General features: G+C 38.7%; 2 protein-coding genes across 9 annotated transcripts in view; one reads left to right on the top strand and one right to left on the bottom strand.

Moving 5' to 3' along the window:
* CNGA3 (cyclic nucleotide gated channel subunit alpha 3) overlaps positions 1–6,860 on the top strand; it is a 41,029-nt gene extending 34,169 nt beyond the window's left edge. For both annotated transcript variants that reach the window (XM_085321517.1, XM_085321516.1), the window contains one exon: positions 723–6,860. In XM_085321517.1, coding sequence (XP_085177643.1) covers positions 723–2,125 — 1,403 coding nt within the window. In that variant the 3' untranslated portion in view covers positions 2,126–6,860. The remainder of the gene's footprint in view (positions 1–722) is intronic.
* Positions 6,861–15,370: 8,510 nt separating this feature from the next.
* Positions 15,371–70,965, bottom strand: UBE3A (ubiquitin protein ligase E3A). 7 transcript variants are annotated; one of them, XM_085321464.1, is made up of 16 exons: positions 70,406–70,797; positions 66,232–66,321; positions 62,025–62,092; positions 54,522–54,668; positions 53,795–53,913; positions 53,309–53,368; positions 50,260–50,304; positions 38,977–39,287; positions 33,757–35,009; positions 25,179–25,323; positions 22,299–22,504; positions 20,004–20,168; positions 19,295–19,450; positions 19,127–19,200; positions 17,196–17,339; positions 15,371–17,018 (listed from the first exon to the last, which is right to left on the bottom strand). In XM_085321464.1, coding segments are annotated over exons 7-16 (2,577 nt in total). In that variant the 5' UTR covers positions 50,262–50,304; positions 53,309–53,368; positions 53,795–53,913; positions 54,522–54,668; positions 62,025–62,092; positions 66,232–66,321; positions 70,406–70,797; the 3' UTR covers positions 15,371–16,897. The 7 variants fall into 7 exon arrangements, with proteins under 7 accessions (XP_085177590.1, XP_085177584.1, XP_085177583.1 ...); XM_085321458.1 differs by lacking the exons at positions 53,309–53,368; positions 70,406–70,797 and adding an exon at positions 70,892–70,965; XM_085321457.1 differs by lacking the exon at positions 53,309–53,368.
* Positions 70,966–72,089: the final 1,124 nt, after the last annotated feature.

The raw sequence follows: 72,089 nt of genomic DNA, 5'->3' as shown, positions 1-72,089 counted from the left end.
AGGAGTCCCATGTGTTTGGTGATAATCACTTCACGTTTTCCTTCTGCTCAAGGTGTTGAGCACTAGGATAGCCACTGAGACAATGTATATTAAGTAGAAAGATTTCTGYTTAGTAGCTGTCTCACTAGAAATCACCAAAAAGTACAAACCATTTTCTGCACATGAAAAGCCTATCAGCTCTAACATTGGATACAAGACAAAAAGCATAGTTTGGGGAACAGGGGGAAATGCTGTTTTTTGTTATCTCACRATTATCTATTTTGCTCTGAGAACATTTCTAACATTCCATTATTCTTGGAATTTATGTAAAAATATTCCACTATGACTTTATATGCAATCAAAACATGCTTAATTTTAGTTACGAGTCATGTCAGTGGTTCATGAGAAATGAGACATATACAAATCCTCCCTTTCTGTTTGCAAAGATGTCTAAAAGATACGGACACAGTCATCACAAAATAGAGTGGAAAAGTGCAGGAGACACTATGTAATAATACAAGTAATTTCTTTATATCATTACTAACCAGCTTTGAAACTTGAGCTGTTTAAATTTACAATGAAATATTTTTCATCGAATGAACTCCTAGTACATCATTGTTTGTATGCATAACARTTCCAGTTTTAATGTTCTCAGGTATCTGAAGTTACTCAGTACTCTTGACTGTAACTCTGAACTTCSCGTTTATTCTAACTAGTAAAGTATGTGCTTTTATTTTTCAAAGGCTTCCTTGAGCAAGGCTTGCTAGTTAAGGATGAAAAGAAATTACGAGATCATTACACAAAAACTATGCAGTTCAAACTGGATGTGCTCTCTCTTCTGCCAACGGACCTGGCATATTTGAAGCTCGGTTTGAACTACCCTGAACTGCGGTTTAACCGCTTGCTGAGGATTTCTCGTCTGTTTGAGTTTTTTGACCGTACAGAAACCAGGACAAATTATCCAAACATGTTTCGCATTGGAAATCTTGTCTTATACATTCTTATCATCATCCACTGGAATGCATGTATATATTTTGCAATTTCAAAGCTCATTGGATTTGGAACTGACTCTTGGGTCTACCCCAATGTGTCCATTCCAGAGTATGGGCGCCTGTCTAGAAAATACATTTACAGTCTGTACTGGTCAACACTCACGCTGACAACCATTGGGGAAACCCCACCTCCAGTGAAAGATGAAGAGTATCTCTTTGTGGTCATTGACTTCCTGGTGGGTGTGCTCATCTTTGCTACCATTGTTGGTAATGTGGGCTCCATGATTTCCAACATGAACGCCTCCAGGGCAGAGTTCCAGGCCAAAATCGATTCTATTAAACAGTACATGCATTTCCGAAAAGTGACGAAGGATTTAGAAGCCAGGGTTATTAAATGGTTTGATTACCTCTGGACTAACAAGAAAACAGTGGATGAGAAGGAAGTTCTTAAAAACCTGCCTGACAAGTTGAAGGCTGAAATTGCCATCAATGTCCATTTGGACACGCTGAAGAAAGTGCGTATCTTCCAGGATTGTGAAGCTGGACTTCTCATTGAACTGGTGCTGAAACTGAAACCTACAGTATTCAGTCCTGGAGACTATATTTGCAAAAAGGGAGATATCGGGAGAGAAATGTATATTATCAAAGAGGGAAAATTGGCTGTGGTGGCAGATGATGGCGTAACACAGTTTGTTGTCCTAAGTGATGGCAGCTACTTTGGTGAAATCAGCATCCTAAACATCAAAGGTAGCAAATCTGGCAATAGGCGGACAGCCAACATAAGGAGCATTGGCTATTCTGATTTGTTCTGCTTGTCTAAAGACGATTTAATGGAGGCCCTCACTGAATACCCAGACGCCAAAAAGGCTCTGGAAGAGAAAGGGCGACAAATTCTGATGAAAGACAATTTAATAGATGAGGAAGCAGCAAAAGCAGGAGCTGACCCAAAAGACTTGGAAGAAAAAGTTGAAAGACTTGAAACAGCTCTGGATACGCTACAGACCAGGTTTGCTAGGCTCCTGGCAGAATACACCTCATCTCAACAAAAAGTGAAGCAGAGACTTGCCAAAGTAGAAAACAGAGTGAAAAAATATGGTAGTGACACCATATCAGAGGCAGAAGCTGCAAAACCTGAGGAGGAGAAAAAGAACTAATGGAGTATTTATATTTTCTCATTTATTAGAGAAGGTGGAAGCATGTAAAAGCCATAAATATGTATAAATATGTGTGTGCATACATAGATGATTATTTTTATATGGACTCCGAGATAATGGTTTTTAGCATTTTTAACTGAAGCAGTATTTTCTTGTAAATAGATCATTGTTACCTTCTTCTTAGGGGGAGATCTTGGTCTGTCATTTGGGTGTTTTTTTTTTTTTTTTTTTTTTTTTTTTTTAGTAGAAGTGGGTTTCTTAAAAGTGATACTCAAAATACGTGTTGTTACAGTATGTGCAAGTCTCAATACACTGTCTCTTCCCGTGTTAAGAAGGCATTACATTTAAAGTAGGAGGGATTGGTTTTGGATAAGGACTTCTAAAATATTTATAGGGTACCTGCTCTACCTTGCTACCTTATCAGCCTATTAAATACATGGACTTACAGCCAGGCTTCTCAAAAATCTTTATTCCTTTACAGTGAAGCACAAATTGTAGAACTGCAGATCAGAAGTACGTACCTGACCTACGCAGCGTTGCCCTGCACGCATATGAAATAGCCGTGTATCCAGCTGCTTTAGTCTGATTCCTTTGTGTTGAGCTGGGCTGTGCAGAAAGGACCATGCTGACAGCGCAGCAGCAGTCAGTGAGGTCCTTTCCATCAGAGTCTGTGGCAGCCTTTGCTGCCCTGCAGCTGCTTTGCTTGGGGTGGGGGGGAGATCTCCAGTCACTATGTTTTCCCCAGCACCAGCCGTGCAGCCATACCGTACCAGTAGCAACGCTGGTGGATGACAGCTGTGGTAACATGGCTTCACATAACAACGGAAAAGAGGGGCCTGGAGCCTGTCGCTCCTACGTGTAGGGTCTTGATGGGCAGTTCCCAGAGCGATGCTGCCAAGAAATTGCATGGGCTGGCAGGAGAGACTGTCCCAGTCTGCCACCCTGCATTCCCTCCCATCAGGATTTCTGCAAGGCAGAGTGAACCAGTCCTCTCTTGCAAAGTCTTTCCTGCTACTAGGCTTACATTTTCTTCCTCTTTGTTTCATTTAATGATGCCTCCCTCTCCCCGTTTTGTGCCAGCTTTTCTTCTAAGTAGCTGTCACACTTCCRTGTTTTCACCAGTTAAGAAAAATGAGGGCCACATTTACTCTAAAGTTTTACTTGAGTTCATCTGAGAGCCTAACTGTGCTGGTTGCTTTTCTACTGACTCTGTACTGATGGGCTGGCTCTGAGGCGATTGCGCTGGGCTGGTCCACCTAGCCTGCTGTTGTGTTCAGAGCAGAATAGTCCTGAGCGTCTGTCCCTGCCACAGGGGCATTCTCCCATCCCAAAGATGCTGGCTTTCATTCTGTTTATGTWCAATTTTTCCATGGTTCTCTTTTAGCATCCCTCACATCTCTAGTTTTTGATTATTATCGATCAGTACTAGTATCAGCATCTTTAGCCTGAGAGTGAAATCCTAGCCCTGTTGAAATGGCTAGTCAGTCACTTCGGAAGTGGCTAGGATTCAAGCAGCAGTTTTCTTGGCGTGCTTAACTTTCTATGGTCACACACCACCTTCCCCGCCACCCCTGTGGCAGCAGCRCTGCCAGTAACAGCTCTTGCTCACTCCATGCTCTCACTCAGAAGATGGTTGGTAGTTAGGAAATTTCTGGTCTTCCACATGAACCTGCTGGTTATTCCTGTCACAGCTTTCTCATGTGGCTAAAGCCATAAAAGCACATGCAGCCATAGCTTTTATGGATAACAGCATGGTGTGTGTGCACTCTCTTTTAGAGTGAAGCACTGTAACATGTAGACAAGCAGGCGTACTTGTTTTTGACATAGCAAGTGAATTCCTTRTTTTCAGTGCAATCCTTTGAGCACTGCCTTTGCTGACTGCAGAGCCTTGCGTCTCCGTTGTAACACTGGTTCAAGCTCCATATTCACAAGGTCAGACGTTACAGTTGGCTCTGTGTTAATCACTGTGTTCAGGAGAAAAATCGACATCAGACAGTCAGGGTCGCAGGACTTACTTAAAAGCAGCACTTCCATTTTGGACTGTAAAATGCTTTACAGTTGTAAACTTCTGCTTGCACAGAAGGGGTCACACAGGCAGCGGAAGGGAGCCACCTTGCAAGTGTCCAGAGGCAACTTGTGCCCAGTCCCACATCTTTGGACCRTGCCTACCTAAGCAGGCAGCAGAACAGGTCTCCTTCATAAACAACTCATTATAAAAGCCAGTGATCATTGGGTTGTTCCCTTCCAACACAGGAAAGGCTGAGATTAGGGCACTTAGCAGGGATCTAGGAGAAGGTCCGTGCTTTTCTTAGCCTAAATTGATTTGAACACACAGCATTGCAGCACTAACCACATTCAGACTGCAATAGGGCACACACACATGCACGYGCACACACACGTTTACTTTCTCAGCTGTGTACTGAATTTGAGAGGCTGAAGCAAGTATAGTGAATGTGACTATAGCGTAGTACAGTATGCTGACTGGTAGCCACCTTGACACTGGAGAAGGGGAGCTAAACATAGCCCTACCTGCTCTCTGGACGTGGCCTCGGCAGAACTGCAACGTATGACCGTGGCTTATGTTCAAATTAGGGCTTCCTTGGAAAACCAGAGCATTCAGTTTTGTGGGCTTGGTGGTGTATTTCCTTGCATTACTTTCACTCCTGGGTAACCTCATTAACTTCAGAGCAGCTGGGAGTAACAGAGGCTCTTTCTTGTCTGGGGCACCAGGGTTGGACCCTCCAGTGGCTTTAGGTGTTACAGAGCCAGCGCTCTGCCTTCTTGGTGTCCTCAGCCCTGACTGAGGAGTGCTGAGAGCGTGTGGGAACGGATGGCCGGTTGGAAAATTGCTAGGAATGCAGCAAGAAAAGAGTGCCTAAACTAGATGGTAGTGAAATAAGAAGAGGTGGTTGTTCTGCTGAACTGAGTATAACTGCTCAATGTAAGCATTTGTCTGGGGGAAGTAACCGTCTCTATCCTATTGACAGTTTGAGCCTGGCAAGAGAAAAAAAAAATCTGACAATGACTAAGGAATAAGGCTTTGCTTCTGATATTGGCAAAGGAGCCACCCAGGTAAAGAATCCTATGCTGGTGCCATCTTCATTTTGGGATGAAAGCATTATACAGGATGAAGGCTGCCATCAGCACTTAGCTTTGCAAGTAGCTATTGGCAAAAACACTGCTACATTCATTGGTGGCTTACTGCTAGTTTTAAAAATATCTATATCCTTAAATATGGGATTCAGTGCTTAACGTTCCAGTGTATTCCCTGAGGCTCCATAGATTACAGCTTATGGCTAGCAGCCTGCTAGTGGAAGCACATGCACCAGCATCAAATCATCCTGCAGTTAAATTAACTATTTAATCACTTAACCTGACTCCTATCTGCTTCTACAGCAGGCAAAGCTCAGCCTGTCAGCAAAGATGCTAGCTCCTAGTGAAGGCACTGAAAACTGGAAAAAAGCTTTCAGCTAACACAGGTGAGAGCTGGCTGCTGCATGACAAACTCAGTTTCTATAGCAGCAGGAGGCTTGCTCATGCCATACTTGAAGCAAAGAAACTCATCCATCCCCCTTACCAGCAAAAAAAGCAACTTTACAACCCCCAGTAAGCACTACCCTAGCTCTGCGGTGGTCTGAGCCCTCAACTAGTCCTGACCTGGGTCAATGATTGCCCAAAGGAAGCAGAGCGGGTCAGGTTCCCTAGGAGCTTGCATGTTGCTCGTGACTGGGAGCCTGATAAAGAAGTGAAAGGCTTTTGCTCTGACTGGATTATTCTACAGATAAAAACATTAAGTTTAGATGTCCGCTGTGGGCCATGTCTGAAGTCCTGTTATCCACAGTCTAGAAGCTGACTAGACTTAGATATCTGTTTACTTTAGGTTGGGCTTAATCGCTGTATTGCCACTGAATGAGAGGTTCTGAGTTCAGGATGTTTAGTCCTTGAGGTAATCTTGTCTTCTGCATCTCCAAGCTCAGCCACCCACACAGGACAGAAAGGAGCTGGAGTCCTTCCACAGCTGTATTTCTTGAGAAAAAAACTGGGGGAGATCGCACCAGCTGGGAGGTCTAGTGCCATCAATCCCACACTGAGGAAGTTAAGGTTGAACTAGGGGCTGGGGAGTTGCTGGTTGCAGGCTGTCACTTTTATAAGGGCAGTTGGCGTGGTCCAGACTGTCGAACTTGCAGCTCTCACTGTGTAACAGAGGCAGATACTGCACCGCCGATAGCTACTACTACATCGCTGTCCTGCAGTTAAGTGTTCGACCCTTATTGTTACTCAAACATCTCATCTAATAGGAGTTATACAGTTAAGTGTCCTATTCTATGTCAGTCGTAACTCTTTGTAAGTATCTAATTATCTACCCACTATACTACAGCTGTTCCAGCCTGCCAAGTATAAATGAATAAAACTATTAAGTATTTTTATTCATAACAAGTTTAGAGCTGTTAAAAGACCCCCATTAATATAAAAATGCTTGCTATTTACCTGACTGATYACATCAACTTAATCTATCAGGTAAATAAATACTGCTTTCTCCTTTTCCTTACCTCTAAGGCTGGCTATCACATGCCAGAACAAGAGGTGTTTCRAAACTATTGGCTTCAGTCCCTTTAAATATTTATTTTTGGCATGATGAAGTCACATCCTCTGCCATCTTTTGTCKTTAAGATTTTTTTTCCTTTYTTTAAAATGGATACAGCATGTACATTAAAATATTTTGAGTAATGTTCAAGCGCTGTGTGTTTTCTCTTGTCAGTAACCCCCTGGTTTTTAGTGTTTCATCACAGACTTTGGTAATAACCGAAGCTATATGGCCCAGAAAAATCATTAGTTTTAWCAGAGGTCTAAAACCACACTATTTCCCCCTTACTGTAGGGCATCTGGCACATTTCGACGCTCTCACAGCATCCACGGGCACGAYGTACTCGCAAGTGCCCGACTGCCGTGCTTCCTCGGTGGCTCCGGGCGCTGCGGGGAGCAGAGCTGGCCGGGCTCCCACGTCGCTGTCGTCCCTGCAGGCAGCCCTCTCCAGGGCTCCCTCTCTTCCCTGCCCCGACTCCACGCAGTGGATGGGGCCTCGTCCAGCAGAAAGAAAATGGTGAATAGCCCTCTACTGCTTGCACGCACACTTCACCTGCCAAAATCCCCCCAAAGCCCCCAAACATCTGGCAATACCTGGCGCAGGCTGGGCTGATCCTCTAACCCCATCCAAGTGCACAAGGGGAAGCAAGAAATGTAACTGCRGCTCAGGCGCTCTTGAGCATTTGCTGTGAACCTGCAGACAGGTTTAACAGATCGAGCACTCACTTCAGGTGTCCCCAGGGAAGGCAAGGTGTGCTGAAGCAGATGGCCATGGGGTGGTACTGTTGCTCATTGCAGAGCAGCACCAAGCTGCCTGGGCCGAACAAGACATCTGAGAGATGCAGAGATGTTTCAAATGTCTGTTGCAGGTGCAAAAGGAGTGTAAAACTGATGAAGCAGTGCTGACATCCTCCAGGTATTGCTTTGAGTGAGCTTTATGTGGGGAAAGGGCTCCAAAGTCCCTGGCCCTGCTCTGCAACAACAAACGATTCAACACTTGCTGTTTTCTGAATAGCTCCCTGTTCCTACATCCTCTCTCCCACTGCTGTTTTACTTACCCTGTTTTTACAGCAGATAGCTCTGTCCTGGAAGATTTTACCAAGGGAATTATACAATAAAAATTGTAGCAATAGCAAAGCAATATGTGCATATGTACACACACACTCACAGCCGATGTGGGGCCACTCTGGAGTTCATAGTTCAACTGTGCAGATCTTTCTGCAGAAACAGCCTGAGAAAAAAACCCTGCATTCAATACTTAAACATCTGCTTTAAAGTTTTGTTCCTGCCAAATATTTACTAACCTACAAGCAGAGAAGACTGTGCTTTACATTAGGAAACAAACTGCTCTTCTTCCTTTCCCACACAAAAGCGTCAGCACTTTTCTCTGAGCTGGTCCATATGTTGCTGATTTGGAAGAGAGAATCATTTTCGTATCTCTGACGATGGCGAGGATGAGAGCAAATTTCATCAGCCAAACCCAGTCCAGGTTGTCCAACAAGATAGTGCAGTAGGGCTGACGAAAAGGAAAAGAGCACGACTCTTCATCCTTAGACGGTGACCTGTGACATGACGGCATTTGTATTTTGCTTCAAAGTCCCCTGGCTCGTCTATTAATGTTTCCATCCTGGAACAAACAAAAAGATTCAAAGTCTTTTCAACATAATTTAGCATTCATAAGAACCCTTTGTGTATTCCTGAGAGCAAAATGCGTTATGTACTAAATGGATCTGGCAACGGCACAGGCAGCTAAAGCGCAAAGTTTCAGCAGTGGCAGCTTTCCTGAGGGAAGCTATCAGTCACGGCTGCCCACAGCAGCAGTCATAGGAGGTGGCAGCAAAGCAGGAGCTGCCTGGGAAGCGACCTCCTTTCGGGGAGGCTGGGGCAGCCATGCTCCCTTCCACCCTGCCTTAGGTGGGAGAAAAGGGAACACACATACGCCCTGAGGGAGCAACCACAGCATCTAAAAATGGTCTTTTGTTTCTGAAATTCAGATTTTGCAACCGTTCCCAGTTCAGATTTACTCACGGGGCTCACAAATCAAACGCCAATGCTTGCTGCTGCCAGCTGCCCTCTCAGCTTCCTTGTGAAAAATAAAACTCGGCTGTGTTTGTAGTCGTCCCTGCTCTGCATCCTAGGAGAGAAGTGGGCAGGGAAGACTTGCATTATATAAGCAAACCCAGCTTCTGCAACCTCAACAACAGGAAAGTGGGCTTTCCTCATCTTGAGGCCCCCAGGCTGAACGCAAACATCTAGCYTTTCTCCAGCAGCAGCAGCAGCTCTCCCACAGTTTTCCTCGCTAACTCTACCATGTTTGCTCAACTTCTGCAGCATCTCGAGATCCCAGGAAGAGGTGCCAATGGATACAGTCCCCAGGCCTAAAGTTGTCCTCCCAAGAGGCAGAGGAGGACACCATTCAGCTCTAGCAAAGACCTGCCCTATTTAGATCAGTAAGTTAGGGATAGATTACTAAAATCAGAGCTGCATAAACATGATAGGAATTTACTAATAGTTTTTTTTTTTTTTCTACTTAATGTTCATAGTAGCTGGTATCAGCCTTTCTAAAATTGTGGAACTGAAAAGCAATACTTAAGCATGGAAACCCAGGAAAGTCAACAGTATTCTGCAGTGAATGGCAGCTTGATGAATAGTTATTAATCTCAACATCTTGTCTGTTTTGACATGTCATTTCTTTTGTTTCCTGACAAGCAAAAACACTGCTCTTACTATCAACAGTTACTGCTCCACTGTCTACAGAACATTTCCCCCTTTTCCAGAGGAGAAGTCATCCCATGAAAGTCACTGAACCTGAGCAACCCGACCCCCTTCCAGGAGAAAAGCACAGCTAGAGCCAGTGGCCATTAACTATTTTCAGATAAGGAGATAGAGAAGCACTAAAATGTTTTCCACCACCGCTTGCCTCCAGAACTGAAGAATCAAACAGACCCCACTGGAAAAATTATACTTTATTTTTTTTCAAATTAGTTGCCAGTTTTCCCACTGAAGTTCAAATACTTTACATGCAGAAGATGCATGTAATCAGATAATTCATCCAACTATCTTCAGTGGGATTCCCACTATGTACGCATTATTTGCGGATTTTAGGCCTTTTAAAGCAAGTCCTCAGGGCTGTATCTTCTCGGGCATTACTCTTAGGCTTCACTCAATGAAACCTCTGTAACAGCAGAGGCTTTGGGCACTCCACAGTAAGAGGTTTTATACGGATCCTGACTATTCAAAATCTTGAAAAACCCATTCCCCATCTCTGCACAGCTATCTCAAACTGTGTTTGCATGAAGGTAAGAGAAAAGCTATCATCCAACAACAAAACTGCACAGTCTTTCTAGGAAAGTGCTTCATGCCTTTTCTAGCAACTCAGTTGCCATCACAACCTGTTTATCATGTTAGCGATCCATCAGGCTTCTCTGTGCGTGGTCCAGAGCACTGAGTTCAGAGAAATACTGAGACCCCCTGCTAGCAAGTAGGTTAACAGAGCCAGTCTTATTCAAGAAGCTGCCCAAGGCAAAACATGGTCGGTTCAAGTCGGAGCCCTCATCTCACCTTTGTTACTGCATTAGCTGCAAACTTTCTCACTGATGCAGTATTTCAAGACCGCTTTACAAAGCCTTCACATGCCTCTGCCTAATTGCAACAGTCACAGGTACTGACAAGGGAAGGATGAGTGTGAAAAGAAAGGGCAGCGGTGAAGGAAAAGCCACCAAACACCTAGGAGCAGCCAGTGACAGTTTGAAACTGCTGTTGAGAAAAAGGGGAGGTAGTCTTGTCTGGGGCAAGAGAGAAGCACCAAGTCTCTGTTTGCCAGCACCAAGGAAGAAAGCCAATTCTAGAAGAAACTCAGCATCCCTTGAAAAGGCAGACAGTGAACCACCTTTCTATTGATCAGGTAGTTTTCTACAGTTGATTTACCTAAACTTAGATGGCCAGAACCAGGCCACATCAGGCTGATGGCCATCAGGGATGTCCTCCAGCATCTAGCACAGAGCACAAATCCCACTCTACAGACACTGATGGCACTTAGGTCAGGAGAACCATTTTGCAGAAGAGCAGAGAGGTACGTACTCCATGCACACTTCAGTCTGACATTTTTTTTTAAATAGACGGATTGATGTATACTTTGTATATGACAACAGTTGAGTTACAAATCTGAAGACTGTTGCAGTTCTTCACTTGACATTGTTCAGTGCTAGTTATTAAACAAGTTTGGATGATCAGAAGCACCACTGTATGCATAAAATTCATGTATTTAATTTAGTTGTGCTTAATGCTCTTCTAAATCACTCACAATTTAAGTTCATACAAGCATTATAAAAAGCAAAATTTCAATCTAGCAATCACTGGCTGGCTTTCAGAGTAAGCTGTTTTCATTTTAAGTCTCAAAACTATCCATGAACCTGTAAAATAATGTAACATTTCCTAATCTGAAACAGAATAATGATTCCTACCCTTTACACCTACGTCTCTGATAATCCCATCCCCTAAAATTTTCCCTGCATGGAAATCCTGAAGCAGGATATATATCTTGAGCAACAGACACCCTTGAAAGCAAAACTGTAAGGTAAAATTCTTCAACTACTTTTCAGAATCATTTTCTGTAAGTATATTACAAGCACTGGAGAATCAAACACGCTGCAGTCCCTGTGCATTTCAAAGCAGCACATCTGCCATTAGAATCCCCCAAAAACCTTCTACTACTGTCTTTTCAATAAGGAAACACAACACCTACACTCCTTTCTTCATCCTCCCCTCAGGGAGTCTCTTCTTCAGTTACGTTTTTCAACTGCTTCTCTCTCAACCTAGTTATTTTTTCCTGCCAGCCTGTTCCCTCCTTTCCTCCTCTCCCCTTTCACTCTTCCTTCCCAGGGGCAGAGCGAGGTCTGCAGCTCAGCCCAGCTCCCACTCCCTCACCAGCACCATTCCAGAAGAGGGACTGTAGTTGCACAGAAACAGGTTTCAGAGAAATGGGAATTTTTGTCCATGTGGAAGAAATACAAAGTTTTTCTGAGGAAGAGAAAGAGGGTTGATTCTCACCTTCAAAGATCACAAGCCTTTTCTATCAGCAATCTTATGGCTGTGAAATTCTCTGCTCAAGGAGAAATTGGGATTTCAAGCCAAAACACCTGCCATACCTCACTTTCTTCTCCACAGAGAGCAAAGCACCATCCCAGGCTTGACCATGATGCAGTTCCCAGAAACTTCACCAAAGATGTCCTGAAAACTTCTAGGCCAAGCGGAGGAGAGAGACTCCCCCATACACTAGCAATGTGCTATCAGAGTGTGAAGTCAGAAGGAGGACAGCCCTCTGATGACATGCTAGCATTTCACTTTTTAATTTCATGACAGCAAAGCTATGCTAGATTACAGCTGATAGCTATATGCTTAAGTCACAGCTGAAGTCACCCATCAAAGGACTTCAAAGAATTACTGCTTAGAAAAATCCAGAAACAGCACATGCTTTTCAGTGCTGTTAATAAAAAAAAAATATTAGAAACCCACAGCTGAAGACTTCAGATAGCACACTAAAGAAAAACACGTCATTTCATGCGTTTTCCCAGGAACAACTCAATTGGGTAAAAACTGACGTGTCTAAAACCAACTGCCAATACCAATGCTATTCCTAAAGTAGTGCTACTTCTATGATATAGTCAGCATAAAACCTGATTTTCTTAATAAAATTCATTTCAATCTGCAAGGATGAATACTTTGCATTTTTGTTGTCATGGCCAGAAAAATTGCTCTGCTTTTTTAGAACAGTCTCAGCTAATAGATAGAGACCAAGAATAGATACAGCTATCTAATCAAGTAGCTTGAAATAAACAGCAGAGTTGCTGAAGATGCCTGAAGTGTTAGACACAAATCTCACTTCCAATTTGAAATTTAGTTTTTAAACTCATTCGAACCCAGAAGGGCATCAAGTCATACAGAGGTTGCTTTCCCTCCAGATACAACTACATCTGATAACTAAAACGCTTGTTTCTACTAGGGGTTTAAAGTTTACCAGGGCTGCTTCATATCAAGACAGACCACCAACACTGCTGTCATGACACCTGCACATTTAGAGAGCATCACTGCAGCGCACAAAACACAAAAAAAAAGCAACTGGGCAGTTCTGTACGTGGCCCAGGTCCCGCCAGCTTACCTTCGGATTTCGACAACTTCAGTAACTCTGGTAACTCTGAGTTTCCCTCGCTATTAATCGAAGTTGTGCTGTGGTACAAATCAGAGCTCTGGGCAATTTGTCACCAACCCTGGTGATCCTGACACTATCTAAAACATTAAATAAAACTCTTTTCCGGAAAGGCTTGATTTTATATAGCTAAGCTTGGAAGACGTTCCTGCCCTATCTTTCATAGGGAGAGAAACACTGGAGTCTTTTTGCATAATAAGGCGGCAAAGGGCTACAACAGCGCTAGGGAAGCGCCTTAAAGCCGACGCCGCAGGGCCACCCTCTTGCTGAGCGGCGCGCGCTGGGAACCACCGCGATGCTCCTGGCTCCGCAGGACACCACGGGTTGCCCAGCAGCGCAGCGCATCTGGCGCGTCGTCCCCGCGGGGTACGATGCAAGGTACCGTGCTCCTGCTTCAGCAGCGAAGATTCCTGTTAGGAGAAGAGAGCTTTGGATTGACCATAGCAAGATACCGCAGGGCTGCRTGGAGACCCGCGGCTCACTGGTGGTCAGTTCTCGCGTCAGCTTTCCTCAAAGCACCGGGCTGGGCAGGGCCTCCTTGGCTGTCACGATCCAATCTCATGCTACTGCCTGTTGAATGGAAGATAATCCGAGTCAGAAGTTCATAAAACTGCCCTTACTTAATTAAACTCTGCTCACACTTCTCTCACTGAAGTCCATTCCAGAAATCTTTTTAGCAATAGATAAAAGCCTTCATCTAAAAGTTTCCAGGCTCTGTGAACACTTGTTCATGTGCTAACATACCTTTAGGGTTAAATAAAAACTCTCCACACCTAATGAAATCCAGAAACAGTTTGTTCAGGACTCAGGACTTGCATCAATGCATCTTGCACTAACGGAACCTCCGAGGTGTGTTAACTACAGATATAGTTCAAAGCCCAGTAATTCCCTCACAGAGGTGGGAAGGGCAGAAGGAAATACCCAGTATTGTCTCGTTTGACAAGTGAGAAGTACATTTTTGAGATGCCCCAAATATTTTCTTGTTAGGATACTAAAGAAACCTTGAGGGAAGAGCAGCAGCATCCTGGCATCAGGCCACCACCTTGGACRCCGCGTTGCAGCTCACACAGGAGGGGTATTCAGGCGTGGCGTAAGTACTCCTTAATTCCCAAGACACATTTAGTAGTGCCACATAATATTCGCATAATATTTGCCAGACACTGCCGAAAGATTAAGTGAGGCCGAAGGATATTCAGGTTGTTCCTTGGATCAGGGGCAGGGCAGGGGGAAGCCTAAGCAACTACAAAAGCCCCTTAAACTGCATTTTCTTGCTTTAACTAACCTACTGATTCTGCAAGCAACCAAAGACTGACTGCAGCTTCTGCAGAGCAGGCTGCAGCTACAACATAGGGTTTATTTATTTTTTTACTTTTTTTACTTCACTACCAACTGCTGCTGCTGTAGAATTAGCACATAGTTATAACACCACTAAGGAAGTAGGGTTTCAGTGGAGTGGCATCTTGGAGAGGAGGGAATGTTTAACTGAGAAGTCTGTCAAGTCTCAAGTGCTTATACCTTACCTGAAAATGAGCCCTCAGAAAACAGCTTATGTTTTTAAAGGCCAGTACAGTTATGTATTATTTAAATCTTAATGCTAAAGGAATATAAAGAAAAAGCACATTTACTATGTCAGCACTTCAGTGAGAGAACTTTGTATTTCTAACAAGACTGCCTACTTGGCATTTGAACTTTCATTTTTTTTTATATATATATAAATATATATATATTTTATATATATTTTACATATATATAAATATGTATATTTTATATGTGTATACTGTTAATATTATATATATTTATATATTAAAAAAATAAAATATTTATATATATATAAAATATATATATATTTATATATATTAAAAAAATAATATTAACAGTATACACACACACACTTCTCAGCTGGGCATAACTATCATCCACAGCCACATCAGAATAAATCAAATTATAGGGACATAGTCTGAACAACATTAGACTGATGCAGTACAGACTGTAAAATTGCACTACCGTGTAGTTCACACTTGTAACAAAATACCTTCAGGCACTCAGGAGCAGAATCTGTTGTACTGTAGATGGTGAGAACAAGACACCCAAAACCTGAATGAATCAGTAAGCAGTACTGTTATCTAGTCTACTAAGACTCAGAATATCCGGTATTTTCCTCTTACAGCTGATTCACTACTTGGTGAAAATCCAAAAAGCGTACCTTAAGTGCCACCTAGAGATCAAAAATGAGAAGATTGATAGCACCCCAGGTTTAAATCTCCATTTTAAAGCAGGCTTAAATTGACTTGGACATGGCAATAGAACATTGCTGGACCCCACATCACTACAGTTCATGTCAGGATAGTTTTACACACCTGTAATCCTCAAATTATAATATACTGCAGCGCTTTCTAAACAAATAGTTTAATATCCAATTTATCAAAGGAAATCACTTTTTTTCTTTTTCACTGAACCATGGTGAAAAAACATCACTGTTTTATTCAGCATCATAGTTACATAACAGTTGTCTGCTTCTATTACTAGAAAGAATTTATTAAAATAATCCTGAAAGACATCTTTTCTTTCTCCAATGATTTCAAAACTACGCCTTTTAATGCCAATTTCACATACTCATTGGTTTGATCTGTAGTAGTCAGTTATAGCAATTGTCAAGGCACAAGCTCAGCTCTGCACGTCAGCTGTAGCCTGTATTATAAAAGAGATATGCTAGTTAGATCTTCATTTAAAAACGCATAATCCCTTTATCATATATTGCAACAAGAGAAATTAACATTAAACACAGACTATGAAAGGTAAAGGATTTATTTCTGATATGATTTGTAGAGTTGAATTAAAAACCTATTGAATACTTTGCAGTAAATGAATATAACCTTAAGTTATTTACTTTCTAACAGTTTATTTAATGGTTGGAAGTGTACAACATGAAGTAGGCCTTACGCTTAATATTTTGCAATTTTGCTTATTGTTAGATGAGATTAAAATACAGTAGCCATCCCTTTCAATTATGTTGCAACACTGATCATGTGCCTTGATAAGTAGGAACAATGATTTATTAAATAAATGGTGATGACATAACATGTAGGGAAGACTTTGGATTGTCTATTTAAAATGTCAACATAATAGGCAATTAAGAATAAAACTTCATTTTAAGTGCACTTCCACATGCTTTGTTTATATTATAGCAAAAACTTCCTATCTTTTTTCAAACATTTCACTCTCTACCCTAAAGCTGTTCAGTTGAAAATGCACTTTCCCCAGTAAACTTCTTAAAAAAAACAGTAATTAAAATTTCTACCCTTTCATACACTAAGAAATGTTTTCTAATTAAAAACAATTTATTACAAGACATGTGAAGACAACATATAGTGAAATGAATTTTAATTGTTGTGCTGTGACTAAAGTAAAGTTCTCAAGGCTGCAGTTTAACATTCCAAGTTCTCCCTTCCATCTTTATTGATTCTTAAGATTTTGCACAGAAACTCTTTGGGGGCTAGAACAGCAGTAATTGCATCACACTGTTTTCCAAGACTTCAAGTTTCAAAAGCAAACTCTTCAAAAAGTACAGTTCTTGATTTGATTAGATACAGGGACAAAAATATAGCACATACTTGAAGGTTACATGGTCTACAAATGATGGCAATATTTTCCTTGGGAGAGTACAGTTTGTTTTCTTGTAAATACTCAAAAAGGCTCAACTTCAAGCAGTAATAAACACAAGCAAAAGTGATTTAACCCTTAAAATAAATATTCAGGAAAACCTCTCTGTACATACAAGTGAAAGAATATGTAACACTTTCACGCTAAAAGAAAAAATAAAGAATTTGTTCATATAAGCAGCTGAAATCTGCTGTTCCAGCCCAATGTCCCCAGTAAAGAAGGGAGGCACAAACACAGGTGACTACTGTAGCTCACTATCTTATGGCCTTTTTGGACAGGGACATCACCATCATTTTTTAAATCCCTTTTGTTATATTTATTTATTACAGCATGCCAAATCCTTTGGCATATGTGATGGCCTTCAATAATCTTTCTTTAAGCTTTTCTTTGCTTGAGTACTCCGGAAGCAAAAGTACATTAAAGCATGTGTGAGATGTAGGTAACCTGCAGGGAAAACAAAAACAAAAAAGGAGAATTCAGTTCTGGGAATATTTAGTACATGCAGAAAAATACATTGCTATTTCACAAATTTAAAATATCTAAGATTTAATCAACTAATAAATTAAATGGAAGCACAGAAGTTTTTTCTATTTACTAACAAGCAAAGGAAATAGAGATTACCTCTCTGTATCTGGGCCGTTTTTGGCTATGATCATCTTTAATTTTCCAAGTCCTCCCACAGGGGCTCTGTCTGTGCCTGTTGTAAACTGCAAGAATAGTCTTTTCTGTTCATCTGTAAAAGAATGGACTATTTCCCAGAATTCCCTATTGAAGAGGAAAATAAAAATATGTAAATTGAAAATTCTCTTTGATATAAATGAGGCTTTCAAAAATAACAGACCTCTGAAGTTTCAGTAATTCTGCTCAATCTTAACATCCGTTTACAAGTGGCATTTGTAAAAGAAAAAAAGTCAGCATTCACATATTTACCAGTCACTGAGATGCAGAGATAGAAGTTAAAAATATTACCAAAACACTGCTGTGTTTTGTTAACTGTTTAACTCCCCCTCCCCCACATTAACTCATCTAAATGATTGGTAAATTGGCAAATATTCTTCCTTTATTTCGCATTATTCCTATTTCCTCTAGAATTAACTTGGTTTTATTACACTGTCCATTTCTATCATCATTTTTCTTAAACACCACAGTACTAATCACCATTAACTTGACTAAATTAATATGTGCTTTTAAGAACCACATCAGAAAAAAAGCCCACCCAAAGCCAACATTAAAATAAGCACCAGTAACAAACACACTTAATGTTAACAGAATCAATCACGAGGGGAAAAAAATGAATGTTTGAGTAATTATAATTAAACCAGTCAGAGCAAGAGGTGCAGGATTTACAATACAATAAACAAATCTACATATCTACAAGTCAGAACAAAGTGGTACAGTTTAAGAGGCTTTACATCACAACGTGACATCAAAAAAATACCTCCCCTATTAGCTCATCAGACCAACTTGACACAATTATTTCTCCCATCTATTCATGATCAGAACTCATACTGCAGAAAAAATAATCCTTTTCTGGTTTTGCAGTCCTCTGGAATAACGCTATAGAGTTGTAAAAATACTTCACTCTGATCACGGCTTCTCATTAAAATATTGTAGACAAATTGCAGGAAATATAGAAAAGGTGGTAAAGGTACTATTCCAGAAAAATGGAAAGAACTAAAGATCACACTATCTTTCATAAGAAAGACGAAAATCTTTAGAACTGGATTGTGTAGAACTAGAAGCAAGATACTTGTACCCATTGCTGTAAACTGCGTCCCATGTCCCAACATAAATCAATGTAACAGTAACTTGTTTGGCTGCAGTATCAGCAAAACACACTGTAAGTGACTGGGCACTCTCAGCCCCAAGCAGTTGCAAGTTAAAAAAGAAAAAAAAAACCCACACCTGAACAACAGGACACATTTACCGGGGCTACAGTGGATCTGGTGATCCAAAGGTAACTTACTGAGCTACCTAACACAAGTGTTCAGCCAGGCTCTTTGACTCTGGAAACAAATTCAACTACTGTCAGAAGTTTGTTCCATCCTAAGAGACGGCAGTTTTCAAGAAAAATCCAGAGGACCTAAGGTATAAGGTTTCTCTGACCTTTGCCTTCACAGTTCTCCAATCAAAGGGGACAAGAAAGGAGAAATATTAACATATACCTCTCCTCTGAAAAACATTGGAATTGCTTCATTTCTAACTAAAGGAAAAGTGCTATTCAAGGGATTTTTTTTTTTTTTTAATCTATAACTGAGCAGTAATAATTTACTACAACAATCCTGGTTATACTGGGAGTTATTTAACTACCAAGCATAAGAGAAAGACAAAAAACCTCAGGGAAAGTATCATTTAAGCTTTAAGAAAGATCAGAAGCTAAAGACAATGCTTGTGCTACTCACTCTTTTCTAATGACAGTATTTGAGTAAAAGAGAAATTATAGGTAAGACACTTGCATCTCCAGGACTTGGAAATATATTAAGTTTTTCAATCCATTATGAAGAAACAAGCATGCAAAGAACTTGTAATCCTTCAGAAATTAATAAAATTACCTAATAATAAGAGAGTCTCTTGTATAGCCACCATCATATTCTGTAGTTTCTTCTAGTGCTTGAAAGTCTAGATTCTGTAAGAAGATGACATTTTCAAAACAATCACTAATTATATATTTAGGATCAAAAATGCTCCACTTTTTTCTGGTGTACTTTCAGGATTCTTACCCTACTTCCACAAATAAGTAATTCAATTTCCTCTGGTCTAAATAAATATTTCAAAGGAGATTCATTGGTCACCATGTGGAATCCTCTCCGAAAGGCCTTGAACTGCTTTTCTACTGATTTATTGAGTATATAGTCAGCATAGAGATTGACAAATTCCTGTAAGGAAACAACCCCAAAAAACCTTAGTACTTGGACACACACTCCACTCCAAGTATCTCCCAACAATGTAAATACAAATATACAAAATTACTTAATTTTAAGATTCTATCCAGATTATCTGGGCTGTGGCTTCTACTCAGCAATATTGAAGAGGAAGTCTCAATTATTTCTCAACCAGGCCAAAACAAAAAGCCCAGCAGCCACTGTAACACAAATTATGCCCGTTGTGGATACTGGAATGTATGTGGCAAAACAAATTTTCCTCATTGCACACTGGTATTCTCAAAGACACAGCCAGAATTTTTTTTTTTTTTTTTTTTTAATACATCCATATTCGTACATACTGTGCATACATGGGAAGATGTCTATGTACCACCACAATTTTTAAACAAGAGAAGTCTTTTCCACTTAGAACTACATTGTGCTATGACAGTTTTGAATGCTTTTAAACTTTAAGTGAAATTAAACCTTTAAAGAATCCTAGGTAATCCTATATAGAGCATCTAAATTACAGAACAGGTAAAGAAAGTTAGAGGGCAAGGTGAATTACCTTTCTATTTTCATTTGTAATGGGGATTTTATCACCATTTTCCTTTAAATCATGCATCATTGGATTACCAAAGAGATCCGTATGAGATATTTGAAAAGTTATCATCATATCATCTTCCACACTTCCTTCATACTCTAATAGGTCTCTCAAACTCTGATAGAGAACCTAATAAAATAGAAAAATAGGTCATAAATAAGTTTCAATACATTTCACTGAATAATATCAGAAGACACGAAATCACTTGCTCCAGAAAGAGTCATTATATTCTATGATGCAGTCACTTAAGAACTCCCATAACAAGCCAAAGCAAAAGTCTGCTAAGCTGAATACTTCTAACAGCAACCAGTAGTGGATGTTAAGGAAAGATGAAAAGAATTAAGGCAAAGAGTACCAGCCCCCTCAGAACAGCCTACCAGTTTCCAGGAATCTTCCTAAGCTACAAGGTTGGACTATTGACTTTAACAGCCATTGGTAAACCCTTTAGCATCCAGAACACTGCACCAGTAAATTCAACATGTACGTGTTAAATCAAAGAAAATTTATTTCATATCACATAATTCAGGCAGACTTGTATATCTCCTACGCCTTGATTCAAGAAAAAAAGAAGAAAATAATCTTGAAGGAACATGGATAGGACAGTCATTAAAGAAAGAAAAACTCTGTGCATTGAAAGAGAAAAAAAGTTACTAAATTCCAGTCTTGCTTTATAAAATAAACAGGTTATGGTCAGAAATTGCCAAACAGAATTTGATATTGCTTCTAAGTTCGCTATACTCAGTCTTTCTCCTTACTATGCCTGAAAAGCCTAAGACTTTCTTGGAAACTGAAAGGTATGCAGAAGAAACAATTCTGTGACCAAGAAAGAGTTGTAGGACTCAAGAATACAAACTGAAGGTAAAAGAAAAACTGAGTGCAACATTTTCAACAGTAAAGTGAAAGTAGTAAGTTCTCCTCGAATGTTTTAGTTACTGAAAGATAACCTGTAAGCCTAATCCTCCCACTACCTGTAACCTTTCAAAATTTCCACAGCACCTTTAAAATTATTTTGCATTGGAAAAAAAAAAAAAAAAAAAACCACCCAGCGGATTTGGTTAGTGAGGGTTGACTTGTTGCTTCAAAATTTCATTTTTGGTTTGAGAAACTCTGAATTAAATGTTTAAGTCATCTTAGAATATCAGGAGTTTCAAAATGACAGTTTTAAAAGAAGTCAACATAGGTGTCACAGAAGAAAAACATAAGAGTAGTGAAAAAAAGAAATTAAGAATTGCCCTCGCTGCCTTGTTGCACAGAAATAAATCCACTTGTTCCTTCATGAAAATTTTGAGTTTATAATCAGAACTACAAGAAAGCTTTATGCATTTCTCAACATCATTTTACAGAGAAACTGGCCAGAGTTGGTATGCTCTTACATGTAACCATCCAAAGCAGACTGAAGAATCTATTTTTGATTACACATGCCTAACTCTTTGATTAAAGAAAAGGATACTTTTTAAAAAGAGTATTATTTTACTCATCTTTTTTTGCATAGCTAAAGATTTTGCCTAATAGCTTATAAAAAGGGAAGCCTTCCACCTTTTTGAAGTACTATGAAGCATAATAACAAGTCATAACATGATAGAAAGCTACTGGTGATCTTTGACTGAGGGTGAGTGGAGCAAGGCCAGGACATCTTGTGTACAAACTTTATACATAGAAGTGACATTCATATATGGTACATATATACAACCAGTTTAAGTATACATCTTCTATACATTCTTTTCTTGGACACATCTTTTATACCGTATTTACTAAAGTATATTACAGCTTGGTGTTTTTATATAGCCATTGGGGGAGGAAAAAAGATGGACATTGATGACTGCTTCCAAATTGTAAGAACATTCATAATTGCCACATCTATCTGTTGCTTTAGAAAAAAATACAAGCATCACACCTTCACATGTCTATCACTGTTTTCACAAATTTCATAGAAATAATTTCTATGAATACAGATAAATAGCAGCTTCATTTTAGAGATCTGTTTGGGAAGGTACTGAGATATTAAGCAACTCCGGTAGTACATTAGAAACAGGGTAAGGGTTTGTTGACACTCAAGCCTATTATAAGTTCACTAGACAATACTGCTTTCTCCAAAAGATTCCATTACTTACTAATTTAACAAATACAACAGACTTTTCACACAAGTCATAGCTTATTTAACTTCCACCTCTGACACCAATCTTGTGTTTCATTTAAATCTAGATTGAGTTATTGCCTAGAAAAATGCAGTAATGAATTCAAAGAACCTAATGAACTTACAGGATGAGAGTCTGCCAGATCACGGAAAGTTCCTTTTTTGCCCATTAGCTTCCTGTAGACAACCATGGGAAAATGTACGTCCAGTATACAGTTATTGTAAATAGCCAGACCCAGTACTATGCCAATCAGTGTAAACTGACCCTCAGTTTCAAAAGAGGACGGATTAAACCAAAACAGTTTTGTAGCTTCATCATACGTGAACATACCTGTAAAAAAAGAAAAGAAATTTAAAACAATTATTGCTACATTTTAATAAAAATGACATGCAAAACAACATTATAAACTCATTTTTATATTACAGTGACTCTAAAAAATATTTAATTTAGAATTATACTTAATGGAAAAGAAGCTACTTGGGATAACTGCAGCTCCTCATAATGTTACTATTCACACTACCTACTGAAAGTCTGCGAAAGTGTGCACATGAGATCTTCTGTATAACATCCTGCAACGCATGTGCTGAAGTTGTAAACACACTTCTCATCTCCTTCCATTACTGAAGAAGCAGCAGCACATTATCAACATAGATTTTAATTTTGAGGAAAGAATGCAATCAGAAATCACGTGAACAAAATCAGCTTGAAGAACTCTAGTTACAATAAAGTGATATCCTTCCTTCACAGACTTTTCCATGCAGATTCCCTCAGTGACTGGTTATTTAGAAGCGGACTAGCTGCAGTCCTATTTCTTAACTGGAAGCCCTGATTACGGAGCAGGGATTAACCAGCACATATGAACTTAAACCAGTCAGATTATCTAACAGATTTTTAGAAACTCGACAAGGCCTACTGAATTGCTGCAGCTATCTCATATCTTAACTTGAGGAGGAAATGTAACATGTGGCAGTTGTTTCACAGGAGGGGCTGCAAATTTAACAGCTCATCACTGTTGAAAGGGGGTGGATTCTGCCAGATCCCTTAGCTGAATCAGTTGAAGTAAGGTAACTAATTCAGAGGAAAAAAGTGACTCCTGCCAAGTTCACAAGCTGAGTAAGTTCATAGCACGCTTCAATAAACAACGAAATTGGCACATACTAAGAGTTACAGGGAGGGGATAGGACCACAGACAAAACGAAGGAATAGAGTCCCTTACCCTTTTGGCTGTAGCAAGCCACTAGATTAGCTCTTGCTCATGAAATAAGAGCTTAAATTCACACAGACTGTGAACTATTTAAAGCAGTGCCAAGACAAAATCAGTTGCTTATCAGACTTGATAACAAAGCAAGGATACCAGCAAAAATACAGACTTAAGAGAAAGGAAAAAGAACCTCCTTGATAAGTAAAAGTATATTCCTAGTGATATGTGGCTTGTATAGTTGTCTTGTGATTCCTCTGGCAGAAACTACAAAGAGCATCCAGGCTCCTCCATGCACCCTATGTCACAGACACATAGTCTAGCAGATGAAGTACATTCACCACAAGAATTTGTCTTGTCAGCTCTTAAAAAAGATATGCTTATTTACTACCTACAGGACATATACGAATTGGTTATAAAGCCGCACAAAAACAGCCACCAAATATCTCTCAGTGCTGAAGACAAGATGCCCTCCTCACCCTCAGAATTTAGTTCTAGTCTAAATTCGCATTCAACTGAACCTGAAGGAATAAAGTGCAAATTCATTCCAAGAACCTGTCTTATTTCCAAAAGGTAAGGTTACTTATCTCAGTAAGGTACTAGGACAAGGAGAACTATCAGGATGCACATAAATAACAAAGACTAGTATCAGGCAAGGAAACTGGAAATCAGATCTTGATGTGCACAAGCCCATGTAAGAGGAAAAAGTAGAAGCCTACGTTCCATTTGCCGAAAGTTTACAGTGACTTCTGGATTACTGCGAAGTAAAAGTGAAGACTTGTACTATCTGAAAGATGATGGAAGAGTTAAATAATCAAAAGAAACAACTCTAACAAGTTTCTGTTAATGGAGGACTGACCGTTTACCCAGACTCATATCTGGAAAAAAATGTTAGCGTAAAATGCAACATTTCGTTCACTGACCAAAAATTAAGATTACAGTACATTAAAACCATAATAAAACACCATAAGAAAGGGAAGTTGCAATACAGAATGTTGCTAACAGTGTCATATTAAGCTATCCTACTTCTCTTTTACAGAATAAACATGTCTCCGGGCATACTTATGAGAATAGAACCACCTTAACTTCTATTTAAAGAATTTCATTAACTTTCACTGCTAAAGGATTTTCAAATCAAGAGAATGTATGAAAATGCAAAAAGCATTGGAGACTGGAACAGGAAGGAAGAGAAAAAGCAGTAATTACAAAAGTGATAATTAAGCTGGTTAAAAAAAAACAAAAAAAAAMCCCAACTTTGTCTCAGATGTTACAGTAGACTACTACTAGTTGTTCTTAATTATCTTCATTCAAATTTGACATTAATGCTACACTTTAGATCTTCTAAGGATTTTCTCTGAAATTGATGAAGAGCTGAGACACTTTTCTTTATCAGATTTTTCAGGCTCGGGGAAAAGAAAGAGAAAACAGGTCAAAAACTCACCACAGTCCTACTCTGGTTATATTGTAGAAGTTCTTCCTCTTTGGTTTGATTACTAATTCTAGAAGCTAATCATGAGGCAAGGTAAAGAGAAAGGTGAGAAAAACAAAGGAATACTGCAAAGGAACCCTGCACAACTGATTCAGATCTAAATGAACAACAGCAGCTTTCACTAACTAAACACATGTATTTCTTTTGTTCCTCCTTAGAAGGATGACTGATGATGAAATGCTGAGCCTCAGTGGATCAAGTATCCTCACCATCACTAAGAAGTTTGGGGAACTTCAGGGAAAAAAAAACAGCAGATGTAAAAAGAGACTGCATAAAGCTTCACTTCACAGAAATTAATGCTTTATTAGATAACATACCAATATCTGGATTGAAGATTTCTTCCACAACCAGTTGAAAAAATTCTTTGGAAACACCTCCTTCATCTACCCCTTGTTCTCCTTCAAATTCCACATACAATTGCTTCTTCAAGTCTGCAGGATTTTCCATGGCAATCATCTCTAGCTATTCAGTGAACAGAAAAGCATTGTATTAGTAACTGAGTCAATAGAGTACCAAAAAAAACTAAATCAAAACCACCCTCAAAACCCCAAAAAAGAAGTATAAATCACAACTATAAAACATGGGAAAACAATACTAAGGCACTCTAAATACATATTAGAATTTGAGGATTAATGCAGCAAGAAACTTAAAAGATCTGATCTGCCAGCCAATTAATGCTGTTAGTGTCCTCTGTTTTTGTTTTGTGATTTTTTTTTTCTTTTAAGCACTTATTCTGAATAGATTAGTACTGTATTGGAAAAAATGTAAAGAAGATATGAAAACAGATGTGTTACTGGGATAACTAAGTTGATATGGAAACAAAAAGGGAATGCAATCTGATCTACATGGTTCACAACTAATGGTTTTGTTGTTATAAAGGATTATAGATACTTTTGGGGAACCTTTATGTAATAATTTACAGTGAAGACAAAAGATGGTATTTATATCTCACTAACAAAGAGCTGGAAAACGGAACTAAGATATGACAGTCAAATGAGTTCCCTTTTCTCTTGACCCTGGTGAAGAAATCACTTGCACTTATTATTTCTGTACCCTTCAAACAGAGCTATTGAATTGCTTTAGTGGAAGGGAGAGTCGAGAAGTTATCTTTCATAGGAAAGGGTTTAATTTCTATATAAAGGCCATTGCAGGTGTCACTTTTTTCCCCATGCAAATCTATCTATTCAGTTATCAGAAGTTCAAATCAAATTAGAAGTTATGCAAGAATATTTTGCAGTTGGTAAGAAACATGCTGCTTAGAAACATAAACATAACGGGGAAGCCTGTGCAGCATGATTACACTAGGCATATCTATGGGAAGAAGATCCAACAGCAAGAAAGCAAGGCACACACCTGTAAATTCACCTATCAAGACCATATGTGAGATTGCCCATCATCCAGGATAGCATACTTACCAGTTACTGTTCTTAACAAGTTGACCCACTTCTTATGTCACCAGCCTACCCACATACACATGCCAACACCTTCTTTATGTCCCAGAACTTAACTACAGAAGTGTAAAAGTCTAAGTGAACAGAACAAAGCAGAGCATAATAAAGAAAATGATGACACCGTTAGTAAAATGGTACCACCAATGAGATGAGTTTTCTYCTGTCTCCTGATAACTGCCAAGTCAACCAACCACTTTACAAAAGCAGCACAGCAGGGAAGATGGGTGACACCTAGAGGTGGTTAGCGTAAGAGTTTTGAAAACTCCGAAGCTCTTCATACAAAAGGAAGAAGTGTGGGGAAAATGATAAAGTGATTATTAGCTGGCATTGAAATCAATACCAGGAAGAGAGACAGGTTAACTCCACAGTGTACAAAGTGTTTTTTTTTTTTTTTTTTAAGCTATGAATGAAGTAAAGGCAAGAGAGGTCAAATTAGCAGATTAGTATGTATGAGAAATAACTAAGTTCTGTAAAGAACCCTGTAATGTGCTTAAGTGTTACCTAAAGCAGTCTGTCCATTACACACTCTTTGCAGCAAACTATTTTAGCTCTTACAGAGACTAACCAAGATTTATTCCTTAAAATTTGCTGTATTTTTGTCAACAATACTTCTGCAATAAAAGCAGTTTACAGTTCTCTGCCATCACTGATAGCAAGTAACGAGGATATCCTCATCACAAGCTTATCAAAACGGTGGTGTTTTTAATCTTACCTTTCATGTAAATCTTAAATTATATATTTTATAGAAGTATTTTTAAAAAGTTTACTTATGAATAGCATAACAAAGCTTGATCCTTGTTCTAAATACAACTGATGGATGTTTTTAAAAACAGAGAAGTAGTATCTATTTGAAGACCATAGTACAGGTTATGGGTTAAATCTGGATGGACAGATTCCTCCTGTCAGAATCCTTGGCACCTAGAACTGATACCAATAATACTTATCTTCTTCCAATTCATGACTGTTAGCTATGCAATATTTACCACCAGCAATTAACTATTTTGCAAGTTTTACAAATTCTAGTAAGTTCTGACAAATCAGGTATTGTCAGTGCATCTCCTTCAGGACAGCAATACTTTGCCATAGCATAAAGGTTCTCTTTTGTTATAGCAATGTGTTTGTATTAAGCAGAGTACTCTCATATATAAAAAGAWTTTTTTTAAAAAACTATTTCAAAATGATCTTTTGGATGAGACTGCTAAGCTGCAATAAGTGATACATAAAAAAAAGTAGTACTAAAAAGGGGGAAGGGAACACTTAATTGAGGACTGCTGGTTGGGCAGATTGGAAGACTGCATGACTGTCTGCAAGGAAATCAGATAAAGGATTACCAAAAAGCCAGTATTTCAAGTCAAAACCTGCTGTTTCTTGAAGTAGATTCTATAACCAGGACAGTGTTGCTAAGCTGCTCAACTGAAGGCTGCAGATTTAGCTGCTCTTTTCAATGTCTGTGTCTCTCAACACTGATGCTTAAGAAAAATTGAACTCGGTGGAAAACACAGTATTCATCACTACTAAGTAAGAATTGAATTTCAGCAGAACTCCAGCACTTCTAAAGCAAGGAACATGAGCCTCAATTTAAATGCCTTTTTCTCTCCAAATTATCCGAGCAGCCTCAAACTCACCACATAGATTGAGTTTATCTGACAGCATCTATGTTTACATGAATTCCCAAAGTTTTAGATACTTGTGTTTTCTGTCATGATAGTTTGACTGAGCAAGCAGATAAAGTCATCATTACGTTTTTCCAAGAACTTCCCAGAAAGTGTGTATTACAGGTTTGAAGCCATATCACCAAGAACTGACCATCTACAAGTTGTTGAAGAGCTGAAAGCTGAGACATCCCTTTATACAGAATAACCGTATTTTCTTGGTTGAAACATGTTATTGCACCACAGCATATGAGATAGGACAACTGACTTCATTTACAGAACATTGTGCTTTCCTGGAAGACCTGTGCATTAGTATCCTCCATCAGAGTTCAGTTATCTTCTTAAAATTGATAGTAATTGAAATAATCTATTCAGTTATAACTATTAAAATAAGAGAAAGATCAAACTCTTGCAATGTAAAAGTTTTCTTCAAGACAGTGGTAGGAATACTCTCCATGCTAGAAGGTCAAAACAACATGAACATAACCGAGTTTGAAAGTACCAGCAACACCTCACGACACATCAGTCACCACGTTTTGTGGAGAAATGCATGCTTAGTAGTACCCTAAAGAAAAATGACCAGGAAAAATCAAGTCAATTTTTGTGGTTCGTGCATGTACTTGCCCGCACAGCCTCCTATAGATCTGTTCAGACACGGACAGTACACAACAAAGGCCTGTTAGCACTGACATTTTTCAGCTGAATGTAACGCATACTTAGTCTTAATGCAGCTCAAGTACTTTGTTTGAGTACTTTGTTTCTGATGCACTATGGAAGAATCTGTCTACTGATTTTAGCTGCTACATAGAAGCTTTTGCTCATCAATACATTAGCAGAATCATTTACAAATAAGAGAGGCTTGCTGTCTGACAGCCTCTAAATTCAGCCTGTAGTTTGCGCGTGAGTTTCCAGTTTGTGAGTGAGTACCAGCATGATTCTGCTGAAGGAATTCACCAAATTCACACTTGCAGAACCTGCATAATGCAGCTGATACCCTTTCAATTACTGCTACTTGAGAATAAATTAGCAGATAATCTGTGCAGAAAGAATAAAGTCAGAGGGAAGTGAATGAAAGAAATGGCCTACAGGAGATGAAAAGGCAGAGAAGGGGATTTGAAGATAAACTTCCTTTCTTGTTACCACATCCACGTAATGTGACTCAGCAGTAGTCCAGCTAACTTTTAAAAACAGAAACTCCACAGACACAAGAAGGCAGGTTAACTGCTTTCAAGGACTGCAGACTCAAGTCCTGTACTACCAATTTCCAAGTTTAAGGGTTCTATATTTAAAGCAAGGACTGACATTTTATCATCCCCCCAACTTTTCAGACTAACACACATACAAATAAGTATATAGTACAGGAAAACACACTTCATTAGGTCCATATTAATAAACAATAGAAAAAAAAGTTTCTGATGGCATACATGCAAAGAAACTGAACAATCAATCTGTTAATGAAAGTTTTACTTGATTTATTCCAGAGTAAACTATGATTCTTTCACTAACAGCTTTAAACAAGTATTTAAAAGGTGTTACTTCAAATTCCCAATATTACATAAGAAAAACCTCTAGAGTAATAAAATCACTTGCCAGTGCTTATATTTGTTATAACAGAGTCCCAAAAGTGAGAGTACCTACAAAATGAATTCTAAAAGCTTGAATATTCAAAGTTACTGATAAGAAAAAAATAGCTTTCTGACAACTTAATGAGCTCAACCGAATAGCAGAGAAAGATCAGTACTTTGTCCATTTGTAAAGATGAATCATTATCAAAGCTGACTGATGTACTTGCTTGAAAGTATGTAGCATCAATACAAAAAAAAATATGATTAAGATCTCATCCTCATTTTAATGAAGATTTTTGAGAATGCTTTTAGCATACAATTATCAGAGTTAAACCATATACAGTCAAAAATGTCAGCAGGGAGTGTTCTCTAGAAATACAGGTCTAGTGAGATGAATATAAAATTACTTACAATTCAAACAACTCTTAGTATTCAGATCGTTTCATAAAATTCAAGCCTGAGGTTCAAATCACAATGTCTAAGAGTAAAATACTAGAAATATTACTTACCTGTAATTTAAACGTACTAAGGATCTATTCTGACAGAGAACAGATCTAAGAACACACTTTCTCAAGTGACAACCATCACAGAATCACACAGCGGTTGAAGTTGGAAGGGACCTTGGAGAATATCTAGTCCAACCTTCCTGCTCAAGCAGAGCCACTTAGAGCACGTTAAGACAGGGTTGCACCCAGGCAGGTTTTGATTGTCTACAGAGAAGGAGATTCCACCTCTCTGGGCAACCTGTGCCAGTGCTCCGTCACTCTCACAGGGAAGAAATTCCCCCTCACGGTCAGGCAGAACTTCCTGTGGTTCAGTTTGTGCCTGTTACCTCTCGCCCTGTTGCTTGGGACAACTGAAAAGAGTTCAGCCCCATCCCCTTGACACCCTCCCTTCAGGTGCTTCTACACATTGATAAGATCCCCTTAGTCTTCTTTTCTCCAGGCTAAACAGGCCCAGCTCTTGCAACCTTTCCTCACAGGAGAGATGCTCCAGTCCTCTGATCATCTTCATAGCCCTCTGTTGGGCTCTCCAGTAGCTCCATGTCTCTCTTGTCCTGGAAGCCCAGATCTGGACACAGTACTCGAGATGCGGCCTCACCAAGGCTGAGTGGAGGGGTAGGATCACCTCTCTTCCTAATGCACCCCAGGATACCACTGGCCTTCTTGGCCACAAGGGCACACTGCTGGCTCATAGTCAACTTGTTGCCCACCAGCTCTCCCAGGTCCTTGGCAAGATCTTTCTAATGTTAAAGTACTATTAATATATACTAGTAATAATAACAAAAACAATACCTTACCAATAACCTTGGCAAGATCTTTTTAGTAGCTTTCAATGAGGCCTTCCAAAGTTCACATCCAAGAATGCAACCATCACTGACGCAAGCCCACACAACGTAGCCTTCACATAGTTTTTATACTGCCCGTATTGCTATTGAAGCACACACTACCTGCCTTAAGTAATTCCCCAAGTTCTGGGCTGTTCCTTGAACTAATAAAGGGTGCAAAACCAACAGCCTCAAGTTACTTCAGGAAGGTCTTCTTGACCTACAGTTCCAACTTTGATTAGAATCAGAGAGAGTAAGTCACTTCCAGGAGTGGGACATAAGACTGAAGATTTCTTGCTTTCACTTCCTAATAGGCATGAAATAGGTCTGATAATTATGAAGGTTACTAAAATCAGTTCCCAATTTGACACAGGAAGTCCCTTTAACAACAGTATATATAATTCTGTAACAGATTTATCTAACAGATAGATCAGGCTTTCTTTTTGGAAGAAAACAGCAAAACAGAAGATAGAGAATGGTATTTTCCCAGTATATTTTCTTCCAGTAGACTGCAGCTTAGAGACTTCCTGAGGTGTGTTTATGGCTCAGAGTCAAATGCCTGTATTTAACAGCTTTTGATGGAACTTACTTTCTTGAGGATCTATTTTCTGGGGAATAAAACCCATAATTTAAATGTATACTGCATGGAAAAATGCCCTTTTACTTATGTTAAGCTGCTTCCTGATAATATGATAGGGTGCTACCAGTTAGGAAAAATTATTTCTTATTCATCTTTTCTATGCCATCTTCTATGCCCTCAGTCATTTAATCTGAGTGGAAATAAATTTAGATAGTTTATCATCTATTGCATCCTTTTTGACACTATAACAAGGAGAAAGAAAAATAAAGACATAGGTACACCATCATAAACAGAGACATTGTACTGCTTTATTCCTTTTATTTCCCTTATTTATTTGAAAACTCTTGAGCATAGATACTTCTATTAAAGCATATCAATTGTTAAGAGGTGACTTCTGTCCCCACTAAGTAAATTTACCAACATAGTTTAAGTCCACATCCTCTCACAGCAGCTATTTCACTGCATCCGTTTGAAACTGTATCTACAGCTCCCTTCCTTCAACTATGACGCTAAGTCTTCATTCATCTCCATTTTCTTGGATATAATCTCTTCTCCACTTTTGTGGAAAGTGCCTGGCCCGCACTTGTTCTCACTGACGAGAATGATTTAGCTCAGATTGCTGAATTTAGTGCAAATTTATCTTTATTTTCTGTCTCAGAATAAACACAGTTTTAAATCCCTGTTCTCCTTGGGGTTTTGACAGAGTCAGGTCACCATAATTTAACATGTTCTGGCAGCTTAGATTAACAGCCATAAAAAGATCTATGGTAACTGCCCAGACATGTACTTGTAGACTGCTGGGCTGTGCCAGGCTGCTGCAAATGCACCACAATTTAAAATAATACGCTAGAGTTTAAACTGATTTGATTTAAATTACCTGCCTTTCCAACAGACCAAGAAAGAGCACAGTGATGACTGCTGTGGCTCAGCTAAAGTACAGCAACTACATCAATTTGATGCTGTCCATGAGCTTTCTAAGCAATACAACATACTTTTTCCTCAAAGATTTCAACACCATTCCACAACAAGCAGTATGCAGAAAAATGCATTTTCTCATATTTACATATTTTCTTTCCTACCATGAGCATAAGGAAGAAGGTGTACTTCCTCTCCGCTGGAACTGATATTTAAAAGAACACCTCCCTGAAACTAGTTCTTACCTTGTTTTAGCCCATCCTCTCCTAAAGCAGTAGGACTTTGCCTCCTTCTTTTTTCAGTRTTTATTTGAAAGCCAAACTAGGTCAGTGAAATAAAATCCATTAATGTGATAAAATATAATTAGATACAACTATGTGCCCTATAGGTTGCAAAACTACAAAGAACATTCAAATTAGATAACTGATACACAGTACGGTTTAATTTTATAACAGTATGTTTTATATTTGCCTACTTTAACCGAGTTCACAGACAAAAGTCAATTCTGCACTGCAATTATTTCCTTTTGGTGCTTGACACAAAGCTTTAAGTCACATCAGCAATCCCAAGAAGCAGCTAGACTGTCTGAAAATTAAGAGGTACTCACAAAATTGTGGTAGGAACCCATTTAAGGCCCTAACAATTGACCTTCAGTAGCAGTTGAAGAGGTAAAAATTAACTACAAATAACAGCTGGATTGAGAGATAAAAAGAGGTATTGTTCTCAAAGTCTTCCCAAACACAAGATCCATCTGGCTATTCAACAAGCCTTAATTTAAAAATTTGCAAACACTGTTTTACTTCACACAAGACACAGAAATGAACTCCTGAAGAAATAACAGCTGAGTAAACAAAAACTAAAAAAAGAGGAGAGATCCTAAAATTAAAAGATATATTTATGGAGTTTACTGTCAAATACTTTTCATAGTTGGTATCTTGTCTGCAAAAAAAAAAAAAAGTTAAACAATTGCTTTTAAGTTTTACTTTAAGCAGCCAGCATATTTAGAGACAGGCTGCTGTCACAGTTCAGGTACTGACAGGTCTTACTTCCTCATTCTCACTATTTACACAGAATTGTAACAACACTTAGAAACAAGAAGTTCTACTTATGTTGTAGTCGCTCTAAAGACTTTTATATCTAGAAGTTCTGAAGTCCACAAGAAAGAACACAACTGAACAGCTTTAATTCAAACTTTCATCTGAAACCCATCTCCCTCCTATTATCAGGAGACAATCCAGGAGAGTCAAGGAAAACAAGGTACTGATACAGAAGTTGGCCTCTCCAGAGGAAATCTAATACATAAAATACTGCATTCTCAACTGATCTTTTTCAGTTAGTCAAAGGCTGTGTAGTTTGCACTAGCCAAAGTCAACATACTTAAGTTCTATGTTGCTGTATGACTTACCCGCACAAGTGCATCATCTATGATGTGATCACGTCTCACTTTAAGTCGCAAATATGGGTTGAGCTGCTGTCCTTGAACTAAGCTGTAAAGCACAGTTATGCGTCGTTCACTGTACATCCGGATTCTGTTGTCGTAATACAATCCCAGGTTCTTGGTAACAGCATTCAATATGAAGGGACAGGTCATAAAAGAGAACTTATTTTCTGTTTCTACTTTGAAGAAAGTGTAATCTTTGTCCATTTCTAGAACATCATTCAGTGGTTCATTAATAAATTCTTCAAAAGGGATAAGTGGTTTCCTGCAATCTATAGTTTTAACACCAAGTTCAGTTTCCAGTGGGTCTACTCGAGGCCCTTTTTTATTTCTTCTTTCCTCACCCAATAGTTCTTGAAGAGTTAGTTCGCTGGATTCTGGGATGGGTTCTTCATCTTCCTCTTCATTGTGATCTGTATCCACATCCCCTCCTACTACATTTGCATAGTAAACCATTTTCAAGCACTTTGAAGCAGCAACAACAGCATCATCATCATTCACTAGGTTACGACTATTGAACTCATTGCTTATGACTTTGTAAGTAATAAGCTGCTGAAATGTCTCCATCATTCTCCGAATTTGGTCTGCTCTATACTTAGACCACAATCTGACCAGTTTTGCTTGAGCTGCAAGGGGTAGTTTGCTCATTGCTTTGCAAAACAACGGCAGAGCCATTTCCAGATATTCTGGGCTATGAAGATTGCCATTCTCCATAACAATAATAAACAAATTCAGATAGTTAGGATCCCGAGAGTACACATTATGATAAGTCAAGTCACATTCCACATTAGGTGACAAGTACACAAGTGCATTTAAAAAGGCAGTTTCTATTTTTTCATTAGAAAGTAATCTATCATAGACCCGCCTGACTGCTTCAATATCTACAGACACTTCATCAGGGCCTAGTTTTTGAAGGTTGTTATCTCCCTGCGTGTTATCACCTATTCTTGATGATGATGATGATGCGCCTGAATCTTCTTCCATAGCAGCAGCCGAACAGGCAGCTTTTTCCTTTTCATCTTCATCTTTATCTTCATCCTTTCCTTGAAGAGACTTGAGCTCTTCCTTGGTGTGCTGCTTGGCTTTTCGGAAACTCTGTACCAATGCTTCAGCACTAGAAAATACTCTCCCAATCACTCGGATTAAAGGGGAATAATCCTCTTTCTCTCGACATAGTTCAAGAATTTCATAGATCTTGTCTTCTGTTAGAAAAGTCACATCTATAAAATTAAAAAGAGAAATCACATTTCCAACTCACTCTAATCAAGAATCTGCATTTGACATCATCATTAACACACTTTGGAAAAAGACAATGTCTGCGCTTGATAAATTCAAGATGGATATATTTCATAATTTCATTCATAAAGATTTATGAGTTCATTCATTGTGATTTAGTCTAACCTTTAATCCATGGATGTCAATAACTGGAGAACCAGCTGCACTAGTAAAACTTTTTCATCTGATTATCTACATTTAGTAGTGTTTAATAGTATTGCATTGCCTAAACAAGAGCAACTAAAACAGTAAGATGTTTAAACTTTARAAGACTTTATGAATTAAACCGTGCGACAGAGCACCAATGCTTCTGGTAAATCTGCACAGTTAATGCACAAGTCATTAAACTATACCCTAACTAAATCGTATCATCCTCTTCTGTTCACGTGCTTATGAAATCAGTGCTCTTTTTCTCCAACAAATCTTGAAGAAAAGATTCAGTAACTTTTTGCTCGATATTAATTGGAGGATAAGATTTTTTTTTAATTTCCATTTTTAATGTTTTTGCAACAGTTTTCATACTAAACTAATGCTCAGAAGTCATTCCAAAAAACACAACACATGCTCAGAAACGTATGCTACCTTCCAAACTCCACGCAGTTAGGCATGTGGGTTATTTCTCTGTACGTACGCCCTCACTGAAGTGAGCAATTTAAGTATACTCATCAACATGCTATTCAAACCAATAAGCTAGTTTACAGACATCATTTGCGTGGATTCTGAACATCTGTCTGATTTCACCAATGTGAAATAACTCATTTGTTGGCCTGTTTGTTAATTTTATCTTCCTTTCTCTTCAGGAAAGAGGAAAAGAAAGTTTCATTTACAGCCTTCTACACTAATCCTTAACTGGGACTCGCAAATGCTTTTGCATTAGGTGTATGATTTACTGTGAGTACTACCAGCAGAATCAGTAGGATTACTACCAAATATATTTTTCAGAATTTAGAAAGCATGTTTTGGTGCTTTATATATTTATTGTATACTTTGCTTAGAACTAGAACTGAATCTGTGCAAGAGTTTCTCTACAGCTTTGAAAACACATATCACAGAACTGTATCCCCAGACAGCTAGTACAACCTCTGGGAAAGTAGTAAGCATACTGTTTTAATGGTGAAGATAGTATATGTTAAAATGTTTTAAAGTGAGATTGCCTACACTAACAAAAAAAAAAAAAAAAAAAAAAAAAAAAAAGACAATCTGATTTTTGCAGAGCACCTAAACATTCTCAGAGTACATACAACATAGGAAAGATTATAGCATGATATTAAGCTTATGTCATACTATTGGGATGAACTTAATATCAGTAGGAAAACAATGAAAAAGCTTCAACACTAAAGTCTATCCTGCTTAAAAAAAAAAAGCAATAGCACTGAAAATATTCTGAAGTAATGCAAGCTTAGTACTACAACTACCATTTTATTTCTGCAATGCATGTGCAAGTAGCAAACTGGTCTAAAAGAAATTTAACAGTTGATATAGATATTGTTCTATGCCAAAGCTCCTTGAAATGATGATCACAGTCGCTAGTTCATTTGCCCCAGGGCACAAAGGTTATTCATAGCATAGTAATTACCATTAAATTGTAAACTTATTACTGATATAGCACATTTCAAATTCCCATACTATCAACAAGAATTTCCCCGTCGTTCTTTTACAATACTATTCTTCAATGCACAAAGCATATGCTCTTTCCAGATAAAATAGTATTTAATTTGCAGTTTCATGCTAGTTTTAAGTCATATCTTGTGACCATGCTCTAACCGACTTGCCATAACAGTCCTCTCAATTATTATGTTCTAATCACGATCAACATCCGATACAGCTGTATTGGGTACTGATTAAATGGAGCACAAATCAAACAAACAAAGCTTCCTTCTAACTCAAGTCAATTATTGGCTGACTTCTGTCCGAGTCTGTGAGCTTTTACAATCTTTCTTCCTTCTCACCCTTCTATTGCAACTAAGTGCTCCACCAACATAAATGCAGATCTTCTCTCAAATCTTGTTGTGATATTCCATGACAAATCTATACATGAAATCAAGCTTATCAGTGATTCAAGAGTAGTTACTTTTCAATTTCACTGAGGTTTTTTTTAAACACTTTTTACAAAGTTATGGTCTATAAATTGTCAACAACACTCCCTCAAATTTAATGAGAAGATAATTAATAACTTTGTTATCTTTTATGGAAGCTTTGTCATGTATGTCTGCTCACTGCCTGTCCACTGATCTTTCTGTTCCTGTTTTAAGTGTTTAAGTGATAAGAGTTGAGAAAAAGTTTTCCTAATTATGATACAGATTTTTGAAATGGCAATAGATATAAAATTAAATTTCTAACCCATGCTTTTTATACATTTGTAATCTTTTGTGTTATTTTTCTTCTTTTTTTGACAGCCATCTAAGAAATGAGATAGTGAAAAGAGTCTCCAGATACATTATTCCTAATAGGTAATAGTTTTAGGGCTTAACACTACAGGAGTAATTTAAGTAATTCTTTCTGAAGGGCATTTCTTTCAATTTAAAACTTCCATTCAATGTCAAACACAAAAGCAAACTGCATACCCTTTCCTTGGCTTTCTTAAATTTGACTGCAGTTTTCCCAGCAACTGTGGTTGCAGAAAGATCATGAAAGAATTTTAACGTGTCAGATTCCTTAGATAAAATCTGATTCCAAAGGTAACTAAGAATCTCAGATGAGCTTTAGGAACACATTAATGTTCTCTGTCCATTCAGCTACAAAGACAGGTCAGTGCTTGGGATTCTGCAACAGATGAAGTCTGAGTCATTGCTTTAGATAACAGAATCTCTGGAGATAGATCAAAAAGACTGTTAGATATCTATCTTGGGGAGAGAGGGATGGGGAAAAAAAATCTATATATGCACACTGCTATTAAAAATGCACAAAAATTTGAGACACAAGCATTTATCCCAAAACAGAGACCTGATTTGTCTCTTGCCAGACTAACACTACCACTGGATCCCTTACCTCCTCCCACTTAGAGCATAAACAGTTTGGGGGAAGTCCATCTTTTGCATCAAGTAAAGAACAAACTGATGCAAGTATTGACTGGAGCCTCTTAGTTCTTGCACAATGCAAGCAGAGCTATATTTTATTGCTGATTCTGTAAGCCTTTTTATTCTATTTTGAAAATTGTTCCATCTTTCTTGGATGATTCCATGAATTTGAACTTGTGTTTATACCATTTATTCCAACAGTACTTAAAAAAAAAAATTGTTCAAAGGTTAATGGCTTTAAATTTAAGCAGCTTGGAATTCGTTCACATCATAGATTTTGGTCACAACCAACACTATCCTTGCAGTATGTATTTACTATCCTAGAAAGTAAGGTTTGATAAACCATACAGAAATCTAAAGAGACACGTGAAGAACCTTATTTATCTGCATCCCCCCACTAGCTTACAAATTACTTGCCGTAAATATGTTTCAGCTTGGTTAGATGCATTTTTAAAGACCTCTCCAAGGGCACATTTTCTATCAACCATCAAGGTATCAGCTTATATAACAGTCTTTTTTCTCTCTAGTGCTTCCTCAAACAACTTTATCTGTAAATAATTGCTTTGGTGGTTGTAATTGGAAGGCTTACCATTTGGTAAAATGCAACCGAGGCAGACATACAACAGGATTTAAGCAAACCTACATATCTGCAAAAATAGTCATCTCAGAAGGCAACAAATGCACAGATATGTTAACACAGGTGTGGCAGAGATCAAGATTTGGAAGTAGTGTTCAGCTGAGCCATTTTTCAGAATTTGCAATCAAACATTTACAGGCCAAATATTGTGCTGTACTTAAGATGTTAACAAAACACCACCACACTGAAATACACAGGCATATTGTTGTGCATATGAAACGTACTCTATTTTATGAAGAATCTGAAATAGTATCTTACCTTTAAAGTCATCTCTTGGGCCTTGCATTTCCTTCTTGTTCATTTTTCTGTCAGTGCAGGAATTGTTATGGGCACCTTTGGAATTGTTTTCTAGGTAAGCTGAGCTCGTTCCTTTCTTGGAGGGATGAGGATCACAGAGTTTTGCATTAATCTTATAAAGCTCGAGGGCCTTAATGGCTGCTGCATTGTTATCCATACGGAGAAAAGTTGGACAGGAAGCACAAAATTCATTCGTGCAGGCTTCATTTCCACAGCCCTCAGTTAACTGGTGGTAGTAGCGCTCTATTAGATGCTTTGCAGCTGCTCGCTTCCTGTAGCAAACATTCAAACAGTAAGTATAAGGATTAGTAGGGCTTTTACATACAAAGCTCATTCAAAAGCATCAGCAAGGCAGAGATTAGTCAGGCACTGAAATACAAGATTTCTGAATCAGGCAGGACACATCAGGAAATTTTTTAAATACAGGATTCCATTAAATGAATCAAATGAAAGTATATTTAACACACAATTTAATTTGTGGGTCATATGTAAATGAAAGGTAAAGCCTGTTTGTGTGAAGTATTCAGCTTTATTTTACAGTGGATACAATCTTGTTCAGTTCTGAAAAATCTCAATTCATTGAAAGAGTGATTTAGATGCAAAGCAAGGCTGAAAGTAAAACAGAACTGAACCTGTACAGGTAACTGAGTCTTTGATGTATAGTACTGAGGTACAGTTGCCATTGACAATGGGAAGATGCAACGGAATAAAAATGACCCAGGCATGTTTCTAAAAAAACCCCCTATCACTAGTAAGACAACTGCAAGATTCCAGGTGACCTAGGTTATGTGATATTTATTCTGTCATTTAATCAAGAGAGACAGAAAAAAAAATTCCTTAGTTAATTACCCTACTGACAAAACCACGATCAGAGATAACCTCCAGGCTGAACAATCTCGCCTCACCATAATAAGATATGTTTCTCTTAAATAGATTTGCCAAATCCTCTCCTTTCTCCCACAACTACACATGACATACAGTTGTAATTTTTTAAAATATGTATCTCCAAGCAATTCAGTGTGCTCGTACTACATACAAACAACAACAAAATTCTAACTGGGCAATTAATAAAGCCATAGACCTTTTAAAAAAACATGCAAATGTTAAAGAATTTAGCTAAAAGCTGAAGGCAATTAGGACAGAACAAAGACTCATGCAGCACCAAGGACATTGCATTTCATCATGTTTTGAAAAGAAACCTGAAAACCTTCACTTCATTTATGAAAACCAGTTATTAATGGAAAATATCAACTATGAAACAACATTATTAACATTTTGATTAGGCGTGACACCTACCCTTTACACTCAGTTTTAGATTAAAAATATAGGAAGCAAGATTTTCATCATATATTGTGATAATTAACTTAAAGTTGCCTTTTTTAAAGAGGTTGAGGCACACAGAGGTTATGTGAAGGAATAACTGAAGTACCAGACGCACTGGTACTACTCCGCACTTGCTGCAACTAGCTGTTAATATGGGCTGGTTAAATATCAGTTTCAATGCAGCTGCTTGAGAAGAGAAAGCATCCTCAAGTTCTGAAAGTAACTCTGTTGAGGGGTGTTTTATCAGCAATAACACCTTTGTTCCTTCTCTTTCACCCCTCAAGATCTCATGATCCTAGAGAAGAAAGAAAATATTTCATACAAAGAAAACTATTTCCTCAATGTCTACATGATTTTCCAAATGCCCTAGTGAGCTCCAAGATAAAACAGAAGAGAGCTGAAACCTCTAGTCCAAGATAGAAGACAATGAAAAACAAAGCAGCACCAACAATATCTAATAATCAAAAGAAATACCACACAAACAGGGAATAGCTGTATTCTGCTCCAAGGAAAAGAAGTTCTAGCCTACCCATTTTTTAAACAGACTTAGAAAAATCTTGTCTCACTCTAAGAAATGTGTGTGTGTGTGTGTGTGTGTGTGTATATATGTATATGCATGTATTTTTTTATCTTAACCTCTTTCATACTTCAGCTTTTAGAAGTTTAGAAAAACAGAATCACTTTCATATAGTTTAAATAGAAGTATATGATTTCACAGATACTTATTTTTTGCAATGCCAAGATTTTATGCTATGACCATTCTTTCAATTATTCTAGATCCTCTGATTTAAGTTGTGAAATATTTGTAAGCAGAGAAACATATCAAGTTAAACTATTTTTCTAATTCATTAATATTGAATTTTTACACCTGAGCTATGGCCACAGGTCTCACCAACATGCTCCTTGTTTGCTCTTCTTGCAAGCTATGCATGACTGATATCTCCATGAAATGTCTTTCCAGCTCAACTCCAAACTTACTGTTCCTTTAACTTCTCTCATCCTGGTCAGTGAGAATGTTCTCCCCAGTGTACGCAAAATGACAGTTATTTCATACTTGCATGATCATTATAATCTTATCCTTCCTAATCACATTTTCCTTCCACCTTCTCCCTCTACTACAGTCTAAATGCAAGTTTCAAGATATCTGCTATAATCTTGTTTTTTCCTACAATATACCTGTGCATGTTATATGGATTATTTCTCATAACTATCCTAAATATACATTTCTTAATTAAAGCAGCTGAAGTTATTAAGATTAAATACATGGTGCAAAGTGAGCAATCCCCTAACCACAGAGAAGAGTTTACCAGTTTTCAAGCTGGAGAAACTGTTAAAGAACCATGCACTTTTCTAGTTTATGTCAAATCTGGTTTCAATAAAGTAATTTCAACGCACAAACACTATTTTGATTATGCATATCATATTAAACAACATTCCACTACAAGTCAGATCATATCTGAAATTCTGGTGATCAAAGCTAACCTTAGGGCTGTCACCATCTCTAATAGGTACCTTGTAAGGGATTCACGTTTTTGCTCCCATATACACCATGGAACAAGGAGAAGCATAGTTGAGGCATTAATGAAAATTAAGTAAGATTCAAAAGATGCTATAAAAGCTACAGCAGAACCACTATGAATTTCTCACATTGATTCTGAATCTTTATGAAGAAAGAATTATAAAAACAAGTTTTGCGTATTTTTTTTTCTTTTAAAGACAGACTCATATCACAAAAAAATCACTGTACTTGAAAACACAGGGAAGGAAAAAATTTCAAGCAGCCTGTTGTAGATCTACTTATGGATTCCCTTTAACTGTCAACTACTTCTCTTGAACTCTCCTGTGCCTACAGTAATATTGCCTGTAACAAGTGTCTTTATTTTGAACTATGGCCAAAGTCTCACTAACTGAAGTTCTGTGAAATTTTATTTGAGACGAAGGTCTAACTGAAAATTAGTTTTTTTTTTTGTTTTTTTAATCAACTACGGTAACAAACAACTTGCTACATTAACTATAATCTTAGAAGTCTGTTTTCTGGTTATTCTACAGACTCTTAACAATATCTCAGGCAAATTACTTAGGTAAATGAAAAAGCTGGAGACTTAAAAGTGAGGACCTAAAGAGGAAGGATAGACTTTACTGAGTCCTCCATAATGGCTGCCCTTAGTGGGGTCAGTCCACCAAAGCATTTCAGGAGACTGCAATGCGGAGTAAGCTAACGTGTGAATCCCCATTTAGGTATTTGAGGGAGTATCTCTACTGTCTGCTGTTAAGGCACATTCCTTGCATGTCTAAGCCAAGAATCTAAGCTTCCTATATTAGGAGGACACAGAAGGTACCTCCAGAGGACAAAACTCTCTCCTTTTTATGGTGCATTCCTGTACTACAAAAATCTATGTTCTTAGCTTTACGCATCAAAACTCATTCATGGAGTGAGGTAATGCAAAAACCCTCCGCTCTTAGCACACGCTGCACAGTGAAGTCTACAACTCGCTCCAAGTGTCTACACAGGGATCTAGTGAACAATAACTAGTCACTTTAATTTAACAGCAAGTTTATTACATATTAGCACACAGACACCTTCTGATGTAGCTAAGACTGCAGTGACTTAACTGCATACACATCCATGAAGGCTCACGCTCTGTTGTAGCACATCCGAGTATGAAACTGCACCGGCAGGGTCACAGCCGCAAAAGCTTCACAGACCGCCTGGGAGACAACCCCCCCCACAGGGGGCTTTGTGTAGTCTGGGCAGGCAAGACCCCCTACTTCAGCAGGGCAGGGGAGAGAGGAGCCTAAAACATACATGGGGTTCTTCCCCCAAAGTCTAACACTCACATGCATGTTTTCTACAGAAAGTATTAGCTGAACTACTTTTCTGGTACTTAAGAACAATTAAAATGCTAAAAGCTTCCTTAAGTAAGGGAAAGCCAACTGTAATTTCTTTCCACTTTGTAATTGCTGCCAAAATWGTGTAGTATCACTAGAAGCATGCAACACTGAGCCTCTACCTTTCCTTCATCTATGCAAAAGTGTATTGAGTTGTAAAGTAACTTTTGGATGCCTAAAAAAATATACAAGCAAAGTAATATGAATGTGCTGAATTTGTGTTATCTAGCAATTCAAAAGTTGCTATGCAACAGCACATAACTTGCATTTCTCAAATATCTTAAGCTAAATATACWGAATACTACATAAAGCAAATACTATTGTGCAACAGAAAATGAGAAATTTAAACATTTAAGAAATTTTAGAAAAATCTCAAGTACATATTTCTTTATATTTCAACTACAAAAGAAAGGATTTAAAACTTGGATGAAAATTCTATCTGAAGTTAAAGATATCTGTATAAAACCATCATTCTAGCTTTAAATTTACCTAAATTTTAGAAATAATATGAAGGACTTGTACCTGTCTAGAAATATGAATATTAAATGAAGCATTAAGTAACATGTTTCTGAACAGTTTCTACAYGGGACACATATCTGGGTACACTTTTACATGATTTCTACACAGARGCTCTGAGATGTCCAATATTAACAAACAAATTTCCAATGGCCTGCTTTAACAAAACCATTAGAAATTCCTAAGCGCCAAAATGTTCATAAGCTGTTTCCTTTAAGGAAAAAAAAAAAAAAAATCCAGAAATCCAGTAAACACAATACTGGAATATCCCAAACAAATGAAAAACAGTAAAGCTAGTGGAAACTAGAGGAAAGTGGATGTTCATCTTCTGAGTAGGGAAAAAAAGCAGAGTAATTTTTATTTATTTATTTATTTATTAAGTACTAAGAGCAAAACAACTTTCAGTATATGCTTAACAGACAAGAACATAAAGTGACTTACACAGTTGCAACAATTACACTGTACTTTAGGAAATAAAACAGTCAAAAGCCCAAAATRTGGGTTATGAACGGACATCGTTGTCTATCTAAATACTGTTTTAAGAGTTTCAGTTTCAACCTTTGCATATTGGTTTCCTCCTTCTGTTTAGTTAGCATAGTAATGGCAGCACTAGAAAAGTTTCCAGTAAAGGCCCTGCCCACACATACCCTTTTGAAGTGGCCTGCACACGGAATTGCCAAATGTCGCACCCGGAGCTGGAGTCAAGCATTTTCCCTTGCTTCCAGGGATCTTTGAGCTCCCTTTGCCTGCCTCAGCCCACAGGGATCCTAGCTAGCCTAAATGTGCAAGTGCACACTGGCATGGAGCTAGGGTTCTCCAAACCCTGCTCCTTCCTGTGCAGCGCATTCCCACAGCTGGGGTCTGGAGTGTGACCCCGTAAGACTGTCGTGGCTTCGCCCGAGGGACCTTCCCCCCTCCCTGCATATTCTAGATCCACTCTTCTGTTGAGAAGGCTGCATGCTGACCAAGGTAGATACGGCACCTCCGGAGAAGGGCCATCTGTAAGCAGGTAACAGAAGAGCTGCTCTAGCTTTACATAGCAATAAAGAGAGCTAAAGAGACAGGGGGTCAAGGACATGGTCAGAACATATCTCAGTCTTGTCCCACAGACTAACTTACCTCGACACAATCCTATTYGGGACACGCATCCTTTATTATTGCCCTAACAACAGGAAGAGAAAAGAGCTAGGACTCTGCAGAGCAAACATGGTTCCACACAYCAACTAGTATCATATTCCAGTCTTATCTGTCCTAAGAAACATGCAGTGCTCCATTACCTATGCAGTGCCTCCAAAAATCAGTTCTCCAATAAACTGAGATTAATAGCACACTGATTATCATCTTTTTTTTCCAAACCATACAATTTCAGAAAGATTTTTTTTTCCTAAGCTTTACTGACCTGATGTCATTAAAAACTAGTTTTGGAAAAAATCAAGTTATTAGACAAATACTGTAAGCAGTCCACAAACATAAATGGCAAGGGATGTAGGCATATTACAATACTGTACCACGTTTTAAAAGGCTATACTCACRTTCAAAGAATCACTGCCTTCTGAAAAGGCAGGGAGAAAGGTAGCCTTAGTAAATAAATATATGCTTTTTTAAAAAAAGAAACTACGAAGAAAAAGTAATTTGAGCTACTGCTGGAATAAACTTAGTAATAAGCTTAGGACTAACTATAAACTTACAATTTCTTATTCAGTTTGAACACATTTGTTAATATTTTAAACAAAAAGCTTGCAATCAGCAGTTAAACTTCCAAAGAATAGTTATAACAAAGTGGTAAGAAACTGAACAAAATACTCAAAAGTTCTCCCAATTTTGTTTTAAAGTTACTAAGGAGTCCTAAACTCTAATACTCTGTACTAGCTGCGAGGCCACAATAATGCTATACCAACTGTGTCTTACTGGAAAGAAATGGAACGCTTTCCCAATAACTTCACATACTTGCTGGAATCACAGTCTGAYTGTCATATATCCAGGAGAAAACAAACTATGATATTTAAATTAAGTATTATGCAAAATACTTTATATACTACCTTTGATGTTTTTCCCCTTAGTTAAAACAAGTCCTAACATTCAAGCAAGTACAATTACAGAAACTAAACTCCATGTACTAAACAAGCTTAAATTTGTTAAACGTGAATACTTATACACTGCATTCTGATCTGCAGCTCCACCAAAGAAAGAAGGTTGATATGTCACTTCAGTGTTATCATTAAGGATATCACAATAGTAACCCAGAGACATCAACTCTGTCTACTTCTGGGCCACTGGAGTGTTCCAGTAGAAAGCCTGATAAAGGATACTCACTATTCAAGAGAAAAAAAAATGTTGATATATGAAGAGGGCTGACCACTGCAGCACGTAAGAGAGACTTGTAAAAAAGAAATCTAAATGCTGACTCCATTTTTTTTTCAGTAAGTCAGGTTTCCAYGGTTACATTCTCGTGCTATGCCTTCATTCCTTATGACACTGTCCTAGAAGCATGACCATGGTTACGCAGAAACTCTGAGTGTAAATAGCATGGGGTCAGAAGATGGAAGCACCCTAGTTTCCAGTTTAAAAGCAGTCTAGTAACTGTGGATTTAACAGAGAACTATTCACACATTAAGCTGTTTGGTTTTAGCTTGTAAAATTACAGTATTCGCCAAACTCTGTGGGAACCACAGTCTATAAAACAGTTGGTTCAGTTGCATTTTTCCAGGTTTTAAATACACATCTTTTTTCTCCACAAAAACTTCACAGCAAAATCCTGAATTCCTGTTCTCTCAAAGCGTTACAGAAATAGCTYGCCTCATCTTACTGCATTTTTGCTCTTGGAAGCAAAGATAAAGTAGATACTGTTAGTGTAACTGAAGCAGTTGCCAAATTTAAGACCCTAATAATTCTGGGGTAGAGCAGATACACCGTCTTATTAACTGACAARGAGTCCTCAAATGAATCACTGTCTGGCTACATGACACATTGGAAGAGGCTCTGTGAAGGCATTTTTAAATTCATCCTAGACAGAGCACGATATAACACCGTGCAAGGCTCCAGGTGTGCAGAAAGGTAGATCTTACTTTTCTTTCCAAGAATGGCAAGAAAACAAGTAGCACATCTTCCCCCCCTTCACCACCAAAATCTCTACATGTGACAAAGCTTAATAGAGAGGCCACAAATAGGATGCCTCAGGACTTCACTATGCAAACCTACCAGTGTTTTCACTGAATCACAGAGTAGTTGGTGTTGGAAGGGACCTCTGAAAATCATCTGCTCCAATTCCCTCTGCACAGGGGGTCAACTAGAGTATGTTGCTCAGGACCACGTCTAGTTTGGCTTTGAATATCTCCAAGGAGAGAAACTCCACAACCTCTCTAGGCAACCTGTTCCAATGTTCAGCCACCCTCACAGAAGTGAAATGTTTTCATGTGTTCAGATGGAATTTCCTGTATGTGTTTGTGGCCACTGCCTCTTGTCCTATCACTTCTTGACACATTGACATCACTTCTGGCCCCATCTTCTTGACACACTTTTACCAGATACTTATATGCATTGATGAGATCCCCCTGAGCCTTCTCTTCTCCAGGCTGAGCAGTCCCAGCTCTCTCAGCCTCTCTTCCTGTGAGGTATATTCCAGTTCCTTAATCATCTTTGTGACTCTTCACTGGACTCCCTCCAGTATGTCCATGTTTGTCTTGTAATAGAAAAGCCAGATCCGGACCCAGCACTCTCCAGGTGTGGCCTCACCAAGGCTGAGTAGATTGGAAAGATTACTTCCTTTGAACTGCTGGCAACACTCTGCCTTATGCAGCCCAGGATACTATTGGCTTTCTTTGCCACAATGGTGCATTGCTGGCTCATGTTCAAGACTATGCTCATGTTTCTGGCTAYGAGGAAAATAGCTTAAGGTGTCCTATGTCCAGGAAGCACCAAGGTGACAACTGAAAGCAGATATGACGAAGCATTAATACCTATACAGTCACTGTATGTATTTGCAATGGCCATAATTTTTTTTTTCCTGGCACATTATTTGGAAGCTGCTGGAGAAGTTTTCCTTTTCCGTCTTTCAAGGGAAACGGAAGAAATATTGAACCTACTCSAGTGTGCAATGACTACGTATCAAATATAACTGTAGCAACACTTCAGAYAGGAGGGTTCAAAGACTTGAAAAGAGCAGAAATGTCAAAGTTGAAGAGCATCCCCTCCTCAAAACCAGAAAGAAGCAAAGACAAATTTGCAGAAAACCTGCATCACATCAGAATATCAACACCCTGGCCTTGATATGTGGCAATACTCAACACAGTGAAGATTCAAGTTATTGTTAAAGTCAGCAATGAAAATCTGCAATTTAGTTCTAAGTAATTTTAAGTCTTAGTTTTAAGCGAGTTACACTAATCAAAGCCAAAAGTTATTGCAGACTTTTGACAGGAGCACACAGGCAAAAGCACTGATCTTGAGGAGAAAAAAAAAAAAAAAAAGAGAGACATGAATGAATGCTAAGAAAAAAAAAAAAGGTCTCAACTTTAAGCTAACACCAAGATGCTCATCAGGCATAAAGTTCAAATTTGAAGACTTTGGGATAAGACTGTTACTCATGGAAGAATTTGTTGTAGAGTCCAAAAGAGTGTGTTTTTTGCTTTAAATTAATACATGTGAAATATGCAACTATGCTCCTAATACAGAGCTTTGCTATGTGAAACACAAAGAACCAAGTGTCAGTCAGCCAGAGCAAACSAACTTAAACATTTATTGTGCAATTCGCAAGAACTTGCATAAGTCCCTGCACTTACTAATGCATTATCRGCATCCAAGCAACATAGCTATTTTAGCTGTTCAGTAGGTTTGTAGGCCAAACTGTTACCAAGCATGTCATCCCATCTTATGTGGTAAGAATAACTATGAGCAGGACTGCAGAAATTCTCTGCAATTAGTGATGCACACATCATATTATGATACAGTATTAAAAACTCTGGCTCTGCAATTATAGTATTCATTGATACTCAGTATTTGAGTATAATTATTTGCTGCTCAAATATGTACATGATCTCTATAGCTTGACTGGCTGGCATCTATTTTAGACAAATGACAGGAGTCTACATAATCAGAATGATTCTGATGACCATTCTGCACCAAAAAAACCCTGGCACGTATGAAAGCTTGCTACTACAGATTTTCATTTCTTTCAGGATTTTTAAGGAGTAGAACATTCCCCTCCAGCAACTGGACAGCATTACTGGAACAGATAAAAAAAGGAGAGAGAGGGCAAACTCTCCTTCCCAGAGGAACTGCTCCTCTTAGTGCAAGAGGAAACTTTGCTGCTGTGAACGTCCAAAAATACAGTGCAAGTGCTCCTCATTTCCTTTTCACTTTTAAGGATAGGTATACAGTCCAGTGTGGAGGGGCTCACCTCAGCTTTGTCCCTCCAAGTTGGGCAGCTACAATGGAGAAGTCCTTGAGCACTTTACACCATGTCCCTAGCCTGCAAAACACCCTGAAATTGGCATGCAGCTCACAATGTGTAAAATGCTAGACCACTTAGAGGAGGGTGAGGAAGAACCAACCAATTTGTTTAAGGTCACAGAAGTAGTTTGAGGTAGGAGAGAAATGAACCTCAATCTTTTGAGGCCTAGTGTAGTACCCTAACCACTGGGCTACACTCCCTCTATTTTGAACTTCTCTTCTAMACCAAGAAAGCAATGCTTGTGGCTTCCACATCTGAATTCCAGGAGAGGATGGTTCAAAGAGCTAGAAAAGAATCTGTTTSCTAATTCACAGAAGACAACTCCAAATAAATTTTATTTTAAAACAGTCCCCTCATTCCCCCCAAACCCTTTTCAGTTTGAAATGGAAACAAACACTCCTGCCTAACACAATCTTGCTTCCAGTTAAACTTGACTTTTMTCTGATGAAGATCCCAGCAAAGCTCAGAACTGCTAGCAAGAAGCTAAAYGAATACTGCTCAGTGAAAGGAAGATAATTTTCTCTATCTAGAAGTACCTAATACATAGATTTGCCACATCAAGTCAGACTTTTTCTTAGTTCAGCAATCCACAATAGATACTAGCAGGTATGGCACCTTAGTACTTGAACTATCTTCAAGCTCATGCAACGTGTTAGTGAATAGAACAGCAGGYAGAAATTACATTCCTGTTGTCAACTCTGAATATAGGCCTGTAATTTCAGGCACTGTATTATGCTACCATCTACTGGTCTCACATTAAACCAAACCGCTGAACTGAACTTTCTCTTCATCCTTTCCTTAAAAAACAAACAAACAAACAAAAAAAAACACATATACCACACACAAACCCCCAAAATTATTGCTGGGGAAGTTTCTACACAGAAGTTCTTCCCACAGCAAAATACTAATTTGAAGCTTCCTAAGGAAATTCCACAACCTATTTCACAGTTCTGTTTTAGTTTTGTGTTTCTTCCCCTCCCTGCCCCCCTGCCAGGTGCATGAATAATTGTTGCACGTGTGCTCAGAATATGTTTTTAAAATGCAAGAAACTCATCCATTCATCTACTTACATTCGGCTAGTTTCAATGTTTTCAGAGTGAGGTTCTCCTGGTGATCTGCAAATACAGATAAAATAATAAASAATGCTTAAGGTTTTATATGTCATTAAATTATGAAGAGTTAGGAAAATGGGAAAAAAATAATACATTTATTTATATTGCCACTACAGGCATTAGCTTTCATGCGTTTACACATTTAACTTATCTGACAAAACTCTAGAAAGTGCATTTTATAATAGAAAACCTGAGAACAGGATTAAGCCAAATTTTTCTAATAAGGACAGCATTTTCCCACAGCTTACATCAAGAGACAGCTACATCAAGAGATTTCTGCTGGCAGTACTTCCATATGCAGTTTGGACAGTGCACTAGTTCTGGGCTAATTTCTTCATAACCATTTCTGTAATCATAAGGTATGCTGAAGTTTCAGTGATCAGCTGTTAAAAACAAACTCTTCGCACTCTTGGACTCTATGAAGGAGGTCAGAAGCAGATCAACAGAGTCTCAAAAGAGATTCCATGTATTTTTTTTCATGATTCTGATCTACAGACATAGGATAATCTCAGAGCAGTYAATGAGAGCGAGCAGAACTACAGACAGTTTTCTGTTTCCTCATTCCAGTCAAGAGGTTGGCCACTAGTATTCAGAAAGGCATTAACTGCCCAGTATTTTTGAGCAGCAGCTGTGCACAGTTAGTTTGCTTGCCCCTTTTGATTTAATTTACAGAGTAATTTAGAAGATGAAGTTCCCTATTAACTTTACCAGGCTAAATTACAGTTGTTCAGCTCCTCCTTATTCCTGTCATTTTGCTTGTGTGGCACTTGTTCTAAGAGTTAACATTTATTTTTCTGACAGATTAATTTTTTCCTTTCCTCTGGACTTCTCCCGCACCCAGGGAGTTTTTAGCCAGATCAGAGTCCAGAATGAGGAGACAGGGCAGTAGAAGTACAGCAGTTTTGACTTCAATCACCTTAAACTGCTTTGAAATCACACCCTAAAGATCCTTATGCAACTTTTACTTTGTACAGACTTTGATACTGTTGGCCAGAACTGCTGTGCTGRATACTGTTTGAGGAGTGAAAATACAGCACAGCCATAACAGTAAAGTTCTGTGGCTTACACAAACAAAAATGCCTTTCCTGACAGTTTTCCTCAAACAGAAATGAGCTAGTATCTACAAATAATAGTAATATCTACACTTTGCAGGTTTCATCTGAGCTTTTGTTAGAGGACTTCAGTTAGCATGGTAAAGCTATGGCAAAGCCTACTTAACTACAGAAGTCTTTGTTTACAGTAATTTCTATATAGTTTTCATATTTACTACATATCCARCTATACTATTCTAAATGTTATTGGGAAGTTTCCACCTACATCCTAAAATACTGCCTCTATTCTYATCATATTTCAGTAAGCTGATTCAAATTCTCTTACTGTCTGGTCCTTGTCAGTAAAGGTTAGAATGTTCTCAAAATTCTCCACTTAAAAACTCAGTTCCTTTACTGCTATACCAGATCTTAGCACCAAACTGTCTATGTTATGTCAACAGAACCAATGCCTAGAAGACACTTCTGGCAGACAACTTAAAATTCCTAGGCTAACTGGATACTAYGCAATGATGGATGGTGCAGGAAGTTATTTGTTTATATTTCACTAAGTTATAGAACTCAACTTTTGCAAAAGACAGAATTCTGAACTTACTATCCAACTAAATTTATACTGATACTTAAAATGCAAGCACCCACTAACAAAACAAAGTCAAATTTTAAGATTTAGTCTCTATTTATCCCCTCCAAATGATGTTTCCCTTACTCATTAAAGTTCAGGAGTGATGAAATAGGTGCTGCCAAAAAAAGAGGCAATACCCAAATCAAATTTAATTTCCTCTCAGCTCCAGTGACTGAAGCAAGTCACCAAATACTTAAAAGAACCTCACTCCCCCACCCCCCCAATTTTCTGCCCATGCACGTAAGTGCTAGAAACCATACAACTTGAGGAGTGGTGGAAAGACAAGCATTTATATTCATACTGACTAGCTTCTCTAGTCACATCAATGAATTAGAAAACAGCACACAGCCAGCTTGGAAGGCCTAAGGCAGTCATTATCTGCTTTGTTTTAGTCAACGAAAATGCAACACAATGAAACTCTGGATAAAAGTAGAACTTTAAGTTGCTACAAAAATACCAGTGGAACAACAGTGGTGGTTTAAAAAAAAGTGAAGAGTATTAGTCACTAAGTCTTTAAAAACACAGCAATATAAAAAAATAGAATTAAAAGAGCAGACTGGCATCTAAACTTAGCATGCAAAAAAGGTTGCTGATGATCTGCAGCACAGATATCTATATAACTTCCAGTACATGCAAGATCTTTTTCTATGCCTATAGTTTACGTATGATTTATCTTGGCTTGAATAAACAATGAAGTTCAGTACATGCTATGCTGCAGAAAAGTTTCTTCTGCAAGACAACCAAGAAAGATAAGAGAAGACCTTATATTTCCAGGGAAGTTTAGAATAAACAAAACCTAGCTGTGTGAAAACCAGACTGGACCTCCCAGATAAGTGGATGTACAAAACAAGGGCTCAAATTCCTTTAGTGTGTTGTTTTCTATAACATTAGCAAAACTACTTTAAATATGATCTACAGAAATATGAATCCACTCACTAACTGTGTTTTAAAAGGTTTCAAATAATGATCTAAGCACCAAATAAAATATGCTTTCAATACTCATTAAAACACCATAGAAGATCAGTCTACTTATAGACATTGTACTTGTTTGTTGAGAAGCTATTTGTTTTTTTAATATCCAATTGTTTATAAACAAGATACCTTGTTGTTCCTCTAAGCAGGCAATAGTACTGCTACAATTACAAAAACAATTACATGGCAGACAGACRTTCTTTCATTATGCTTAAAATTTGAAACAAGAGTTCTGTTCAGAGAAAATCTCAGAGCAAATGCTCTTACAAATTTCAGCTTTGATTTAGATCGTAGAAACTGATCACGAGACATCAACTAATCTGAATACTGCAGTATGAGCTAGCAAATTCAAATGGTGGCTCACTTCCAACAACACAGGAAGCAACTTCTCCATTCTGCAAGCCACTCCTTTTACCTCCACTCCCTAGGAGAGAAAAGTAAAGGTATGCAAGTCTACAAATTTTAACATCATCAAGCCTTCTGGACAAATTACTTTTAAAACAAAATTGAACAAACTGCTTAAACAAGTATGTTAAATATTTCATACAAAATTGTAGTACCGCATTAAAAGTCAGAGACTCTCAAGTGATGGTTTGGCTCTGAGAGGAATACTATGCAGCAGCAGGGTGCTCAAATTTTTACAAAAGCAAGCAGAGCAAAGCTAAGCGAGCACTGGAATCACTTTAAGCAAAGAATAAGTTGACTTTGCCAGCTGATCATCTTAACCAAACAATATAACTTCATTCTATTTATAGAATTAACTTCAAGYCATACAAGTTAAGTACTTTTTAACATTAAATATTATTCTAAAAAATAACCTCAGAACTAACGCGACATACTTTATACTTACCTTTTACAAGCTGTGGCCATTCGGTGACATCAGGGTGATCACAATTTTGAGTCACGGATTAAAAACAAGTTGTCACACCAGTTCTGTCTCACGCTGGGCTAAGCATAAGCTTAACAACTCTAAATAATTAAAAATAATTTAGTTAAAGTCCTTGCAAATTATTTTCAGCCAGTTCACCAAATTAAAAATATCACAGAGGAAAAATACTGATGCTAAGAATTAGCTTATCTGCAAAATTAAGGTTTATTACAGAAAAGGTTTTTCAGTTTTGAATGGCATTCCATGACTTCTAGCATAACTCACTACAGCTTACAACTTGTAAACTTGAACTTACATTCAGTCTCTCCCGGAGGGGGGAGTGGTGGTGGTGAATAAGTAATAATAATAATAATAAAAAAAAAATCTCCTGGACCAGAGGAAAGCATCTGACATTTCCAAAGACTTGGAAACATGTATAAATATGAACTATGAGTTCTAGTTACAATATGATTTGATAAACTGTTTGTTATAACTCCATAATGGTTCCTAATGAGATTTGGTGTTTGAAGGGGAGCAACATATAACTTAAGCTCTGCAGTATGCCTCTCCTAAAAATTAAATAAGCTAAATATATATTTAAGTTCCACAGGAGCAAAGTTTGCTATATTTGACCAATCTTTTGGAATATTTGCTCTTTTTACATCACAGTCTTTCTCCTCTCCCTTACATTTTCAAAAGTATATTTTACCTGTCAATTGTTTCCCGTGATCTGGCTCCACTGGTATAAATTGAAGGGTTGGTCCTTTACTTTGTCACGCAGGTGGCAGCCAGTGATCACTCAGCAATACTCGTGCCCAGAGCGCCCTGGGACCACCCCAGCTGATTACTTCCATGGCTGAAAAGGAACCAGTTAGTCTCTTACCTACTGCTATTATCTACTCTGAACTAAAGTTAATGATAAAATACCTGCAAACACAACCCTTAACACTCAGCATCATCCCATTCTCTCTCCCACCCAAGCTCCAGGTGGACTTGATAAAGACTTTAAAGAACAAGTCCTGTGATGAAGTCAGATCAAAAACAGTATTATTCACTTTCTGCTGATACAAAGTTTAATTAAATTGAAATAATAATATACTTAGTAAAAAAACCCACTCTCTCTAAACACTAGCAGCTATGAATACAGACCTCTGAACAAAGTATCTAAGACTTATTTCTGTGGCTTGGAGGAAACAGTGATGAAAACCTACAGTCGATAGGTTGTCAGATAGAGCACCCACATAGACCAAGGTGCATGAAGGCTGATGAGCTACAGAGGGCTGACACACAGCTATCTAACATCTGCAGTCATACTGATCTGGTGTAAATACTAACTAAACACCACCTACAGTTCTAAACACTCCAGCAACCAAGCTTTTATGTTTCACTCCAATATGTCACAAGAGTCTTTCCAGAAAGGTTTTAGGTTTGATAAACAATCAAACATTCTCAATGCTAATTTGTATCCATTAACTCAAGAGATCAGAAGTCACTGAACAATGAGCAGTGTCTACAATTCTCCAAAGTTTTCTAAAAAACTTACTGACTTTTGCCATTCTGCTACATTTTGCCATTCTGCTACAAAAGCTCTGCATCTCTAAAATGGAATGATACTTGTATTAGTTTTGGAATAGTTATTATTAGTTTTATTAGGTACATTCCTTGAGGGAAGGAACTATCACTTAAAATATTAACCTTAGTAATAGTTGAGTTCCCATCTAGACACAGGTGCAGCTTATTTAAGGAAATGAAAAGAGGGAAGCAGGCTACTGAAAAAACTTTGAAACRAAAAAAGGGGTTCTCTGGTAACTATGTTTTACAGGTGCAAAGTGTCGAAGTTTAACTGAGTCACTGCTAGGAACACAGTACAAGGGAAAAGAGCCAATGGGAAATGTTTCTCATCTGTCAAAACCAAATGAMATACAAGGGTAAGATCTCCAAAACTGTTTATTGACCACCAGCTATATGCAGAAGCAAACAGCAAAAAGTAAGATACTGATGCAAATTTTAGGTAAAAAAAAACTTATAAAATTGCTTATGACATTCTGATTGTTCAGGATATGACAGCATCCACTATCATGTAAGCCGTCAGCTATAAAGAAACAGATGTCTATTCTGAGGCAGTGCCTTCCCTTCTTGAGTCAAACCTTATTTCTTGCTGCTTTCTGAAGAATTGATGTGAAATGCCTCTATAAAAATGCATCGAGAAATTAAAGCCTCTTCTAGCTCTTTGACCAGTGCACTAAAAATTAGGCAGAGAGGACAGTGGTGTAATCTCTAACGCCTCACTGACTGTTGGGAAAACTGCATTCTGACTGCTTGAAGTACCAAGTAGTGCACACTGAATTAGTCATTCCCTAGAAAGACTGTCCCATACTACCCAGATCATGAAGAAAAACGTTAGCTAGAACAGTCTTCAATTCAACTGGAAGCATGTTACAGTAACAGGTTGATAGCAACCTTAGTAAAGCATGGTTTTCCTTATGCTACTTCATGCACAAGGAAGGAGACCATGAAGACTGTCCACAGTGAAGAAACACACAAAGTGTTGGTGCTCTCAGAAACCACCAGATTTTGGAATGTTAAAGAATATGCTTTGAGGTAACAGCTCCACAGTCACCGCCAAGACAAGTTTGTGCCAAGGCCTGACACAGACCCAACGTATTAGTCAGACTTAGCAGACCACCCACCATGGAATTTACACCAGCTGCATGAAAACAGACAGTATCTGAACTAGCATGAATCTTACCAAGTTGAAGTTAACCCATCAAAATTTTGTAATGAAATTTGCATCTACAGATTGAACTTATAGTGGATCAGAACAYTGAATCATGCAGCTTCACTATTTTTGATCTGTTACAATAAATCTTAAAAATAGATTTACTGTATTGGGGGCTAAAATCTCTTGCTACACTCCAAGAACACAGGAGCCCTGGCAACAAGAAACCTTAATGAATCACTTTCCCTTCTACATCCCTCATTCTACCTTTCCCACCTACCCTGGTTACAAGTCCTGTGGAACAGAACATGATAGGCAGGGCTTCCCTTACACGGATAAAGGCAGTCATTTTTCTAAAGCCTTATACTGTGTGCCCAAAGAGATCAGCATGTTGAAACAAGGGGTAAGCAAGGAAGGTGACTACCAAAGATCCCTTACTAGGAAACTACTGTTTGAAAGACATTTTGACTGCTGGATCTGAACAAGGCAGAGGAAAAAAAATATTGGTAAAAGTCAAAAGACATTGCTTGACCTGGAAAGGGAAACTAGACTGAYAGATAGACTAACATCCTGGAAAAGGGCATTGAAAAGAACAGGAAACTGACCTAAGACAGCATCTTTGTTGTTGTTGTTGTTGTTAGTGGTGGGTTTTGGGCAGTTTTCTTTTCTTTCTTTTCTTTTTTTTTTCCCTCTTGTCAAAAGAGTTCCTTTATACAGTCTCTGAATGTAACTTACGTTCTAGAAAATAAAACCCAGAAAAAACAGCCCTGGGAAAAAAAAAAAGTTCTTGGAGCAGAGTTGCTTGAACACAGATTTCTCAGACCTCCACTCCTATGATTACAATGGTTTGCAATCTAGTCTTTCATGAACATACAGAGCAGGCGAAGGTATCAAACAAAGTCTGTCCCCACAGAAAAGGTCTGAGAAACCTGAGCTAGCTTCTAGAGCCTCTATGGGACTGGACAGGCTCCACCACTGACACATCTATATTTGCCTAAAGACTGTTCACAAATGATTCAGCTAGAACTGCAACAACCCATGTTATGATTAGCAAGACAGCACACAAGGACTGTGTCTTCAAACCACATATCTGAAGAACACTGAATGGGGGGCATGGAGTAACATTCATGGGGGGGAGAAATAAAAGAAATAATGTTTATGAAGTAAATCAAAATGATATTAATTTCTTCAAGGGGACAGAGGTACAGGTACCCTGGCAAGAATGTTCTTAACTGAAAGAGAGACAGGAAATAATGAATCAGTGGAAGAGCAAGCAGTCAGAAACCAAGTTCAGTTGCTTCAAAAGGGGCTAAAACTAAGTTGTTACGTAGTATAGTTAAATCTTTTTACATATTTCATTTAAACTTAGAAGTCTGGAAACCCAAACACATACCAAGAAGACCTCCTCCAGTGTCAAGGTACAAAATCCAGAGCCACACCATCACACCATGGAGAACACAGTATATTTGTCAGCAGTGAAAAATAAAGCAAAAAAAAGAAAAGAAAAACACAACTGTAAATCAGTTTTGACTGAAAGTTGTCAGTTACATGGATTTCTTACACTTGTTACTGTCCTTACGTTGTTTGTTGTGTTCATTTTGGGTGACAGTGCAGCTATCTGGTAGCTGACACTCAGTATCCAAGACCCAGAAAAATCCTTGAGTGGACAGAAAATTTTTGAAAATAAGCTACAACTTCCTATTGACAGATGGGAAAAATGGTGATGTTGCAAGAGGTGGTGTTTAAGAACTTCAGTTTTTCCACCCAAGTAATCTTTGAAAACAATCTGACAGATGATCTAAAGCAAAGGAGGTTGACCCATCTGGCACAAAAAAGTACCATGCCCATATCTTTCAGTGCTGGAATTTGATTTGATCAAAATCAGCTATCTCTCTCAAGAAGATGTCACTAAAGATAGCTTTTGTATGTTTGTTCAAGGATCCCTCTGAATTCYGCAAGAATGATGAAGTAATTGCCCTTCTCCAGTTTGATACATTTCCAGAATGGCTTTTAGTAGCATGATTGAAAGGACAGTCAGCATCTGTATGGTAAGAGGTGCCCTCAGAACTACCCTAGCCAGCTCACTTCTTCAAAAGGGAACTTCTGCTAGTAGGAAAAAGCTGGCCTTGTATATCTTGAGATTGATACCACCTATAGGATACCAAGTATCCTATAGGAAACTGTAGATTATTTACCAAATCCCTAAGTTCAATTTTAACTGGAGGTTACAGAAGAAATTAACAGGTATGCTCGAGACTTGTAATTTTTTTTTAAACGAGATTTGAAGTATCAATTGCTTTTACTGCCTGTATGACGTTCCAAACACAGAAAGCCTACAAAGACATGACAAGATTTCACAGGTTTTCTTCTAATAGGTCAAATTATCAGTGACCTCAAAGTAAAATAAAACAGTCACTAATAAAACCTGATGAAATAAGTCCTAGTGAGGCTGCAAAAAAAAAAAATAAATAAATAAATAAAATAAAGGCATGTGTAGGGAAAAAAAAAATCACTGCTTGATAAGCCAAACCCATTCAATCATAACATACTACAAACACAATAGGAAGCCATATAGGTAGAAGACCAAAAGAATAGAGATCTACCCTGGAAAGTGCTAACCAGAAGGGAGTTAAGGTAGTTGCAATGGATAAGCAAACACAAACATGTTCCCAGTATTACAGCTAGAATGACAAATACGATTCATGAAGGGTTTCTGGAAAGGTATCTGTTCATCTGCACGAGGCACTTGAGACATGTTCAAAACTTGAGCCTAGTTCTCAAATTACTCAATATCCCTCGGAAGTTTTTCAGAAGCAGCAGAAAGAGTTCAAAGTTAATCAAGCTAAAAATTAGAGATAGCAGAAGAAACAAAGTCCTTTTACAGCATAGGAAGAATGCACTAAAACATTCCTCCAGTTAGAAGGAAGTATATAAAAAGAATATGACTAGAAACTAAAGGTTGACGAATTCAAATTTGAGTAAGTAAGAACACAAACATGCAGCATTGTGAGGACAATTAACACATGAAGAAGTTATTTGGGGAAGGGATCTGAATTTACTACTGCTATCTTGAAATTAAGKCTGGTACCATTCCAGAATTTACATTTTAACGAAAACATAACTTGAGTTTCATAAAGGTAGTGCTTTTAGTAATTTTCAACATAAGGGGATCAACTATAGATTTTATATAAAGTCTTTCTTCCACAGTATCTTTACACTTGCTTTGCCTCAAGGTCAATAATGCCATGAATTATACAGTAATAAAATAAGGTCCACTGTTTGCTCCCAATTTCTTTTCTAAAGCTAAATGTTTGCATGTTATTCTCATCTTCTACAACTGCCTTCACAATCATAGACACTAGATTTGTCCTTCAACATTTGATTTTGGCTTGATATTTCAGTAAGTTCATAGATATACTTTATTCACTGTTGTAAAATAGGTAGACTTTGAATTATCTTTAGTTCCTCTATCCTTCACTTATAACCGAAGAAAATTCAGCTGTGGTCTACTTAACGCACACATACACACACACATCCTCTCCTTATCTCTTGCAGGAGAGCAATTTGTTTCTATCTCAGTGAAATAGTAGCAGTGATGCCTGCTACTGCAGACTTCTCCCAAACTAATACACAGTTACAAACAAAAAAAGCCCCTCCTATATCTGATGGCGAGATCCAATAGTCTATTTAAATTTCTTTTAGTAGCTATGTTTTGTACTGGATAGGTATCAAGTTAAGTTACTTTCCAAACAGAAAGGCTATCCAGCTTCACTTCAGCTTTTACATTTAAACTTTACTTCCATCTGTTCTTTTTCTCATCCCTTGTTACTTTGCTTTCTTTTCCCAAYCATTGCTCATGTAGCCTTTCACGTAAAGTACCTCTGTTCACCTACGTGTTTCTTTATATATAGTTTATATTAATACCAAGTAAAGATGCAATCCTTTATCATAATATTCAACCTTTCTGCCATTCTATTAGCATTCGTTACTCATACTGTGCTGGTTAGAAAGGGATTCTTGTCCATTGGTTTAGGAAGCACATACAATTAGAAAAACATATATTTTATATATGTATATATGTGTGTATATATATAAATATATATAAAAATTATATACATACATACAGTGGAAAGTAGTTGAACATCCAGAAAAAAAGCAAACAGCAGAAATAATGGCAACAAAAAAAAATAATGGCTTAGGTTTGAGGAAGAATAATCATCATACACACAACTGGTACTGAAACTGGAGAGCAAGAAGCAGGTGGGTGGTCCCAGCGGTGCTGCGGGTGCAAAAAATGAATATACTGCCTGCCAGATGTCTACCAGAGTAAAGGACCAATCTATAAAATTCTTTCAGGAACATCTGGATTATGATGATATAACACTATGGCTTTTAAATAGATTTACAGTTTTTAATTAGCATACACTATCGTGAAAGTTTCAGCTTAAGTATTTATTATTTTAGCTCCCCTCTGTAGCTTTCATGAAACAAATAAAAAAGGAAAACAGAAAAAAAGACACCTAACAACCCTTCTGCAAGGCTGAAGTTTCAAAACTTTAAATAGGTTCGTATGTCAGGTATTTTCAAAAGAATAATCTATACATAGACACAGGTATAGAAGTTGCTTCAGCAGTTACTGAATTCTTCTCCACATTTAAGGCAGTTAAAGAAAGTAAATACATCATTTAGAAGTTACTGAATTAACTACATACTATTTTATATGCATTAAAAGACCAATTTAGTAAGCTAGAAAAATCCAAACTTGAACTTTTTTTTTTAATAGAGAAATTCAAAAAACTTGATAGCTATGTCATCAAGTTTCAGAGCTTTACAGAACTTAGAGTGGTGCATGTGTTCTTTACTCTCAAACTGTCTTAGTATAAGGTTAAAACACAAAAATTAAAATAACTAAGAGTTAAGGTTCCAACCCTGCTATAAGGTATATTTTAAGCTGGCTGGACATTTAACAATATAAACAGCAAGAGATACCATATACCATGTGCTCATGTTAGAACTGCTAATGAAAGTTACATTTCCGTATTCCTAAGATTCTAATTTCCAGTTTTTGCTTACAATAATGTTTGCTTAGGTTTTCTAGCAGACATAACTTTCTAATTAAATTCAGAACTAAAAACTGTACAATTATGACTATAAGTATGTCAGCAGCAAGGAAACCCACTCTTCAAACAGTGCTGATCCTTAACCAATACATAAAGAAACAGATGAATGGTAGTAGCATGATACTGAGTTTGTAAAACAAATTAAAATGCACCAATGTTGCATCATCAGTATTTATTTTGTCCAAGAACATCAAATAACTCAGTTTTAGAAGAACTAAGCCTACCAGTAACAGACATTATGGTTGAAGAAATATGGTGGTGGGGGGAAAGTCAGTATGCAAGTTTGCAAGTCGTCCCCTCCTTTTTTTAAACAGGGCAAAAATATAATTATTAGTTGTACATACACACAGTAGAAATGAAAATATAAACATACCATATCTTCCCACAGCTGCGTAAGTTTGTCCTTCCAGATTCTAAAATGGGTTTCTACAGTTCTTGTACCTGTAATGCAAAACACTATTTCAGTTTTTGCGCTATGTTCCATACCAGCCTAGAACTTCATGTGACTTTAAAGTTATATATTCAAAATGGCCATTCAATTAGAAGCAAATACTTGAAATCACAGCAGATAAAATACTTAATATGGTATGGAAACTATAAAAGCAGAAAGTCCATAAGCATAGTACTGCGCTTTCTTTTCTAGTGATGTAATACAGTTGTATAATTCCGTTTGTCCAGTTTCTGCCTCTTCATTATAAACATCCATTTATTTCTTCTAAATGAAAGATTTCACTCTTTTTTTTTTAAGGCATCAGCAGTTAATAAGAAAAATATTCAAAGGCAACAACAAATAGAACCACATTTTTGTCCTGGCTACACAAAACTTTTGAAGTTTCATAAGCTTGTCTACAGAGGTCCATTTTTAGAGAAGCCATAATTAACAAGGGACTCAAGTCTGAAACACACTCCAAATATTTTAAAAGCACAACTGATTTGAGGGCTTGCATACAGAGAAATAAGTGACAGAGAACTTATCAATTATTGGGCATATAACTAAATACACCTAGTAATTATTTTTTAAAAGTTATTAAAATTTCATATAGTGAAAATTCTCTACGCCAAAAGAATAATTAGTTTCTTGGTTCTTAAACTCCACTAAGAACAAGGGAATTCAATTAAGTTGATTTAGTCTAATCTCCAGCACAGATCACAGTTCCTACCAAGAAAATTCTGGCTACTTAAAAATACATTCAGCTATGTCTTAAAGATATTAAACAATGGAGAACTCATGCAGTACCAAAGGCTCAGTTCTGTATTAAAGATATGAAAGAAGTGATGCTTGACTGACATAGTTGTGCCCGTAAAGCTCTATAGCACAAACGGTTCATAAGCAGACAATTTTTCACATCTAAAGAGAATTGCATTCTACCTGTCCTATAAAACAAGATTTCTATTTCAACAATTACAAAAGTTATGTGGATTTACACATGATTAGGATTAATAAATTCATGTTATACAACTGTGTCTAGAAAATGTTATCACCACTGGGGGGGGGGGGAAGGGGGAAAGATTAATCTAAACAATATGAGACAATGTAAYTGATTATTTTCCTGTAAGGAAGTGGGACTGCCATTCCACACAGAATCCATACAGATTTCCAACAGAAATCCAGATGATCTTATATTGTAGTTTAACAAGAGCATTATAAGTATTACAAATTATAAGACAAACCAAGTAAAAAGTATTCTGACAAATATGACCAATATGCTTGCATCTCATACCACAGAMCCTCTAACTTAAAATGATTTATACACACAAACCAACGCAATCTACATAAAATTCATTCTTTCTCCTCTGAGGTACAAAAGTACCAGTTTGAATGCACAAAGTACAGTCACAAAAAGTATCACAAATACGCTTATTAGGGGACTTTATGATTGTTGTCCAGCAACAGGAGAAAGGACAAAGGTCCACAACATACCTGAGGCTACACAAGGTAAGACAATAACTCCTGCCATTACCCTTTACAGCAGAAACAAGACCACAGTGGAGGAGCTGGGTCAGACGATTTCCTTCGCAATGCGCGGCTAGCATCAGAAGAGCCAACACCACTAACAGCACAAGACTGAAGCATCTGGGCTTCCAGTTTCAATCCCTCCAAGTCCCACCATCAATGCAAATGTCAGCCCCTCAGGAATTCAGGAGTCTACAGGAAGAGTTTTGGGCAAAGGCTACACAACAAGAACAAAGCGAACTACAGAACAGAATCACAGAATGGTAAGGTTGGAAGGGACCTCTGGAGATCATCTAGTCCAACCCTCAGCATAGCCCCATACGGGGATTGAACCCAYGACCTCGGCATTAGCAGCACCACACTTTAACCAACTGAGCGAAACCTGCCCCCATGCAGCGTTCATCTATCTCATGAAACTATTTCAACATTCATCTTTAGCATCTTTATTAATTAGCAATAAGCCACATCCGCTTTAAAAAAATATGTAAATGGACAGATTTGAGAAAGGGTATTGCTAATACCATTGCTTCCACTCAATGTGAATCTTCACCTGTCACATGACCAGAATCAAAAYGGGTTTTTTCTTTTAAAAGCACAACTCTGATGTCATACATTTTCAATAAAAAATAGAAGACTTCCAAAGTTCATCATGCTGAATGATGTTAACAGAGATAAGCTACTGAACCAACAAAGCAACTATGGTGTACAGAACTGGAAAAGATTTAARCAAAAACTATCAATTATGAAAAATACTTTGCAACTCTCACATGTGCCTGAAAAATATCAGAAGTCATCTCTATCAGGAGTTCGGATGATCTTTTTCCAAAAGCAGAAGAAAAACTTGAGAGAGTTACCCTAAAGTAAATGGTAGGCATTTTGCCTAGGATTATAGATCTTCTCACTCAATTTCAAAGGACATCAGTTAGAACACTAACCATTTTGGCTCTAATTATGTCYATTTTCCATGAGTGACATTCTTAATACGACAGCACATTAGTCAAATAAAGAAATAAGTATTCACAAATATCCATTCTTCAATGTGATATTCAGGTTTTAAGAACCATGCAAATGGAGCATTTATCACCTTACAAAGGAAAGAGCTCAACCTTTGCAACCAAGAAACATCATGATTTTGGAAAAGCAATCCACTCTTAAGAATGCCTGTGTTCATGGAACTTGTACAGAACTTGCAGTTTGTGTGGACTATAAGCACGTACYTTTGCTATGTTTTTTGTTTACGCAAGTTTTACTACAACTGAAGTATGCATCTAGATGCTGCTACTAATGGCAGCATGCACAAGCAAACCTTGGGCTTTCTAATCACAAGAGAGGGCATGTACAGACATTAAACTACACTATTTGTCACCAAGACTTTGCACATTAGAATTTACTGTGAACTAGACAGCAGTCATTATCCTGAAGGCAATGCAGACAAAAAGCATACCTATAATAAGCTCAAAAGCACGACCAACCATAAAGCAAAAGAACAACTCATACACAAGTATAGCAGCAATTCCTGATGAATTTTGACCTGTAGCTCATTTTAGAAGTGCAGTTTCTTTAACAGGCACACCACCACCTCCGGCACAGGRAGCCTGTAGAACTGCAGCTGCTCTAACCTGGGTCCCAGAGAGCATACCAGAGCAGGAGTATACAAGTAATGCCAGAGCCTGACTGTCTGGACAAGTCTGGCATCTCTCAGYGCTGCGCAGCTTGGCAACATGCTACAGATAAGCTCTTCTGCCTCCCCTGCACACAGCTCCTAAAGGTAGGGGAAAAGGGGATGTTTGTCATTCTAATTGCTCTTTTTAATAATTTCATTGATATAATGATTATTGAGGAAGTATTAAGAAGTCCCTGAAGAGGTTCCTCCAACAGTAGCAAGATCCTGGCCTCCCCTACAAAGATGATCTGAAGAGGTAGCTTCACCCCTCGTACTTGAGCTCAGTTGGGACAGCAGGAGTCTTGCCACAGTCCTCAAAGGACACAGAATGAAGAGCAGACCAYGTGGACCGATCTTCGCCAGCAAACACTCAACAGCAACAAAACCTAAATACTAGACAACGGTTCCACGATTTTCTGCTTGTGATCCCACTGGTTGATGCAAGGCCCACCAACACTTCATTTCTACCAAATTTTAAACTCATACACCGCGCTTTTTAGTTTTTGATATAGTTACTTAGGCCACAGTTTGTAAAACTATGTCATACAAAGATTCTGAATATCTTTTTTGACATACTAATGAACAGAACATGAAAGAAAGTAGTACCTTCCGCATTAAACAGCCAAACGGTACATCAGTTCAAGCTTCTGCTAAAATGTCATCACTACAATTCACCTCTGGTGCAGTTCCACTGTTGATGTACYAGGCAAGATAATCATGACTCTTAAAGATCAACTACCTGAATATGGAGCATATTTTTAAAGTTATTTGGATGCAAATAGTAATGCTTTTTGATGGAAAGTCATGAAAAGCTGTACAACAGTGAATATCCCTTTCTAACTATCAGATTACAAASAAAGTCTAATCCTCTGCTGCATTAAGTAGAATTTCTTTTTAAAATACATAYACATTTGTCCTAAGGAACCGCAGGCTGCTTCAAAAGAAGCAGGTCACCCCTCTTACCTAACACAGTGAAGTGAGGTTCCAAAGGGAAGCCAACCATTTAGTTCCTCTGAGCTGAACAACTGCAGTTTCTCTTAATTCTTCACCACCCTGTAAGACACAGGTAAAAACCATGCAGGATGGTAACAGAAAGAGCATCGGAAAAGACTGATTTCCCCTCCCTTCCTCCATTCAGCAGTTTGCATAATACAGGGAAGCAGGCTCAACCTATTAAAAGTAGTAGTTAATGCTTTCTTCAGGAGATTCATTCATAAGAAGAGTATTTGCAGGACTATATAATTGCAGGACACTATAATAATATTTAATGTAGTTTGGTAGTAAACAAGTTATTTTGCCAWCAAGCTCTGTCAATCCAAGCCACAAGAGACCATTCAGAAATAGTGATTTAAAGTTTGATTTAGTAATGTGTTGCTTTACCAAGCAGGAATCCTGCATCTAAACATTATTTGATTTTATCTTTTTATCTTTCTACTATGAGGTTATTTTCCTGAAGAAATGTCTTCTACACTTCAGTAACTATATCAACTGATGAGCTTTTCTACTACATATTATCTCTATACTACATTTGCATACTTTCTGCTAACCAGCTAGATACTTTAAACATGTTACTATTCACATGAATCAACACCCTCCAAATGAACCTTTGGTTCATGGACAATATATCGCCTTGTGAGGCTGTCAGACACTGCCTGTGAATACAGGAAGTTAATACAGCAAAAGATCAAAGTATTTAAGGTGACAAGAACAAATGTCCCTTCAAACATTTAATTTGCTCATTACCATTGTCTACGGCAACTAAGTATTCAAGCAAAGCAAACAAAATTTTTAGGCTTTTTTACTTATTGCTGCCACTGTTTAGAGACAAAATGTCAATGTTCATGATCTCTTTATTTTATTTTAAAAAACAATCTCATTCTTTCCACTCCTCCCCTATAAAGTAAATACCATATTTAAAATGATTTGGTACAGACCGTCATAGCAAAGCTATTGCCCCACTTCTTCCATGTACCAATCAGATTTTGATTAATGATAAAAAGTCTTTAAACATTGTTTCTCTCTATAACTTACAACTACCTTAACAACTGGTACYTCAGAAAAGTATTTACCAGAATAGCTAGAAGCGTATCTTTTTTTAAAGATAAGTATCAATTCATTAACTAAAGCTAAGTAAAGACCTGGCCCACAGTGACCAGAAACAAAGATCAACACTTTGAAATGAGATAAATGCCTTAGTACTTTAAGAGTTCTGTTTACTTGTTTCTCAATTTCGTTTTCTGTCTTTAAGAATTAGTGATTCTTACCTTACAGTGTATGAATAAACTGACTGAGGGGGGAGGGGGAGCAGAATATTCTATGGACAGTCACTAAGTAAACTGAAACCAAAAGTTTCCAAAGGGGGGAAAAAAAAATCTTTCCTGTACAATACAAACTAGAGAACATGCATTTTTTAATATAAACATCAAATTGTTCCATTGTAAATGTCATATCATGTATTACACTAATTATTGTTTATACAAAGTGCTATATGCTTAAACATGTTCTACACTTCAACATATTTGTTTGACTATTAAAACTTGACTCAAAGATATATTCCCTCAATTATGTATTTAGTTAAGTAGAACCTGTGAATTCATAAAGAACTAATGAAGAACATGACAACAAAGCATGCATTTATAATAAAATAAGCRTTATATTACAAGTACATATTTCATTTCATATTTTTGAAGCACATCTTCTCACCCAAAAATGAAGTTAGATGGAAATAAAGTCATCAATCTGTCCTATTTTTGCCAGATGATTCTAACAGGTATGTCCTCAAGGTGCTTAACAGGGACCCTCACTATCAGAGCAGATCACCTGATGTATTTAACAAATATATACAATTTYTAAAAGATTATCTTTTCTGTGTTAGTTCTCTAAAACCTAGAAAAAAAATCCCTCTGATTCACAAAAGCATCAATATTCACATTTTGTCTCTAAACAGTGGCAATAAATAAAAAAAAGCCTAAAAATTTTGTTTGCTATTAAAAAGGACCCAAACCACAAAATGCTAGAGTGCTGAAGAGGATCTGGACTAAGATCTAGGCTTTGGAACTCACTGCTGTGAAAAATATAAAGAACACACCCCTGCTTTTTCAAACCTGCTCTTACTTCAGTAACTTTTTGTACACACATACACATGCAATTATTATCCCTAAAGAAAACAAACACAGCAAACCATTTATTCTGCCATCTAGAAAGAGAATTTGACACTTTTATTTTAAAATACTTGGGAGACAATCAGGATACTCCAGTGAGAACTATCAAACAACTTTGGTAAACAGAACAAGAACTTGTTAATTCCTGTACGAAAGCCACTACATTAAATAGTAAATACCAAGAGTGGCATAGAATGCATTTGCAAAAGAGAGATGAAGCATCTGTAATATTGCAATGAAATGATTTTGATTAAAGGTATTTTTCAACCCTTTGAACCTAAACATTGTTACAAATTTTCTTCCAAGATCTGTCTATACTGAACTGACAGAGCATAACTGTTTATGAGGACAGTCATAAGCACTGTGAGGAATGACCAAACTACATGTGTTTTAAAATGCAAACTATGTGAGGAAAACTACTTAATATCCATAACAATTTGATAATGCACATTTCCTATGTTCAACTCAATCATTAAATTCTGAGTTTTGAAGTATTTCAAAAGAAAAAAAAAGTGCCTTTGTTTCCAAAGTGAAAGGGCATAGACTGTTTAACGCCACAGTACTCATATATTCTAGTACCACTCAAAATGTGTAATCAAGATCTTCTTAACCAACAAAAAAAGTATTCGCTAAGAACTGTAAAGCCCATTTTTCAGCAGTTTTCATTTTCACCAAGAGGTATCTCTTACTACTTCCACCTTTCTTCCACTAGTCATAAGTGTCTTAAAAATATAGTTAAGCTTACACTATAGCTTTTCCCCTAGCTGGGGGTCTCTAAGTGGATGCTATTTGCCTGAAACCTGTAGGAACTCAACCTAACCTTTCACACTTCTCCCTTTCAAACTGGTCAATCAGTTAAAGAAASTATTAGATAAGCTGACAGTACAATCATATAGGTCCTACTTTCTTAGGAAATCAAAGCTAAAAAGGTACAATTTCCCACTGAAGAACTAACTTTTTGGTACACATAATAAAAGCCTGTCTGCGTAGCAGGCTAGTCTGACCTCACAGAACCTCAGGTTTGCACAGAGTCCTACACTGAGGCACATGAGTGKCTATCAGACACAGCAGGACTGTCTCGGAAGTAATTTGTAAGATAGACGCTTTGTCCCAAAACCAGAACTCAGGACAGCTCTTACACAAGGAAGAAATATAACAAATGTTGCCGTTAATTTTAACACTCCAGGAAGATAGAAAACATGACTACAAGTTTGCAGATTACATATTCTTGACACTTAACGGACTACTGTGGAACACATTTTGTTTCCTAAGCAGTAGTAACTTCTGAATAGCCATGTCACATCATTTTTAGATATCTGATTTTAAAAAGAGCTGAGAATCAAATCAACCCATGCAGTTCCTTCAAAAGAAGGGCAGCAGATGCACAAAAAAATGAAATCCAGAGTCCTGCTGTCAGTACTGACAGATCACGCTTACTAGCAAAGTGGCTTGATCGCCAGTTGGCTCTCCCAACTCTTCAATCAGGGTAAGAGGTAAGACGAGCAAGAGAGCACACCTACTTTGTGGCGCAAGCCCCGCACATTAGTTAGGGAGCCCAGCAGTACCTCACACACCTTCACCTGCCCAGCTGCCGGCCGTATCAGAGATGCCCAAGCTCTCCATCGCCGCAGCAGCCGCGGGGAACCGACAGCTTCCACGCCGGGAAACTGAGGCAGCGGCAGGCGGGGTTCACCCAAGGTCGCCCGGGAAGCCCGGGGCGCAGGCAGCCCAGGTCCCCTCGGGGGCGGGCCGGCGCCCGGGGCCGCCCGGCCTTCGCGCTCCGCGGAAGRGACAGGACAGCCCTCCCGCGCCCGTGCGCCTCGCAGGCGGCGAAGCACGGGAGCACCGCGGCCGCCTCCGGCCGCCCCCTCCCCGCGGCGGGGGCAGCCTCCCTCGCCGCCGGGCCGGGGCGAGGTGGGCGCCGTCCCCCGCTCCCGACCCTCCTCCGGGCCGGGCGCTGCGCGGCGCCTACCGACCTGGGCGCCGCGGCCTGCTGCTCCCGGTCGCTCCCGCCGCCGCTGCCGCCCGGGCTCATGCGGGGGCCGCGCCGCGCTCGGCGCCGGGCCACGGGCGACGAGGAGGAGGCGCCGCTGCTGCCGGTGGAGCCGTTGGGGCCCCCGGGGCGGAGAAGCCGGGGCCGCGGCCTCGGCGGGGAGGGAAAAGGAGAAGCGAGCGGCCTGGCGAGGCTGGCGGCGCGGCGCGGCGCGCAGGGGGGCAGGAGGGCGGGCCGGGCCCGCGGGGTGCGCCGCCTCTCGCTGCTGCCTCGCTCGCTCTCAGCCCGAGCCCCGCGCCACCATCTTGGGAGCAACGCGGATATCGGCGCGGCGCAAGCTCGGAGGACTCGCGGCGGGTGGGGGCGGCGGGGGACAAGGGAGGAGGACCCACTGCGTCCCGGCGTGCAACGCGAGCGGGGTGGGGGCTGGGGAGGCGGTCAGGCGAGGCGGCTGCGGCACGCTACCCACCGGCCGAAACCATAGAGTCCCCTAGCCGGCTTCCTCCTGCCTTTTTCACTTGGCGCGCCCGGCGGAAGGGAACCGAGGTAGCGCCTGCGTGCCTGGGGCGCGAGGCGAGCGCCGCCATGTTGGAAGAGGGCAGCGAAGGGGCGGGCCAAGGCGGGGCGGGGCGAGGACTCCCGCCCTATGGAGCGGCGGTCAGCTCGGCGGGCGGTGCGGGGGTGGGAAGGAGGGGAGAGGTCACATCGCGCATGCGCAGGGGCAGCTCCGCGCTTCCCCCCGCACACTCCCCGCCCGGGGCGATCGTGGGTGAGGTGGGGGAGGGGCGGAGGTTTGTGGCGGGAGGGCGAAGTGCGGCGGTTGGCGGAGGGGCGCGGGGTCAGCGCGGCGGTTGGCGGCCCGCACGGCCGTTACACCCCGCCACCCGCTTTGGGCAGCTGCTACACACACACCGAGACACATGGTCACAGCACATAGCTCTGCCTGCATATGCGGCTACAGACATGGGCACATACATGTGGGCACACCCATACATACACATGTGTGTATGTATGCTGACATAAATACATTTGCTTACATGTTCACACACATACACACACACACCTGTACATGTACACATGCATGCATATACATACCCATTTATACATGCTCATGCATACATACATGCGTGCACACACGCTTAAATCAACATGCATACACACCTACACACGTGCATGCAGGCTGAGGGGTGGTGATACAGCAAGGCACATTGCTGCTATAGTAAAAAGCCTCATAATTTCTCAGTGAATTGCCCACCAAGGGCTTCCACAGCTGACTCCTGTCACAGTGATCTGATCAACCCTCAGCCTGGATCCAGGGCCATGGGTTTGCTGTGTTTTATCAAGTTCAACCTGGGCAGAGAGCCAGCGCTGGCAAACAGAAGTGCAAGAAGAGGAATGGCCTGTGAGCTTTGGAAGCAAGTCGGAAGAGCCCTGTGTTGCTGCTGTCACTAGCCAAGGTGCATCAGGACAGGCAGAGCCCAGATGGGGAAAGGCACCCATGCAACTGTCCCTACTGCAGCCAGTGTTACGGAAAGGAAGGGAAGAGTGAGGGCTAGATTATTTCTTGAGATGAAGAAGTGTAGTGAGGATCTTGATGACTTTGCACATGGTGGTGGGTTGAAGGGCGCAGAGCAGTGCCAGTATATGCTCATGTTGCCAAAAGCCTG

Source organism: Rhea americana, unplaced genomic scaffold (genome assembly GCF_003343005.1).
Source record: "Rhea americana isolate MKP2758 unplaced genomic scaffold, rheAme1 scaffold_7, whole genome shotgun sequence".
NCBI lineage: Eukaryota > Metazoa > Chordata > Aves > Rheiformes > Rheidae > Rhea > Rhea americana.
This window is presented reverse-complemented; position numbering and strand designations above follow the sequence as displayed.

Excerpts from the sequence above, each read along its gene's own strand:
- UBE3A (XM_085321458.1), bottom strand. The coding sequence starts at position 53,814 with ATGGCCACAGCTTGTAAAAG. Across the intron at positions 22,505-25,178 it reads AATCTTCAATCCAGATATTG|GTATGTTCACGTATGATGAA; the intron begins GTATGTTATCTA and ends CTTTTTTTACAG. Across the intron at positions 20,169-22,298 it reads ATCTGGCAGACTCTCATCCT|GTTCTCTATCAGAGTTTGAG; the intron begins GTAAGTTCATTA and ends CTATTTTATTAG.